Below are 72,089 nucleotides of genomic sequence, written 5' to 3'. Positions count from 1 at the left end.
TGTGATTTGGGAGTTATGGTCCAGCAAACGACCCTGTTCGTCACCCTAAGACGTAAATTTCTGGTATTGTTTTCTACAATTTTGACCTGCTTCCATTCAGATCTAGATTAAAGTTTCTTCAGGAGATTTGTAGCCCTTTCTCATAGCTTCAAAACAGTATCTCGGTCACTTTGATCCGACTTTTCTAGCCTAATCTTTGATCAAAACGGTTTGAGATGACAGATTTGGCTGTTCCTTTTGCCGTTCCGCACACTTGCATGTGCCAATTTTGCCGTTTCCGTACTTGCGTGTGTCGGCTTTTGCCGTTTTGCTTGTTTTGGGTCTGTTAGGAGCCGTTTGTGATATAATGTGATAAAATCTTCTATTTCAGACAGTGGTGAGTTAGGCGGAGCCGGTGGGGCCCACTACTAGCCAACACACGAAGTGATTTCCGCTTTTGTACTACTTTTGTATTTTGAGTAAGTATTCAGGCCGTTCTTATGTGTTAGTTGCTTATGTGTTTCGACATGTATGAAGAGGGTACTTAGGCGAGAGTGTACTTTATCGCACTCGCTCTAAACCCGAATTTACGCACATATTTGTACATGACATATGTATGTGAATCATTTTGGAACTAAAACCCTTGAGCTTGTGGCTCGGGGTGATTTTGAATAATTTTGTGAAGTTTATGAGTTTGGGGCGATCTCTTGACCTAGATGGACTATTCGAGCCGGTTAGGGCTTGGTCGAAGTCAGTCCAACCTGGTTGGAGGTCACCAAGTTTGTGAATCCGGTTCACCGAGTATGTGGACCAAGTTTGTGACCCGAGCTTGTGACTCAAGCTCAAGTTTGTGATTTCGTTCGCCCGGGCAAGTTTGTGAGGTGACTGGCCAGTGAGGGTGATAAGGTGTCGGTGGGTGTACAAGTGAAGTTCTACGGACCATTAAGTGTGGTCGACGGAGTGTCGGCAGGAGATCACGCATGGCATATGAATTGGCTTTGGAGCCACCTGTATCCTTATTATTTGATGTTACTTTTCTGCTTTTGCTTTACTCTTACTATGTCACTGTTGTAACGTGAAATTTACGCTTTTGCCCCTGTTTACTTACTAAGCATATAGCTTACCCCATTCCTTTTGTTTTCCTTAGCAGGGGCCGACGCGGGGACTTTTGTCACACACACTAGCATAGTTAGGTTTGATTGTAATAGTTGGACTTATAGTATGTTTGTTTTTGTTTTAGTTTTAGTGGTTTGTATAAGGACCCTCCTTAGGGTCTACATTTTGGTTTTGGTGGTAATTATAAGGATGTAATAGTGTGAGCAGGTACTTTTGGAGAATGTAATTATAACTCTTTTGGGATTGTATATAGAACTCTTTTGAATTTTCTGGCTTTTATTGTTTTAAGTTTTGAGTCCTGACGCGAGCTAGGCAGGCGGCCCGCCGATACCCTTGGGTTCGCCCTTGGGAGAAGTGGGGTCGTCACAGTTGGTATCAGAGCCTGTTTCGCGTGGTCTCTGCGTGGAGTGAGCTTGGGCTGAGTGGTGAATGGGTATGAAGGATTAAGTGCTCGTTCGAGCATAAGTTATGAACCCTGAAGTGTTATAGGTCTTCAATCCTTCTCATGATATCTAAGGACCATAGATAGGTATGTCGGGTAGGAAGTTCGATTTGTAGATGGTTTACTCTTGGGACTGGCCAGCTCGAGATGTGAACTATCGTATTTCGGATTCTTGTGCCCGAATACTCCAGAATTGAGGCGATGCAAGCTACTAGGTACTTGAGACTTGTATTTTGGAAACATGAACAGGCTTTGTCTGACTAGAATGAGCACAAAAGGTCAATGGACATCTAGTTTGGATAGTAAGGGACGTGAGAGATCAGACGGGCTGATACTGGGATGACTTCACCTTTTCCTTTTGGTTCGCCCGTATATTACGACCACCTGACGTTAGTATATGTGTTTGTGTACATGGTTATCTGTCCAACTTAATATGTATTTGTATACTTGCTTGTCCGTCTTTTGATATGGCGTGTTATGTGCGATATGTTATTTGTGTAATTGATATGTTGGATTTTGTTATTGTAGTCAATTTACTGCATTCATTCATTAAAGTACCTTTTTGGAAAGAAAAGAGAGAGAAGGGAAAACTATATATATATATATATATATATGTATATATGTGGAAGGAGAACATAGTCGCGGACATGGTCATAGCTGTGGAACAAAACGAGGCCGAGAGTCAAGAGAAGAAAGGAAGGAAACAATAGCTGAACAAAACATGGACCGAGAATGCCACTTGTGTCCAAGAATTGATTATGACCCATTGTTTTGCCCGACAGGCTACCATCTGAGTTCCAGCAATTTTGTGAGATGGCACATTGGGTTGAGATGTATAAGGAAATTGCGGTTCTTCGAGACGAAATAGAAGTCCAAAAGAAACTAGTCGCATACTGGGAAGGGCGATGGAAGCACGAGTATTCAGAGAAAATTGAGCTCTTGCACAAGAACTTAGAGCTAAAAAGGAAATACGAAGGGATTTCCGGGGAGGCCTTAGCAATGGCACAGAGCACTACTTCTATGGGGGTTCCAGAGAAAATTCAAAGGACAGAAATTTCAAGGCCGCAAGTGAAGACCTTCCATGCAAAGAAAAGAAGCGCATCTCTTGAGAGTCAAAGGCCAGAACCGAGTAAGCGAGGTAGGTCATCTGCTAAGAAGGGTCGCGGAGCGGGTAGTGTGACAATTTGTGATTATTGTAGAAAATCCAATCACATTGAAGTGAATTGTTGGAGAAAGGGGAGGAGATGTCTGCGCTGTGGGAGCGCCAAGCATCAAATTGCTAATTGCCCGGGTTTATTGCACGAAAAGAAAGGAACCCAGCAGCTAACCCAGACCGACCCTGGACCGTCAACTAGAGAAGGGACTGGAATGAAGAGGCTCGTTTCTTTTAAGAACGTGGAAGGTACAGGTTTCTGGTTACTTTAGATTTGATAGATTCCGTTCATAGAAATTTCGAGGACGAAATTGTTCTAAGTGGGGGAGGTTGTGACGCCCCGAAAGAATGAGTGCGAGAACCCAAGAATTTTTTTAATTTTCTAGGGTTTATTCTATTTAATCGCCCATTTTTTTTCTACATTTTCTTTATTAGAAAATTCCCCAGATAATTTTTATTGACTAAATATAGTTTTAGATGATTTTTCTAGTATCGGTTAGTTTTTGAGAAATTAAGAACGTATATCGGATGTGGGACCCACTAGTGCGGAAAGTTCGGTAAAATTCGGCCGATTAGGTTAAGTTTCGGATATTGGGTTTAATTTATCGGGTGTTATGAGATATTTAGAGGTATCAAGTGGATAGGTGGAAGAGAGAGAAAAAACTTAGGTAAATCATTAAATGAGGTGAGAAGTGTCACCATAGTATTGTTTCTTACATAAGACCACTATTCAACCTTTTACCAATTACTAAATAAAACCAAAAAATTTACCAAATATCTTCCATTTTTCTTCAAGCTTGGCCTGCTCTCTCTCTCAAAAAGGAAGGAAGAAACTCTTCAAGTTTTGCTTCTATTTTGCTCCAAATCATCAAAACTAACCATTGAAACTTAAACTTACTCCATAAAACCTCTTCTATTAGTGTTAGTAAGTTGATTGGTGGAGTGATTTGGAAAACTAGAAGGACCTATAGCTCTCTCTCTCTTGTTTTAAAGGTAAGTCATGAAGAACCACCCTCCTCCCTTACTTGATGCTTAAATCATGCTTAGTGGTTGTATGAGATGCAAATTTATGGGTTATTTCTTGATTTGTGGTTGAAATGATGAAATTTTATTATTTTTGGGGATTTTTCTGTTTTAATATGAACATGATGGTGTGGCTATATATGATGATTGGAAATGGTATATAATGATTCTAGAGGTTGGAAAAAGTGGATGATTGCAAGTAATTTCTGTTTTGGAAGAAATCTGGAAAATTAGGGTTCTTTGGTTCTTCATTCTGTCTGAAAATTTTGGTCCTAGATAGAGGCAGAATTGGCCTTGGCTTAAAACATAAAAATTGTAGGAAATGTTATTTTAGAGGTGCCTGCAAAATTTCAAGTCAATCGGAGTAGCGTAGAGTGAGAAAAGTCGAAATTACCCTTGCTGTCCTGGTTTTATCCGAATGTAAGAACTGCACCTGTAATTAGTGATTTTGGTTAGGAATGCTTCCGAACTGGTTATTGAGGTTTTTTGATGAAATTTAGCCCTGTTTGTAAGCTTTCATGTGGCTTTGGAATTTCTAGATTTGGACTTATATAGGCTGTTTTATGATGTTTGCACTAGAATACGGTTTGTGAACCTGTTATGAGATTCTGGTATAATATGTTACATTTTTGATGTAGTTACACTCGAAATTGGGCTGAGTTGCCTTCTTCAACATTGTAGCCTCTTAAGTCTTGAATCTACCTGTAAAATTTCAGGTCAAATGGATTAGAGTATCCTGAGTTATGGAGAAAACCCTCAGGCCTGTTTTAGACATTAGTTTGTGTACGTTTTGAATTTTAGTTTCTGATCGTGGGTTTTTCCGTGTTGATCATGTACGAACTGGGTGCTGATCCCTTCATATAAAATTTAGATCTTGGTCTCAGCTTCGAAACGGTATAAAGTACGTAGAAATCCGAGTTCCGTAGCTCCTGTTATGACCGAAACAAAAGCGATCGTCAGAACTGCCTTGTATCTGGACAGTTCTGACGGGTACTTTGGCACTCGATTTTCGTTCTGTTTTGAGTGGATTCAGGTCTTGGCCAAAACATCAAAGTTTTAGCCTTATGTCTCAGCTTTTTAATGTTTTTGGAATTTCCTGATTTGGATTTGTGATCTGGGAGTTATGGTCCAGCAAACGACCCTGTTCGTCACCCTAAGACGTAAATTTCTGGTATTGTTTTCTACAATTTTGACCTGCTTCCATTCAGATCTAGATTAAAGTTTCTTCAGGAGATTTGTAGCCCTTTCTCATAGCTTCAAAACAGTATCTCGGTCACTTTGATCCGACTTTCCTAGCCTAATCTTTGATCAAAACGGTTTGAGATGGCAGATTTGGCTGTTCCTTTTGCCGTTCCGCACACTTGCATGTGCCAATTTTACCATTTCCGTACTTGCGTGTGTCGGCTTTTGCCGTTTTGCTTGTTTTGGGTCTGTTAGGAGCCGTTTGTGATATAATGTGATAAAATCTTCTATTTCAGACAGTGGTGAGCTAGGCGGAGCCGGTGGGGCCCACTACTAGCCAACACACGAAGTGATTTCCGCTTTTGTACTACTTTTGTATTTTGAGTAAGTATTCAGGCCGTTCTTATGTGTTAGTTGCTTATGTGTTTCGACATGTATGAAGAGGGTATTTAGGCGAGGGTGTACTTTATCGCACTCGCTCTAAACCCGAATTTACGCACATATTTGTACATGACATATGTATATGAATCATTTTGGAACTAAAACCCTTGAGCTTGTGGCTCGAGGTGATTTTGAATAATTTTGTGAAGTTTATGAGTTTGGGGCGATCTCTTGACCTAGATGGACTATTCGAGCCGGTTAGGGCTTGGTCGAAGTCAGTCCAACCTGGTTGGAGGTCACCAAGTTTGTGAATCCGGTTCACCGAGTATGTGGACCAAGTTTGTGACCCGAGCTTGTGACTCAAGCTCAAGTTTGTGATTTCGTTCGCCCGGGCAAGTTTGTGAGGTGACTGGCCAGTGAGGGTGATAAGGTGTCGGTGGGTGTACAAGTGAAGTTCTACGGACCATTAAGTGTGGTCGACGGAGTGTCGGCAGGAGATCACGCATGGCATATGAATTGGCTTTGGAGCCACCTGTATCCTTATTATGTGATGTTACTTTTCTGCTTTTGCTTTACTCTTACTATGTCACTGTTGTAACGTGAAATTTACGCTTTTGCCCCTGTTTACTTACTAAGCATATAGCTTACCCCATTCCTTTTGTTTTCCTTAGCAGGGGCCGACGCGGGGACTTTTGTCACACACACTAGTATAGCTAGGTTTGATTGTAATAGTTGGACTTATACTATGTTTGTTTTTGTTTTAGTTTTAGTGGTTTGTATAAGGACCCTCCTTAGGGTCTACATTTTGGTTTTGATGATAATTATAAGGATGTAATAGTGTGAGCAGGTACTTTTGGAGAATGTAATTATAACTCTTTTGGGATTGTATATAGAACTCTTTTGAATTTTCTGGCTTTTATTGTTTTAAGTTTTGAGTCCTGGCGCGAGCTAGGCAGGCGGCCCGCCGATACCCTTGGGTTCGCCCTTGGGAGAAGTGGGGTCGTCACAGTTGGTATCAGAGCCTGTTTCGCGTGGTCTCTGCGTAGAGTGGGCTTGGGCTGAGTGGTGAATGGGTATGAAGGATTAAGTGCTCGTTCGAGCATAAGCTATGAACCCTGAAGTGTTATAGGTCTTCAATCCTTCTCATGATATCTAAGGACCATAGATAGGTATGTCGGGTAGGAAGTTCGATTTGTAGATGGTTTACTTTTGGGACTGGCCAGCTCGAGATGTGAACTATCGTATTTCGGATTCTTGTGCCCGAATACTCCAGAATTGAGGCGATGCAAGCTACTAGGTACTTGAGACTTGTATTTTGGAAACATGAACAGGCTTTGTCTGATTAGAATGAGCACAAAAGGTCAATGGACATCTAGTTTGGATAGTAAGGGACGTGAGAGATCAGACGGGCTGATACTGGGACGACTTCACCTTTTCCTTTTGGTTCGCCCGTATATTACGACCACCTGACGTTAGTATATGTGTTTGTGTACATGGTTATCTGTCCAACTTAATATGTATTTGTATACTTGCTTGTCCGTCTTTTGATATGGCGTGTTATGTGCGATATGTTATTTGTGTAATTGGTATGTTGGATTTTGTTATTGTAGTCAATTTACTGCATTCATTCATTAAAGTACCTTTTTGGAAAGAAAAGAGAGAGAATGGAAAACTATATATATATATATATATATATATGTATATATGTGGAAGGAGGACATAGTCGCGGACATGGTCATAGCTGTGGAACAAAACGAGGCCGAGAGTCAAGAGAAGAAAGGGAGGAAACAATAGCTGATCAAAACATGGACCGAGAATGCCACTTGTGTCCAAGAATTGATTATGACCCATTGTTTTGCCCGACAGGCTACCATCTGAGTTCCAGCAATTTTGTGAGATGGCACATTGGGTTGAGATGTATAAGGAAATTGCGGTTCTTCGAGACGAAATAGAAGTCCAAAAGAAACTAGTCGCATACTGGGAAGGGCGATGGAAGCACGAGTATTCAGAGAAAATTAAGCTCTTGCACAAGATCTTAGAGCTAAAAAGAAAATACGAAGGGATTTCCGGGAAGGCCTTAGCAATGGCACAGAGCACTACTTCTATGGGGGTTCCAGAGAAAACTCAAAGGACAGAAATTTCAAGGCCGCAAGTGAAGACCTTCCATGCAAAGAAAAGAAGCGCATCTCTTGAGAGTCAAAGGCCAGAACCGAGTAAGCGAGGTAGGTCATCTGCTAAGAAGGGTCGTGGAGCGGGTGGTATGACAATTTGTGATTATTGTAGAAAATCCAATCACATTGAAGTGAATTGTTGGAGAAAGGGGAGGAGATGTCTGCGCTGTGGGAGCGCCAAGCATCAAATTGCTAATTGCCCGGGTTTATTGTACGAAAAGAAAGGAACCCAGCAGCTAACCCAGACCGACCCTGGACCGTCAACTAGAGAAGGGACTGGAATGAAGAGCCTCGTTTCTTTTAAGAACGTGGAAGGTACAGGCTTCTGGTTACTTTAGATTTGATAGATTCCGTTCATAGAAATTTCGAGGACAAAATTGTTCTAAGTGGGGGAGGTTGTGACGCCCCGAAAGAATGAGTGCGAGAACCCAAGAATTTTTTTTTAATTTTCTAGGGTTTATTCTATTTAATCGCCCATTTTTTTCTACATTTTCTTTATTAGAAAATTCCCCAGATAATTTTTATTGACTAAATATAGTTTTAGATGATTTTTCTAGTATCGGTTAGTTTTTGAGAAATTAAGAACGTATATCGGATGTGGGACCCACTAGTGCGGAAAGTTCGGTAAAATTCGGCCGATTTGGTTAAGTTTCGGATACTGGATTTAATTTATCGGGCGTTATGAGATATTTAAAGGTATCAAGTGGATAGGTGGAAGAGAGAGAAAAAAGTTAGGCAAGTCATTAAATGAGGTGACAAGTGTCACCATAGTATTGTTTCTTACATAGACCACTATTCAACCTTTTACCAATTACTAAATAAAACCAAAAAATTTACCAAATATCTTCCATTTTTCTTCAAGCTTGGCCTGCTCTCTCTCTCAAAAAGGAAGGAAGAAACTCTTCAAGTTTTGCTTCTATTTTGCTCCAAATCATCAAAACTAACCATTGAAACTTGAACTTACTCCATAAAACCTCTTCTATTAGTGTTAGTAAGTTGATTGGTGGAGTGATTTGGAAAACTAGAAGGACCTATAACTCTCTCTCTCTTGTTTTAAAGGTAAGTCATGAAGAACCACCCTCCTCCCTTACTTGATGATTAAATCATGCTTAGTGGTTGTATGAGATGCAAATTTATGGGTTATTTCTTGATTTGTGGTTGAAATGATGAAGTTTTATTATTTTTGGGAATTTTTCTGTTTTAATATGAACATGATGGTGTGGCTATATATGATGATTGGAAATGGTATATAATGATTCTAGAGGGTGGAAAAAGTGGAAGATTGCAAGTAATTTCTGTTTTGGAAGAAATCTGGAAAATTAGGGTTCCTTGGTTCTTCTTTCTGTCCGAAAATTTTGGTCCTAGATAGAGGCAGAATTGGTCTTGGCTTAAAACATGAAAGTTGTAGGGAATGTTATTTTAGAGGAGCCTACAAATTTCAGGTCAATCGGAGTAGCGTAGAGTGAGAAAAGTCGAAATTACCCTTGCTGTCCTGGTTTTATCCGAATGTAGGAACTGCACCTGTAATTAGTGATTTTGGTTAGGAATGCTTCCGAACTGGTTATTGAGGTCTTCTGATGAAATGTAGCCCTGTTTCTAAGCTTTCATGTGGCTTTGGAATTTCTGGATTTGGACTTATATAGGCTGTTTTATGATGTTTGCACTAGAATACGGTTTGTGAACCTGTTATGAGATTCTGGTATAATATGTTACATTTTTGATGTCGTTACACTCGAAATTACGTTGAGTTGCCTTCTTCAACATTGTAGCCTCTTAAGTCCTGAATCTACCTGTAAAATTTCAGGTCAAACTGATTAGAGTATCCTGAGTTATGGACAAAACCCTCAGGCCTGTTTTAGACATTACTTTGTGTACGTTTTGAATTTTAGTTTCTGATCGTGGGTTTTTCCGTGTTGATCATGTACGAACTGGGTGCTGATCCCTTCCTATGAAATTTAGATCTTGGTCTCAGCTTCGAAACAGTATAAAGTATGTCGAAATCTGAGTTCCGTAGCTCCTGTTATGACCGAAACAAAAGCGATCGTCAGAACTGCCTTGTATCTGGACAGTTCTGACGGGTACTTTGGCACTCGATTTTCGTTCTGTTTTGAGTGGATTCAGGTCTTGGCCAAAACATCAAAGTTTTAGCCTTATGTCTCAGCTTTTTAATGTTTTTGGAATTTCCTGATTTGGATTTGTGATCTGGGAGTTATGGTCCAGCAAACGACCCTGTTCGTCACCCTAAGACGTAAATTTCTGGTATTGTTTTCTACAATTTTGACCTGCTTCCATTCAGATCTAGATTAAAGTTTCTTCAGGAGATTTGTAGCCCTTTCTCATAGCTTCAAAACAGTATCTTGGTCACTTTGATCCGACTTTCCTAGCCTAATCTTTGATCAAAACGGTTTGAGATGGCAGATTTGGCTGTTCCTTTTGCCGTTCCGCACACTTGCATGTGCCAATTTTACCATTTCCGTACTTGCGTGTGTCGGCTTTTGCCGTTTTGCTTGTTTTGGGTCTGTTAGGAGCCGTTTGTGATATAATGTGATAAAATCTTCTATTTCAGACAGTGGTGAGCTAGGCGGAGCCGGTGGGGCCCACTACTAGCCAACACACGAAGTGATTTCCGCTTTTGTACTACTTTTGTATTTTGAGTAAGTATTCAGGCCGTTCTTATGTGTTAGTTGCTTATGTGTTTCGACATGTATGAAGAGGGTATTTAGGCGAGGGTGTACTTTATCGCACTCGCTCTAAACCCGAATTTACGCACATATTTGTACATGACATATGTATATGAATCATTTTGGAACTAAAACCCTTGAGCTTGTGGCTCGAGGTGATTTTGAATAATTTTGTGAAGTTTATGAGTTTGGGGCGATCTCTTGACCTAGATGGACTATTCGAGCCGGTTAGGGCTTGGTCGAAGTCAGTCCAACCTGGTTGGAGGTCACCAAGTTTGTGAATCCGGTTCACCGAGTATGTGGACCAAGTTTGTGACCCGAGCTTGTGACTCAAGCTCAAGTTTGTGATTTCGTTCGCCCGGGCAAGTTTGTGAGGTGACTGGCCAGTGAGGGTGATAAGGTGTCGGTGGGTGTACAAGTGAAGTTCTACGGACCATTAAGTGTGGTCGACGGAGTGTCGGCAGGAGATCACGCATGGCATATGAATTGGCTTTGGAGCCACCTGTATCCTTATTATGTGATGTTACTTTTCTGCTTTTGCTTTACTCTTATTATGTCACTGTTGTAACGTGAAATTTACGCTTTTGCCCCTGTTTACTTACTAAGCATATAGCTTACCCCATTCCTTTTGTTTTCCTTAGCAGGGGCCGACGCGGGGACTTTTGTCACACACACTAGCATAGTTAGGTTTGATTGTAATAGTTGGACTTATAGTATGTTTGTTTTTGTTTTAGTTTTAGTGGTTTGTATAAGGACCCTCCTTAGGGTTTACATTTTGGTTTTGGTGGTAATTATAAGGATGTAATAGTGTGAGCAGGTACTTTTGGAGAATGTAATTATAACTCTTTTGGGATTGTATATAGAACTCTTTTGAATTTTCTGGCTTTTATTGTTTTAAGTTTTGAGTCCTGGCGCGAGTTAGGCAGGCGGCCCGCCGATACCCTTGGGTTCGCCCTTGGGAGAAGTGGGGTCGTCACAAAAAGTGAGCTTGAGCGTTATAGAATGGAGAAAAAGCTAGATGAGGGAATTGTGCCTGCAGAGGTAAACCCCGAGGAAGTTGAAATTAATGAGATAAAAGGGTCAGCTGTTGAACTAGAAAAAGAGATGAAAAAATCTAATGATATGGGTGGTAAAAAGGAAGAAAAAAGTGAAAGTGGGCTGATCTTGAGCAACCCGGTGAAGGCCTATTATTTTCTTAACAAACTTACCTTTGCTTTGTTTAGTATTTCTTCTTTTATACAGATCAAGCAAAGGCAAGTTGAGCTGATCTTGGTGTGTTCCATTCCAAAATCAATTGTAGACGTTGCAAGCCTCCATGGAGTTGGTACTCCAAGAGTTAAACCCCCTTGGTATCCATTCATGGAACAATGTCAACTCAAATCAGTCCACACCAAAGGGGAGTTGATTCGAGCTCATCTTGAAGGGAACACTCCATATTTTAGGGATGGTTGTGTACCAAGGGTTCGTTTAAAGAACAAGTACCTCAATGACCATTATGATTTTCGTCTTGCTCTTAGTCCACATGCAGCTCCAACATCACCAAATCCGCCTTGGTGCCTTGCAAATGTGTTCGAGCCGGAGTTCGATTTCACGGGATACACTTCATACCACTTTGAGGACCCTTACCTCATGACCACAAACAATAAAGTTGAGCATACATTGAAGATGGTTTGTGAGAGTCAAGGTTCGACGAGAGTTATTTTCCAACTTAGCACATGGGCTTTGCATTGGATGCCATCTGTAGCCATCATAACAAGATTGAGTCGAAGGCATGTAACTCGTCCTGTCACCATTCGTGCTTCAATTTGTGGGCAAATTGCTTTTAAGAGGAGGGGAATGATGAGAATATAAAGACCAGACCCATTCAAGCATAAGGGGAATTGGAAGATTCAAGTGAAGACTAGTTGATTGCACGAATGCTTGAGTTTAGTAGGATTATTTGATTTTCCTCGTTGATTTTGGTTATTTCTCGTTTTAAAAAGTCTAGGTAATTAAGATAGTTTAATTGCGGCCCATTTATTAGTAAGTAAGGCCCAAAATCTTTCTTAAGTATGTAGGGTAGCTTAGTCAACTTTTGGATTAGGGTTAATGCTTGTAAGGGCTATAAATAGCCCCACTTCCTCTTTGTTTGGGATTGATTTTTGGCTATAAATTAGTGAGTTTTCACTTTCTCTTTGGCAAGAGAGTTGCCTTTGAATACTTGAGAATCTTCTCAAGTTATTCACCTGAACTTATCAATCGAGTATCTCCTTGATTGTGGCATTCTACTACCTCCAATTTGATTCGTTAATTCGAGTAGTGACGGGTTGAGATAATATCAAAATTGTTCGTGACTTCTAGGGATTAGTTGGGTCAAATTTCCGCTGCCTAAGTCATGGTGTTTTGGTTGTCTAGATCGGGGTTTCACATCACTAAATCTCTTTGGCACCAATTCATGAAACAATGTCAATTCAAACCTGTCAATGCCATTGGAGGATTGATTCGAGCTCATCTTAAAAGGGGAATCCCAGATTCTAGTTCTTGTTCTTTACCTATGGTTCATTCATCATTTTTGCCTTATTTTGAGCATGTTACTAGTCCTAATTCTTGTTGTTCTTATTTAGATTTTGATGAGAAGTGTAAAGAACTAGCACTGGAATCTCAAGTTGAATCAACTGGTGGAAGGAATATTGAAGTGTCAAAGGGAGTTGTCACATTTAAATCTTATTCTACACCTTCTTACCATTTAGCTAATGATGTCCCATTGCTTCTTTATCCAATTTCTGGCTCAAAACAAGCTGAAACTTATTTCCTTTTTATAGGTAGTGAAGCTGTCCGAAATTTCCCAGCTTTGACTAAAGAGTTGCAACTTGATTTCATGCTTGTTCCAGCTGCATGTTGTGATTTTTGATACATATTCACACGTCCAATAGCTGGTCACCACGAGCTCATTTTATCAACTCCAACTTGTGCAAATTCATGTGATTCGTATGGAGTGATCTTCACTTCATTACTGCCACTTATGTCGGGTGATGCCCACAAGTGTGACAATCAAGATCCGAATGTTGTTCTTACCTCGTTGGGTCATGTTTCTATGGATATGCAACACGATTGGTTCATTGTTCTATCTCCAGATGGGCAAATTGTGCCAAATCAGCAACAACTAGGGTCGAATTATATCACCTTGCATAACCAGATTCGGGATTTTTCTAGCTTCAATAAGCATCATTATGAAGATCCTTATCTTGTGCATGTGAATAGTAAGCTATTGCATAGTTTTATACCTATGACTATTAACTATGTGATTTATTGTGTAAGTGACAACATGACAATCCATGCTCGAAGGCTAATAATTAGAGAGTTTTGGATTGCAACCCGAAATTTTCACAAGCCTTACACAAGCTCTTTCCTACCTTGGCGCATGTCTTTGTTTGAGAGCCTCATGAAACTAACCAAACGGCATTTAACTTGGCTCGTGACCCTTCATTCATTTCCAACGTGGCTGTCCTCTAAGCGCACCGTCGATTTGTGGACAAATCGCTTTCAAGAGGAGGGGAATGATGCAAACATGAAGAACCAGTGCCCTTCCAAAAGAGTTGCAATCTGTCCAATTCGCATTGGTCACGATCCTCCAGCTTATTGAGTCAAATGAAGAGTAGTTTCATTAGTAATTTTCGTAGCTATTGAAGTTGTTAGTTAAGGGTTGTTAAGCAAGGGTTTATTTGTCATTTATCTTGCTATTTTTAGTTGTTAATTTTAGCTTAATAATTTGGCCAGTATTATCCTTGTTTTAGATGAATTCTATTCATTAGTTTTAGGGTTTAGTTAAGTCCAAATAGCATTAGGGTTTGAGTCCATGTAAGGCTATAAATAGCCTAGTATTTTCCAATGTTTTAGAGTTAATGAGAATTTTACAGAAATTATGTGAGTTTATTCACTTTCTTTCTCCAAGAGAGCCTTTCTTGAATACTTGAGATTCGTGAGAGTACTCAATCGAACTTATCAATCAAGTATCCACCTTGATTGTGGCGTTCGTCTACCCTATACCAAGGTTTGTTGTCCACATGAACGACGGGTTGAGGTCTTCCACTGTGTTCGTGTTCAAACCTTGATATCAATCTAGATCCTCAGGCTTGATTTGCTACGAGTGTCATCACGAGGTTGGCGGGGTTCGTATCAGCCAAGCATTCGAAGCCATATCGATTACATTGGCCTAATGATAGTGGAGATATTCAAGTCTATAAATAGGCTTGTGTTGGTGTTATTCCAATACAGACAAGCCATATTTTGTTGGGATGTCCATAGGAATTTGACTAGTGTATAAGCTTTGATGAACATACTAACAAATATTTATTCATTCATTGTAATAGAAAAACCACACTTGTACCCTTTACATCTAAAGAATGAAAGGATGAATTAGAATCCGAGGGAGACAATAAACAAAGAAAAATTCAAGGGAAAAGAAAAAAAGAGTAAGGTTGAATTGAGAGAAAGGGAAAAGGCAATTGAACAATCTGCAATTGAGGTAACAGAAAGAGAGGAAACAAAATATGATTGCAAAAACCAAAGATATCAAGCGAGCATTGAGTATTAATTGGTCTATACTTGTATTTTTTTTCAAAGAAGTCTTGTTTACTACTAATGATCTTGACTAGTCTATGCCTTCTAGCATTGTGTCTCTCTTGTAGATTTATGAATTATATGTTAAGGCCTTTATTGGAAAATTTTGACATGTATTTTGATGATATTTTAATTTATAGTAGAAGTCTTGAAGAGCATGTTGAGCATTTGCATGTTGTTCTTGATGTACTTCATTGAGAAGTTATATGCCAATATCAAGAAATGCAATTTTTGTACTAACCAACTTGTATTTTTAGGATTCATTGTAAGTGAGCAAGGCATATAAGTTGATGGAAATAAGGTGAAAGCAATTCAAAAGTGAGCTACACTAAAGTTGATTAGAGAAGTCAGAAGTGTCCATGGTTTAACTAGCTTCTATCACTGATTTATCAAGAATTTTAGTACAATTGCAGCCCCATTAACTACTGTAATTAAGAAGAATGGGGCATTTAAGTGGGGGAAAAACAAGATAATGCATTCCAATTAATTAAACACAAGATAAAACATGCACATTTGCATTCTTTACCTAATTTTGATAAGATTTTTGAATTGTGTGTGAGGCTTTAAGTATTGGAAACGGTGTTGTTCTAATGTAAGATGGGAAGTATATTGCATATTTTAGTGAGAAACTAAGTGAAGTTGTTTTGAGCTATTCGATGTTTGACATGGAGTTGTACACATTGGTAGGAGATATGAAGACATGTAGCATTACTTGAAACCTCATGACTTTGTTATCAACACTGATCATGAGCCTTTAAAGTACTTGAAAGCTCAACACAAACTTAGCAAGCACCATACAAGATGGGTTCCATTCATAGAGAACTTTCCATATGTAATCAACTACAAAACCGATAAGACCAATGTTGTAGCTAAGTTACTTACAACTTTATATGCTAAGCTACTTGCTTTGAGCTTATTAAAGAACTTTATCCTAACAATTTTGAGTTTGGAGATATATTCTGTTCATGTGAAAATCTACCCAAGGTAAGTTTTACATTAATGATGGTTTCTTGTTTTACCTTGATGAGTTATGTGTTCCAAATTGCTCTATTTGAGATCTGTTAATTAAGGAATCACATGGAGGTGATCTTATGGGACATATTGGGGTTGCGAAGACCTTTACTATTTTATAGGAGTATTTTCATTGGCCACATATAAGGAAGGATATCAACCATATGGTATAAAGATGTGGGACTTGTCATCAAGCAAAGTCAAAAGTTAATCCTTATGGTCTATATATTCCTTTGCCTATACCTAAGGAATCTTGGGTTGATTTATCTATGGATTTTGTTTTAGGATTGCCTACTTCAGGGAAAGGCAATGATTCAATATTGGTTGCGGTTGATAGATTCTCTAAAATGGCACGTTTTATACCATAGCATAAAATTGACGATGCATCTCATATTGCTAATTTATTCTATAGAGAAATTGGAAATTTATAGAAATATCAGAAATACCTACATATTACTTATCAACATAGCCCTCCATTATATTGACAACGGGTTCATCGTTACTAAATAAGCCAACACGTGTCACTACATTACTAGTATATTTCTAGCATGGCAAAAAAAAAAACAAATTAAGCTGATACACAACTTGAGACTCACCGGTAGCATCAATTTCAAGAAAACTCTTCCCTAAAGGAATTGGATAAGGTTTTGTCTGTTCATAATTTGAATATGAACATAATATGAGATACTTGTCAATTTTAATAAAAAGTGAAAAAGAAATCTTGAGATAAACCAATGGGGGTTACACACATTAAAAAAAAAGTATAAAAACAATTTTGTCTAGGGGTGGTCATTATTGGTATGATATGACATGATAACATGACTAGAATATGACTCGCAATTAATAGGTATTAGTACTACCCAAACTCAAGGGGATCATGTTTAGGTCAACTTATTAGCGACACGAATGTAAGGTGGTTGGGTTAAGTCAACCCTCGGCACTACAACAAAAATTACCTTTAACGGTATTTAAAGGTGTCAATATAGATAATCTAACATGACACTTTACCTTTCCTCACACCTCGGACGAGTGTCGTCCTTTCCAATGTGGGGATAGGCTCGTAGCATTCAAATGTGTCAGGAAAACTATGCTGTTATAGCATCTCATCTGCCAACAAAAATCTCTTTTCTTGATAATCGAAAGTGTCAGGATAGCTATAGTTAGTAACAAGTAGGAGTTTTTTTAACTGAGCTATGTTGACACTTTTAACTGCCAGGAGTTTTTTTTTCTTTTTTTTTTTTTTATATAGAAGCAACTTGCAAGTAGTGCTCCCTGCTATACATTCCGTCAATCAGAAACCCAAAGGACTTGTAAAATTATCCCAAAGAACAGAATGCATATAGTAATCTAAAAGCAAAAGTCAATGCTCAAATATAATTTGTTGAACTAAAAGTCAATAACAAGTACTAACATAGCAAATCCCTAACAAATACAAACTTGAAAGATTCCCTAACAAGTATAATTTGTTGAACTAAAAGTTAGGTAATGTAATTGTACAATATTAGCAACGATCCGTGAGAGGTACAGTATATATATAGTACATTGTTTGGGCTCCTATCAAGTAGGATATTAAAACCGAGCAACCCATACCGTTAGCGAACTAATCAAAGTGAAGTCAGCTCCATGAATTTCTGTCTAATGTGATAATTGTCCGCACCAGTAAAGTACTTTACGGGCATTTTCTTTGAACATAAGAAGCTCCATGTTCCTCAAACTTGTTAATCGAGAGATAAAACAGACTGAAAATGAGGAGAAAAAAGGGGGAAATTTTGAATATTGAAAGGTAGAGTGGATGTAAAAGCTTACTCAGATTTTGAAAACCACATTTGCTGAAAGGAACCAAGTGACTCCAATATACTCCTACCTATCCAAACATTGAATGCAACAAGTTAGTCAACGTAGCTTCTGAATGCAAAGAAATGTCCACTTCAGTCATAAAGCAGTAGCAAATTGGTCTAAACATGCAACTTTGGAGGAAGCATCGAAGCACATCTAGACTATATAGTAAGTAAACATATCAAATACTAATAAAAAAGGATAAGGGAGTGATTTCCAAATTATAGAACTAATTAATAACATTAAGATATTTGCTTGAGTATTTGTTTTGTCCCCTTTAAGGCATCCTATGATTAAATCATAGCAATTGAAAGATATAGGTACAAACAAAATTCATTACGTCAATCAACCCAGCTATTAAAAGAAATTAAAAACTCCCATAAACCTGCAGCATTTTTGTCTATGAAAAGCCCATGACGTGTCTGCTTGTGAGCGCAAATAGTTAATTGGCATTAAAGACGAATTACCATGGAGTAAAACTACACAGGTATGCAGAAAACGAACTTAGAGCACAGTGGAAAAGGAAATTGCAAAATGGGTACCAAAGAGAGATCAAATATAAAGAAAAAGGCTAACATTCAATATTCAATCATTAAATACGTATTGTATAAACAATATCTCACCCTTAGTTCCATACGGGAAAGATAAGGCCTCTTCTCTGTGTCATGAGGAAATCGAACTTTTCCCTTTTTCTCTTTTGACTTCATCCATTCCTTATTAACATTGGGATGAATCCACATATCTTCCATGTCTTCTTTCGAAGTTCTGGAGTCCCAAGTTGTATTCAATGGACCTGCTACCTCATGTATAAACACACAAAATTTCTCTTTCAGCACTAATTGGAGTGAATTAATAAAAGATAGAATGAGATTCATAGCAGTAATTATTCACTCTCATCACTCTCCAATCACTCTCATCTCTCTATTCACTTCCTTGTAAATTTCCTTCTTTCTTCATTAAAACCTTTCGACAAACAGGTAGTGAGCATGAAAAGTTTTGAAATTTCTTTTTCATCAATTCCTTATACGGCCTGAGCTAGAATTTTAAATCTAAAGCTCTACTCAAACCTATGATAAATTCTAGCCACTTAAAATCAATTAACAAGATGAAAGTAAAGCATAACCGACATGATTGCAGACAAAGAAGAAAACAATACAATTAAGGGGGAAAAAGAGGTATAAGAGTGCGGGAAACTTTACAGTGATGATTTCCGCTGTAGTGGCTAGACTCCAGTGAGACGATGGCAGCAACCTTCGCCTACTCTACTCCTCGGCACGCTCAACCTGAATATCTGGTCAGTAAGGAGAAGCATGGGGATGGTTTCAGAGGAAAGAAGAAAAAGGAAAGAGCACGAGTATCTGTTTTCTTATTCTTTTTGTCCTAGCAAAAAGAGTGAAGGCTTATTGGTGCAGCTGTCGTGATTGACCAAACAGGGCAGAGAAGCTGCCGAGTTAGCAACTGAAAATGGGGGAGTGGGGCGGCAGCGAAGATGGAAGACGGAAGAACCAAAATGGAGGAGTTTTGCAAGATAGTTTGCAGAGAGAGAGAGTTTGTGAGAGAGATAAGAAGAACCAAAATTTCACTAGCCGGCAAAATGAAAGTTTTGAAATTTCACCAAGTGTTTTGGCAAATGAATCTTCCACCAAAATCAAACGACATCGTTTAATGTTTTAATTTTTTTGTTGCATCTCACATTTTCTCGAGTGTCATGATAGGGAATCTAAAGACACATTATTATTTTTATATCAGATAAAATAAAAAAATTAAAGTATATGTTATTGAATTGATAACAAGTGTCATGATAGAAGTGCTATAATGACAAAAATTAACAAGTGTCCTTATAGGGCGTCAGGAAAGGCCATTTTTGTTGTAGTGCGGATTGACACACGAACTCGATAAAGTGGCTAGTTTATAACTTTTAAATACTACAAAGGCCATTTTGAGTAATTAATAACAACTAACAACAACCAAATTTTGCTTGAAGATTTTAGTTAAAAGTTTTAAAGACTCATAAGTTTCTTAACATATATGAGATTATTAGATTGTGTTTCTATTAAATACTTAAGATTTTGTAACTTAGATTATGTTTGAAAGACACATTATGTATTAGGTTTTTTAATATTTTGAAAACTGTAGATCTTGTGTTTTACTATGCATTTTGCTGTTAACTTTTTTTTTTTGACAAAAACTCTAATTCTCAAATTTTGGACTTTGTTTTTTGATTTGTAAGTTTTGCTGTGTATTTTGACAATAGCAACATTTACATGATAAATGGGCTAAATTATGTGAATAAAATGTTGGAATTGTTTCCTGTATAAGGTTGTGCGCTGATGCCATGTCAAAATAATTTTAATCATGTAAAATATTTAATGGGTTACATAGGTCAGGTCAGGGGTTGGTTCAACCTATAAATAAGTAAGTCAAGATGTGACAACCCTACCTCCCCCTAAGAAGTACCCCAGGGTTTGGCGGACCGCTTGCCTAACTTTCGTTAGGACTCGCTCATGAATCTCAGAAAATAATAATAATTCCCAAGAATAATAAGAATAAACCCCAAACTAAACACCAAAACTCCATGGTTAAATATTACACACCATCCAAAATTTCAAATTATCCATACTTATATATATACAATCAAACGGATAAAAATCTAAGTCGTTTAATCAAATCACTAAGTACAACTAGGATGGCAAGTTACTTAAAACAAGACGTCAACTCATGAACTGTCTATTCCCCGGCTTCCATGCTGCCAATGCCTGCTAAGGAAAACAAATTAAAAGAATGAGCTTTCGCCCAGTGAGGTTCCAAAACAATATGCAAACGAAGTAGCAAGTTGACAGTTATATACATCACAATCTCAAAGCAAGCTCAAATCAAAGCAAGTGGACATTCATAAGTCATTCACATTTCAAGTAAACAAGTCAGATAAGCGATTAACACTTTTACACGTAAGAATATAGTCTGCTCTCAAGAACAGGTTCCACAATAGCTTGTCTGGGATCCGTTGACACTCCATCAATCTCAAGTAGAACTCCACTTCACTCTAGTCTCCATCCACTGTTCAACCCCCTACCAGACCCGCACGCCAAACACAATAAATAGTAGAGCTAATACTCGAGTATACCAAATCCAAAGGACGCATCCAGTGGATAGAACAATAAACACTACTCATGGTTCATCAATTTTCTCGACTAAACTCTTGCTGGTTCGATTCGACTAACTAGTTAATGGGATTTGGGATTTCAGTCACTTCACTTGCATTTCAAGTCAATCACTCAGTGGAGTCATTATAAACACTTGTAAAACACTAGAGTGTTGCATTTCAAGTCCCTCAATATAGTCGATGGCATAAAATACTCAAACGACTCGAAGTCAAGCACATATATATCATTTTACATGTAAATAGTAGAACAGTGATCCAGTCAAATTAGGTTGAGTGTGATAAAGTACACACTCGCCTAATCAATATCAATGCAAGAGAGCTAGCATTTCAATCAATTGATAATCTCATCAAAACAGCATCCAAATCAAGTATAAGTCAGACCATGCCATTGAAACACTCACCAAATCAAGTGGATAGTCATGTCTTGACTTCGGGGTTTCCTTCTAACTCACCACTGACTCCTGAGACATGCCCAAGCTACAATTACACTTATCACCTTGATTAAAACAAGTGAAAGACACAGAAAACTCTAGTTTTAAAACTTATCAAACATGTAGCTTAAAAGGTATAGAGTCTTGCAACCAAATGCATGAAAATAAGGTTGGAAACCTTGTCCTTACTCTTAGCTTCTTTCATACAATTCTCTAACCATGATTACTTCATGTTTCTCCAAAACTAATGAATCGACTCATGCATGCCCTGTTTAAAGCATTAAAAGTTTAACAAGCCAAAAGGTATAAGTTCGCAGCCAATATTTTAGAGTTAAAGTTGTAGTTAAAGCTCAAAGAAACTTAGAAAACAGCCAAGGAAGATGAACTTTTTTCTTTTCAAGATCACAAAGTTTTCTTGCTCAAATCAAGTGAAATATTTCATGCATGCTAAGGTTAACACATCATTAAATATTTCAAAATAAAATATGTAGGATTTAACCAAAGAAAGTTATGTTTAAAACCCAGAAAGTTTTTCAAAGTTTTCGAAATCCCACTCAATCCATTTGATAAAATTCCCAGCTTTGGTGACATTTTTTTAAAAGGTATAACTTGAGTTTCATAGGTCAAAAAATCACAAAACTTACACCATTAGAAAATAAACTCAAAGCACTAATAGGATTTAGAAGACATCTTCATGAAATTCAGCTCATAGATTAGTTAAATTTCAGTTTAAAATCACTGTTATCACAAGTGTAGAAACAGAACTGTCATGATTTTCAAGAAACTTTGTTGATTTTCTGGTCTTTATAGAAATTGAACAAAACCCTAAATTTTATATCATTGGAAGCTCTATGAGTCTAGTTTCAAATGCGACAAACGGAACTTAATTCTAACTTTTATATACAAAATTATAACCAATTTGCCAAAGCTGCATAGAGGTCTTTGTGAAAATTTCCAGATTTCCAACAACTTGAGAAAATGAAACTTTTCTTAACAGAATCTCACTCCCTTGGCTCAAATTCAATAGACATGTGAAGATTAAGGTTTAAAAAAGTATCCTAAGCAAAAAGCTTGCTAAAATTACCATGAATTTCTGGAAATCAAAGCTGGAAAATTCACCAAAACCTAACAAAACCATAAAATCTTAAATCTCCCATTAATATGCTTCCTTTAGCTTCAATCATGACATATCGTGGATGAATCTCAAGAAACAAATAAAAAGATATGTTTTCTAGAACATTTACATCAAAACCCCAAGATGACAAACAAATCAAGAGGGATACAAGATTTTCTTCTTCCAAAATTTGACCAAGAGTTTCCCTCCAAACTTACCTCAAGATTGATTTGAGTAGATCAATCAAAATGGAGTATTTTTCTCTCCTTTTCCTCTCAAATTTTGTCCATCCCAAGAAGCTTAGTGAAGGAGATTATTTTATGGTCAAATGGAAGCTTAATAAGGATAAAAATCAAGCTTTAGTCTTGGTCAAACTTGGTGGCTTATTGATAAATGGCAAATTAAGATGTAACCCTTATCTAGTTGTCTTCCATTCACCAAAATATCCATTCCACCTCTAATTATCTCTTAACACCTTGTAGCATAATATTCCTTTTTATCCAAAACTCTCTCTAATCCTCCAAATTTATGATACGCACTTCACTAATCGGTCACACTAGTATTATACACTATGAAACCTAATGTGTACCAAATTAAACATGCACCAAATGAGATAATAAAAAAAGTCATGATTTAACCATTGAAGCAATCAAGAATTTGAGGCAAGTAAGTGGCAATAAAAGAAAATATGAAAAAAATTGTCGGATTATAAAACAACTTTGCAAACAAAACAACTAAATTTGAGCAAAAATACACAAAACCTTTGTCTTGATGCAAAATATGAGACATTTGGTCCAAAATGAATAAATGAGAAAATTCAGGTCCTCACACAAGATACGACATGGCACGAAAATCTAATGAATTGAATTAGAGTTGAGATTTTTTGACACGAACAAGATATGGCATGACAAGATAAGAAAATGACATGACCCATTGCCACCTTTAGTTTTGACTTTCTTAAAACTATTGTGTATGGCACAATCTATCTTTTGCATATTTTGAAAGCATATATTTGTTGGTGGTAGATATTGTACACTACGTCTTTTACTATAAAGTAAGAAGTGACATGGACAAAATGAAGGGGAAGGCTGGAGCTATTTTTGAAACTTAAAATTGTCATGGAGAGAATGAAGGGGAATTTTGATAATTTATAACTCCTAGAAATAGGAAAACTATGGAATTCCATAAATTGACAAGATATGCACAAAGCATTTTCTATCCTATGTCCTATACCATTTCTTGTCCCAAATCTTTTAAGGGCCTGTTTTGGGATTGCTGTAATTAAGGGTGGCAACTCTTGACCCAACACGTGAGTACGACACATATATGATAGAGAAAAAACCTAGACGGAACATGATAGGGGATAATTTATGTCAAAAATAGGTTGACACAAACACAACACATAAACAAAATGGGTCATAATGGGTCAACCTGTGGGTTGACACGATTAAACTATTATTGACATGTTAAGAATTTCAAAAAAAATGTTACTTGGTTCCCTCTTAATACTACACCAAAAATAAATGGTTTTATGTTAAATTTTGAAGTTTAAAAACTAAAATAATAAACTAAGCTCTTACAAGAATATATAAGCATATTTAAAAACTAAAGTATATAATTAAAAAAATCTCTTACAGGAATATATAAACATGTAAATCCAAACTTCACAAATATTTCATATGTACAATTTTTATGATTTTAATTTTTCACTTCCTTCCTTCATTGTTCTTATTTTCTCAAATTGATGAATATAGACAACCTTCATGAATTTAGTTTTTCACTCCCACCTTCATTCTTCATTTTTGAAATTGATCAAATACTTACCTTCAAATCAAATATTGCTCATTTTTTCTTCCTTTCTTACTGATTAAATATCTTTTCTGGGTAAATTTTAAGAGAAATTTTAAATATCTATTCCTTTCTTACTGATTTTCATCTAATTCCATTTTGCACATTTTCTTGTTTATACTGGTTTTCTATTGCAAGGTTTTCCTTATCTTTTTTCCTTAAAGTTTCTCTTTCTTGTTAAAGAAAAACAAAATAGACTTTTTTATATATTGTTAATGAGATGACAATGCATTCAAAACTTATATACGTAAAATCCAATCAGAGGTTGAAACCAAAAGTGATTAAAAGAACATCACATGTTTTCTTGAAAGAGAACCATGTTTTAAGTTTAGGTGATATGTCACCTATAATTTTCATGTAAAAAGTTAAATGGATCAATTGGGTAAAAACACGACATGATACGTTAGTAAACAGGTTATGAGATGAATACAACACGAAAGTCAAATGTGTCATGTGTGGATTTAGACTTGTTTAATACGAACATGAATATGGCATGATACAAATATGAACCGACACGACACGACACATTGACAGTCCTACTATAACTTATTGAAGAGTATTTTATCTAATAGAGATTTTAATAAAAGCATTTATTCAATGCTTAAGTACTTTTAAATATATTGTTTAGATACATAGTTCCAAAAGTAGTATTGAATAATGTGTAATTTAAATTTTTTTAAATGTATTTATCTCTTTATTTAATTCATAATATAGGATAAAATAATTAAATTTAATGTTTTATTTTTTTGAAACACAAAAGTTATTCTAAAAGCCTATTTAGTGTTGTTGTAATTTATTAAAAAATACTTCACACCTAATAGAGCTTCTAATAAAACCACTTATTAAGTGTTTCAATGCTTTTAAGTATATTGTTTGGCAACAAAGTTCTATAAATACTTGTTATATTGAATAATGTATAATTTTTAAATTTTTAAATGTATTTATCTCTTTATTTAGTTCATAATATAAGATAAAATGATTAAATTTAATATTTTGTTTATTAAAATATAAAGTTATTTTAAAAGCACCAAATTGAACTTTTGCTAGAAGTGCTTTTAACACCAAAAACTCTGTTGCTAATTTTATGGGATGATATTTAATTATTTACCAAATACCTGAAAAACACTTTCAAAATTAGTTTTAGCACCTAAAAGTGCTTTTTTAACAAAAGCACCACTACCCCAAATGGGAGTTTGACCTTTTGCCAAAACTATTTTAACACCAAAAACTCCATTTTTAATTTCATGATTCACTAAACACCTCAAAAGTATTTTTAGCACTAAAAAATGCTTTTACCAAAAGCACTGCAACCTCAATCGGGTTCTAAATCATCATATATTATTCATAAACATCCTATTTTATTTCTTTTTCTTGTCCCTATAGGTTTTAAAACTACTAATATAGTAGAATATAAAAGATCGTAGACAAAAAAAAATTAACTTCAAAATGCATTTTTAATAAATTTTTTGTTATATATTATTATTTAGTTTGTTATCTTTTGTATTCTACCCTATAAGTAATTGTTGGAACTTAAAGGGACAAAAAAAATTAAAATGAGATGTTCATGAGGAATATATAACGGTTTAATAACTATTGGAACAGAAAATGAGAGAGAAGTTCCTTTACAAAAAACATATTAACACTGTAACAAGTTCATGCAGTGTGTATGGTATTGGTAACACAGATTGTGGAACATTGGGTGAATTAAAGTATGAAACTCTCAAGTAAAAATTACCTTTTAACTAAGATCTATTTTATTAAACTGGCTTAACTTTTGTGCCCCCAGTGAGAGCTTTTGTTTACATGCTTGAAAATTATTGCATCAAAGTTCTCTGTCTCTATTGTGTCTAACAAAGAGTATATTTTGAAATATGGGTTGCTTGCAATTTATTTTAGTACTTTTTCCCAATCTATCTACTAAGGCTTTTTAATCAGTTTTGTCATAGACAATTCTACTTGTCCTTGCATTACATACACTATTGTTCTGCATAAACAGAATTGCTAGGTATTAGTTTAGGATTAATCTTGTCGAACTCTCCCACGAAAAGGAATAAAAAGAAGAGAGAGAGTAAACAAAGCAAAGCTAGAGCTTAAACGTTTTAGAGGGAGAAAGAACCCAAAGAAAAAGTATCGAAGATTCATTTGTTCATGGAAGTGAGGGTTTTCGCCAATTGATCTTGCTTAAAGCAGCCGTTAATCTTATTTTGGTTGAATTTTCAAAATAGCTACCAATCTTTTGACATATTTAGTTCATTATTTTTTTTAATCAAAACCCTAATTTTGCGAGCTACATGCATCGGTTGCTATAGTTGAGTCCAAGCAGCAATTCTTCTAGTGAATTTTGACTTCGCCAATAGCGAAGAAATTGCTGTCTTGTCATGGAGTGAGCTGAGTAAAAGAAGGCCACGTGTTTAGATTGTATTGGGAGCCTTGGGAGCTAGTTAGAGTAGAAGCAGTATAAGTAGGATAAATTGCTGCTGTCATTGGACTTTTTGGTTTTTTGGTAATTTGCGCTGGTTAATATTCAGCCGAGCGTTTCCATTTTCCCCTCCCCAAGTTTCCTTCATTCTTCTCCCCTTCTCTTCTTATTCCATCTCCTCTATTTCTGTAATAGTTTTTTTGCAAAATTATTAATACAATAAAACCCCATTTCCTGATCTTGGAGTTTGCATTTACTATTACATCAATTTCTTTTTCTTAAATCCTGGGTAATCTGATCACATCGTATCAGCGGTATCAGAGCAGCTACGATCCGTCTGGGTTTGGCTACTTGATTAGAAATCTTTCCTCCTAATTTTTCCTTCACTTTTGATTCACCTTATTTCCTATCCATCTTCATCTCTTTTCTGACCAACCAAAACATATATATATATATATATATATATATATATATATATATATATATGGAGACCCTTGAAGAAATCTCTAAAATGCCGAATTACTTCCTGGTGGAGCATAAGAAGCCTAAACAAACAACTAACGTAGTAGAGTACTATGAGGAATTTGAAGAGTGGAGAAACGAGATGTTGGCTTTGAAACCAGAATTCAGTGAGGAATACTTTATTGATGGTTTTAGCTTTGGGCTTGATTGGAATATCCAGATGAAGCTAAAGGGATTTAGGAATCCACCCAAGATTTTGAATGAAGCATATCTCTGAGCAAAAATCGAGGAAGCCGTAATGGAGAAGCATGATTCTGCTCTTGATTTACCAAAAGGAGAGTAGCTTATGAAAGAAAATAAGGTTATAGAGGCTAAACATAATGATATAATCACTAACTTGAAGGATGAAAGTGTAGTCAACCACATGTTTGATGAATTGTGTGAAAGGACTCCAATGGATTTTTTAGAGAAGAAACAACATAAAACATCAGCAAGGGACTATCAAGAAGAAAATGCTATAAACCAAGTGTTTGATAGATTGGCTCACAACGATTGTGTTATCTCTCAAGGGCTTAGCTATGAATTGTTTATAGGGGAGCTAGCTTGGCAACAAGGCTCTATAGACAAGAAAATATTTAACTCTGCTTCACCTCTCCATTGTCCCAAAAATCGGTCTTGGGTCAGCTGCGAGGTAAAGCAAAAGTTCACTGAGGTGAAAATCAATTGGAATCAGTTATCATGTAGTGGTTATCAATTTGGAAACTGGTTTTCATATCTAAAATCTATGTTATCATCTAAACTTGTGAAAATGGATAATGATGAACAAAAGCATGATGGTGCCGTCAATATTGTTCCTTCGCAACAAAATAGACCACTTGATGACTTGATATTTGATCTTGGGGGCAGTACTAAAATAGCAATGAACAAAGACTGTAATGACTCTAAAATTGGTGCGGTATCGATGCAAGGTATATTTTACATAGTAATAGTTGAACACCTTGTTTGCTTGATCAAAGGGTTGCCTAAATTAAGTAAGGACTGCAATCCTAATGTTGCTGTGGATGAGTACTGCTCTATGTCTTCATTTTGGATAGTGAAAAACAATGCACTTGGGGTAAAAAAAGATGCAAATGCATTCATTTTCATGTTCAACCCCGGTGAGGTTATCTTGCTTGAAAACTTCAGCAATGTTGAATTGAAATATGTATAGGAGTGCAACTTCAAATTACTTGAAAGAAGATGTCCACAGAAAGGAGAAGTAGAGAAGTGTACAACAGTTATCTATGGTGTCCGCATTTCCATTTGGCAACTTTCTACTCTTGCTATATGTGGTCAAAAAAGTAAAGTTGTGAATATGGAGGTTGGGGAAAGTGAACTTCTTAATGAGAAATCTTCCCAATCTTTGTTATGGTGTAGTCAAATTGACTTTAGTAAGGATAATAGCACATTGGTTTACGGCATATTACCAGCAATAGTGTTTCAAGATAGGGATATCATACAAGTACATGCACCAGTGAAAGCTATATCAGTACTTGCTAATTTCTTAGAATTAAAAGAGCCAACAAATAGGTACTTTGGTCTGCAATTTCTGGCTGGCTTGGCCTATAATGGCTACATAGGAATTCTCCTATCTATTTCAAATCCAAGAGTAACAGCAGGACTTCTAACCTTGCTTGGTTGTGTTGATGCTAACCTGCAAGACCTTTTAAAGGCAGTAGAGAAATTCCTTGGTTTGCATTATCCAGATCAAGCTGCTCTTAAAAGGTTATATATGGTTGGTGGTGCTACTTCTAGAATTTCAGCTCTTGTTGCTCAGCTAAAACTAATTCCAGGACCTGACTTTGGGAGTGATGGGCAATTTAGAACTTTAAAGGTTGTAAACATTTTGGAGCCACAAGGCCTGGTTGACCATCAAACATGTGAACTCCCAATTCCTTTACTTGATTCTTTTGTTTCAGTTATGCAAAAGTTGGTAGCTAAATTTCTTTTGCACATGCTTATGGAAGATCAATCTTAGAAGAATCAGCAAGCTTTGCCATTTTCTTATACTACTTGCTTGCTGCGAATTGCCAAATATCAATCTGAAGACTTTGTTTGGAAGCCTGGAACTTTGTTTGACATCCTTGAGGACAAGGATTGTTTAAGGGGGAGGCTTTGTTATGGAGTGACCTGAGTAAAAGAAGGCTACGTGTTTAGATTGTATTGGAAGCCTTGGAAGTTGGTTAGAATAGATGCAGTATAAGTAGGATAAATTGCTGCTGTCATTGGACTTTTTGGTTTTTTGGCAATTTGCACTGGTTAATACTCAGCCGAGCGTTTCCATTTTCCCCTTCCCAAGTTTCCTTCATTCTTCTCCCCTTCTCTTCTTATTCCATCTCCTCTGTTTCTGTAATAGTTTTTTGTAGAATAATTGATACAATAAAACCCCATTTCCTGATCTTGGAGTTTGCATTTACTATTACATCAATTTCTTTTTCTTAAATCCTGGGTAATCTGATCACACCATAACATGTCTATGGGTGCCCTGGAGAAATCCGCCAGTGCCAACAATTCGATGCAGCGTGTTAAGGTTTGTCGGCTGAATGATGACGGTAAATGGGATGACTAAGGAACTGGGCATGTCATTATTGATTATTTAGAGAGATCGGAAAAGTTAGGTTTATTTGTTATTGATGAAGAAGCTAATGAAACATTACTTTTGCACCGGATAACCTCATATGACATCTAATGCAAACAAGAAGATACAATCATTTCTTGGAGGGATCCTGAGTATGCAACAGAATTGGCCTTTAGCTTTCAAGAAACAACCGGTTGCTCTTACATTTGGGACAACATATGTAATGTGCAAAGGAACATGCACTTTAATACCTTGAGCAACGAGACAAACCATAACATCAATAGTGAATTGCGGGAGTTGCCTCCAGTTGAGCTGTCTACACTACCTTTAATACTAAAGATTATAGTTGGAAATGGGATAGCTGATCAGTTGCGTGTTACAGATCTCATACTACATGATCTAGAATTTATTAGGAAGCTCATGGATCTCTTCAAGATTTGTGAAGATTTGGAAAACATTGATGGCCTTCACATGGTTTTCAAACTAGTCCGAGGAATTATTTTGCTGAATAGCATGCAGATCTATGATAGAATTTTGGTGATGAATACATTATGGATATAATTGGATGCCTCGAATATGATCTTGATGTACCTCATGTTCATCATCGAAATTTCCTTAAAGAGAATGTGGTCATTAAGGAGGCCATACCTATTAAGGATCCCGTGGCTCTTTCAAAAATTCATCAGACGTACAGAGTTGGTTATCTCAAGGATGTCATTCAGCCTAGAGTATTGGACGAGGCTACGGTTGCAAGCCTTGATTCCATAATTCATTCAAACAATGCAACTGTTGTCTCGTTGTTAAAGGATGACAACACCTTCATTCAAGAATTATTTGCAAGATTGAAGTCATGTTCAACTTCTGCAGAATAAAAAAAAATTTTGGTACTCTTCTTGCGTGAGTTTTGTTCCCTAAGTAAGAGCTTACAGATAGTGCAGCAACTTCGGCTATATCGGGATCTGATTAATGAAAGCATGCTTGAGATCATAACTGATATCTTGTAGAGTCAAGATAAAAAGCTCATATTAACTGGGACAGACATCCTCATTTTTTTCTTAAATCAGGATCCAAACCTTTTACGCTCTTATGTAACTCGGCGGGAAGGGATCCCTCTTTTTGGGCTTTTAGTGAAGGGTATGCTCACAGATTTTGGAGATGACATGCATTGTCAATTTCTTCAAATTCTTCGTAATCTTTGGATTCGTATACATCAGGATCACAGAGAGAGTCTATCATCGACATCTTCTATGAGAAGCACTTGGGTCATTTGATTGATGCCATAACATCCTGATGCCCACCTAATAGCGCTGCTCAAGCTGGCAGCAAATCTGGGAGATCAGATGAAGAAGCTGGGAATCAAATTAGTGCCAAGCCAAAAATATTATTAAACATTTGTGATCTGCTTTGCTTTTGCGTTTTGCACCACGCGTGTAGAATAAAGTGCAACTTTCTTCTCAATAGTGTGATTGATAAAGTTTTGCTTCTGACACACCGAAGAGAAAAGTACCTCGTAGTAGCTGCTGCTAGATTTATTAGAACTCTTATTTCACGCAATGATGAACATCTGTTGTCTCATATTGTAAAGAATAACCTGTTGAAACCAATTGTTGATGCTTTTGTTAGTAATGGCAGTCGTTATAATCTGCTCAATTCTGCCGTTCTGGAACTTTTCGAGTATATCAGAAAGGAGAACCTAAATGTCATGGAGTATGAAGAATAAACAGGAGGCGTGTTCCAGATTGCATTGAAGGCGCAGCTGCTCAACTTGATGAAGAAAGGCGTGACTTACAAATCACGCCTTCTACCTGATATAACAGAATTATACTTCTGTTTGGCGCAAGTGGAGCTGATGATTCCAGAACTTCCACATGGCCTCACCTGATTAGCTAGTTTACAAGTTAGTTAGTCTGGAAATGCCATAAAAGGCTGAAGAATCCGAGAGTTAGCATAGATTTTTGTCATATTATTTCCATTGTTTGTAAAGTGGAATTGGCCCTGCCAACTTCCTCCTCTCTTCTCTCTTAATTCCTTCAATCTTTCCCTTCCAATCCTAAATCCGTTGATTCTGTTTCTGTATTTGACATACCTATTGTTAATGAGAAGTTGAAGCTCCAATAATCATCTCCATTCCCTGTTCCATTCAAATTCGTCAGGAGTTAATTCACTTCTGCTGCAACTAATCTGTCACCATTGCTGCTAATTGGTTCAATACCATAACACTAAAGATATTGTTGAAGTACTTAGTTGATTCTTTCTGGGAATAGTTAGCCCAATTTGATAATTTGCCATCAATACGTTCGCTGAAGGTTAAATATGAACAGGCACTTGAAAGCGCTGGATTGAGAAGTAACACTAATGTGTTAGACTCCAGAAAACGAATTGACGATCGTGCTGTTGAGAAGGAAGAGGAAGATTATTTCAATGACGACAGTGATGAAGCATATTCAGCATCAGCATCTATGCCAAGTAGAAAGAGAGAACAATCCCAACCCAATTTGCCTAATGGTTCTGCTACAACCTATCCTTCTACAAGGTCTAGTGGGCTAGTTGACTATGATGATGATGAAGATTACAAACGACCATCGAGAAAACGGGCAGATAATTCTGGTGAAGATTATGAAGTAGAATCATTCCGGTTGTAGCGATCACATGAAATCTCAAAGCCAAATGAAGGTGTATTTGCTGCCTTGTGCTCAACCCTAGGTCAGGCTGTATTACCCGGTAAGAAAACAATCAGCACTGCTGTGACGGTCCCACCTCCTTCTAGGGCATACCCTAGAAGTTAGTAGATCGTCTATCTGACTCTTGCTAGCACTCACTCAATCACATTACTTCAGAGATAACATTTGATAAACTCTCATTAATCTTACATTAACTTTAGAGATAACATTGTGATATACTAAAACCACACGTTCCAATCTTTTACAATGCCAAGTTTAATACAAAACATCAGCCGTGATATGATACTAGATAATTTACAATCACAAAAGAATTCATGTTAACTCTCTAAACTCTCTCGTTCGTTTCTTGACCACTAACTCCTATAAGGAAAACAAACTATAAGGTTGAGTTATAGTTCAGTGAGGTTTCCATGCAAGCGACAATCAATAAACACTTAAACCAAATAAGCCAATAACAAAATTAAGCAACTAAGGAACACTTCACTGAACATTCACTTTTAAAAGAATACAGTGCTCACATTAGAGGCACTTTTCACTGTATAGTCACTTTCAAAAGGATACAAACTCCTCCTGGGAGTTATTTCAATATCAGTGTACATTCATTTCAGTGTTGTAATATGTTCATTTCAATATCATTGTACACTCCGCCAATTCACCTTCTTATATCCTCCAAAACAATAAACAATCCCCTACATTCGGTAATCAGTTAAATAATCTCCCAACTTCAGGGTAATACTCGAGTATACCGAAATAGTTATCCAAAGCTTCCGTCCTATCCAACCAAACCCTTTGCTGCCTCGAATAGTCCGTTGAGCAGAGGATTTTGGGGCCCAATTCAACCGATGCGGTAAAATACACATACGGCTTACATTCATGCACACTTATAGTAACATTTGGTTAATTATCAACCTTCAAACTCAACTAAATCGAGTGCGATAAAGTACACCCCTGACTTAGAAAGCGGGGAACAATTGAGATATACTTTATAATGAATCACTTGCAATATTCCATAATAAGCACATTTATCACATAATTTCACTTAAATAAACATAAACAGTTAAACACACAAATTCAAAAACACTCACCAAATATCCAAATAAGTTACTCTTGAGTCTCGAGTTTGTTTCCTGGCTCACAGTTATTCCCTGGGATAAGTGTATAAGTCCAAAGTAAATATACAATTTGTAGATATTCATTTATTATTTATTACCATATTATTTGAACTATTAAAATCAAGTTTGACTTTAAAATACAAAATATAATATATTCAATATTTATTCTACATTTCATTTCGAAACTTATTTACTTTATCATTTTAACCAAGAAATATACATATTTTCTAAGGTTATGATTTATAAATATTTAAATTAGGATTAAACCATTTATCACTCTATATCTTAAAGTTAAAATAAACAAACTTTTCATCCTTCTCTTCTTCTTTTTTTCCAAATCAAATTCTAAGTTGTCTATTGAGTTTTGCATAAACGTATTAGTTTTCTTGTTTAAATTTCTTAAATGTTCATAAGCAGAGTTCCACAATGAATTAGCTTAAATTTTAAGATTCCATAAAAGTTTCATTTCTCCCTTCATCTGGTCAGCATAAACAGTATTTTAGCTCAAATGTTCCTTAACCTACAACAACTCCACTTTTTAATTGCTTAAACTTTAGTCACCTAGTATACATTTCATTCAAGGTGAATAACTCATAATTTCAGCATGTCGATTGACCACATCATATACAAAATTTGTCATCTTCAATCGCAACCATTAACTAGCCTTTCTAGCAATGTATCGGTCCAATATTCGGTATGTTTCCCTCAAATCTTTCCTTTCACTCTCATGTCCCAACTAGACAAGTTATTTACATTTATTAATCTACAAAGCAGCCTTGTACAGAACGTAGAAAATTTGTAGCTAAACCCAAAGGAAAGACTGATCAAAACTCTTCCCTCTCTCTCTCTGCCATGAAGTAATTCAGCAGTTTGATTCACAGCTTTCCTCCTTATTTGCCTTAGTTTAACTCTACTCATAGTGCCAAACATAGTTATTAATCTACATAGCAGCTTTGACTATCATCTATGAAGGTTTATAGTGTTGGAAATTGGAGGAAAACTGGTCAGAAGATAATTTCCTTACTCTCGGCATCCTAACAGATTGCACCAGCTTTCCTTGCCAGTTTTAGCTAGAATTCTCTAAGGTGTTACCAGTTCAAGGCACCTATCTGTTAAGACAAGAGATTACACATATCTCATGTGTTTATTAGTAAGAGTTTCCAGAATATCAACAAGAAGTTGCATATTCCATTCTCATTTTCTCGGCCAACCTATCTGCAGCAGCTTACATTCATCTTTCCTTCAGTGTTCACTTCAATTTATACTCATTTCTGTCTTGCTTGACGAAATTAAGATGTTTTATAACACATCACAGCTTAATGAAAAAGTTTAAAAGCCAAATTGCAGAAGACAGCTAATGTTTCTTAGCTCCATTTCTCTCGTGTGAAGCTAACAGATTTTCATCAGGTTTCTTTCAATAAATTCAGCTTAAAGTTCCAACTTTTGCAAGTTTCTACGGCTAACAGTCTTTCAATACTTAAAGTAGGCGTAATTCATATATTCCTAGCTATAGTTTCTAAAAACAGGTATTTTGGGAGGAAAACATCTAATCATCGTATTATGAGTGACCAACTAATATTTATAAGAGTACAAACCTAACAAAATATTTACAAAAATACCCTTACTAATTTATTATCTACAAGAATACTTATATTCTTTTAATACTCCCCTTCAAGTTGGAGCATATATATCATAAGTATCCAACTTGTTACAAATGTATTTCACCCTAGAGCCCCTTAAACTCTTGGTAAACAAATCAGTCAATTGATCTATAGACGGTACATGAGATGTCTTGATGATTCCGTCAAGCAATTTTTCTCGAATGAAATGACAATCAACTTCAATATGTTTTGTCATTTCATGAAACACTAGATTAGACGCAATATGAACAGCCGCCTGATTATCACACACTAAATTCATAGGTTGTTTATGCTCAAACCCAATTTCAAGTAACATGCTCTTCAACCAAACCAACTCACACACATTGGGAGCCATAGCATGGTATTCAGATTCTGCACTTGATCTGGAGACAACTGTTTGCTTCTTACTCTTTCACGACACTAAATTACCACCAACAAATACACAATATCTTGTTATCGATGTTCGATCTGAAGCAGAACTAACCTAATCTGCATCACTATATCTTTCAATATCAGTGTGTCCATGATTTTGATACAACAACTCTTTTCTAGGAGCACTCTTAAGATACCTGAGAATCCATATAACATCATCCCAATGACTATACTAGGGGTATCAAGAAATTGACTTACAACACTTACTGCAAACGAAATATCAGATCTCGTTACAGTAAGATAATTTAATTTACCCACAAGTTTTCGATATTGCTTAGGATCATCTAGTAATACACATTGATCTCCTACTAATTTCATATTAGAATCCATAGGAGTATCCACAGGTCGGTAATCTAAAATCCTAACTTCACTCAGCATATCGAGTACATAGTTCCTTTGACATAAATAAATTCCATATTTTGACCGAACTACCTCAATATCTAGAAAATACTGTAGATGACCTAAAACTTTTGTCTAAAAATTTGCCTACAGATTGGATTTAAGTTTCTAGATCCCCACAACATCATCACCTGTAATCACAATATCATCCACATAAACAACTAATAAATTTTACCAGTATTAGAATACTGATAAAATACAGAGTGATTTACTCCACATCTTGTCAGATCGAATTTCATGATAACACTACTAAACCGGCCAAACCAAGCCCTCGGAGAACGTTTCAATCCATATAAAGATTTTTTCAAATGACAAACCAACTGCGAATTCTCCTCCTGAACAACAAAGCCAGGAGGTTGTTCCATATATACCTCTTCTTCCAAATCTCCATGTAGAAATGCATTTTCATATCTAACTGATGCAATGGCCAATTACAAGTTGTTGCCAAAGAGATAAGAAAACGAACTGAGGTAATCTTTGCAATAAGAGAAAATATTTCTAAGTAATCTATTCCATACACCTGAGTAAATCCTCTAGCTACCAGACGAACCTTCAATCTATCAATAGAACCATTAGACTACACTTTTATAGTGTATACCCATTTACAACCAATAACAGGCTTACTAAAAAGAAGAGCAACAAGATCCCAAGTACCATTTTGCTCCAAAGTAGATATCTCTACTTGCATAACTAATCTCCAACCAGGATGATTAAGAGCATGAGTAATACACTTAGGAATAAAGATAGAATCAAGGGAAGTAACAAAAAAAGAATATGACATGGAAAGATGAAAATAAGAAATAAAATTAGAAATAGGATGAGAAGTACAATACCTCTTACCTTTGCATAAAGCAATGGGAAGATCTAAATCAGAGGAGGACGTCATACCTGAATTTGAAAATTGAGAGTTAATTGGTGAAGTGCGTGACATATCAGGAACTTTCTCAACTATAGAACGACGAGAATAAACTTGAAAATTAGGACGAAATAATCGAGTTATGGAATCTGGTGGACTAGAAAACTCAGGTAATAAAAAGAAGGGACTAGTAAAACAGGAGAGTAAAAAGAGGGACACTGGTCTAACTCACAAGATATACCGTGTTTCATAAAATATGGAGTGGATTCAAAGAAAATAACATCAACACAAGTAAAAAATTGATTTAAAACTGAATTGTAACATCTATACCCTTTTTGCGCTCATGCGTTTCCTAAAAAAATACACTTAAGAGCACGAGAATCTAATTTATCCACCTCGGGAGCAAGCTGATAAACAAAGAACACACGTCTAAAAATACGATGAGGTAATTTAAATACAGGTTTATGAGGAAAAAGAATAGAGTGAGGTAATTAGGCTCCAAAAATACTAGATGGCATGCGATTAATTAAATAACATGCGGTTAGAACTGCATCACTCTAAAAGTGTTTAGGCACATTCATGTGCAACAAAAGTGTTCAAACAACTTCGATTAAATGTTCAATTTTTCTTTCAGCAACTCTATTCTGTTGTGAAGTGTGAGGACAAGAGAACTGATGAAGAATACCGGATTTAGTCATAAAGGTATCAAAAGGAGTGAAAAAATATTCTTTCGCATTATCACTGCGAAGTATATGTACAGGTACACCAAATTGATTCTTTATTTCTGTAACAAATGCACAAAAAATGGAATATAGTTCTGAACGATCTTTTATTAAATAAAACCATGTAACTCCGGAAAAATTATCAACAAAAATTACAAAATATTTAAAACTTAACTTTGAAGTGATTCGATTAGGACTCCAAACATCAGAATAAACTAACAAAAAGGGTTCTGAAACCCGTTTATTGACTCTAGGGACAAAAGAAACACGATGATGTTTATCTAATTGATAAGATTCACATTCTAATGAATACAACTGACTCAAGGTAGGAACCAAATTCTTCAAATTTTGTAGAGACGGATGACCCAAATGACAGTGAGTTTTAAGAGGAGAAACAGTGGCAGGGTACGCAATCGGACCATTAGAGTTGAAAAAATAAAGACCATTGTGCTCATACCCTCCACCAATCATCCTCTTCGTTTTCAAATCCTAAATGACAACAAAATCAAGAGAAAAAGTAACTGAACACTGTAGAAATTTAGTAAACTTACTAACCGACATTAGATTAAAAGGCAAATTGGATACGTAAAGAACAGAAGACAGCGAAAGAGATGGATTAATTTCTACAGTGCCTAGTCCTTTAAGTTTAGTTGTAGATCCATCAGTTAAAGTAACATGAGGGAAGGAAGTATACTCTTGAAAATTAGAAAAATTTCTAAAAATACCTAACATATGATTAGTAGCCCCTAAATCAATGATCTATGAGTCAAAATTAGAGGATGTGAAGAGACAAGCCATAGCATTACCTTTTTGTGCTAAAGAAACAGAGGGAAAATATGCGTGATTTACAGTTTGGTACTGTAAAAATTTGACATAATCTTCCTCAGGTATGGTAAAAGTTTTCTGAAACCCATGTACTGAATAACTTGATTCAGTTTGGTCAGTGGTAACCGCATTAGCAAACCGAAGTGGTTTTCCATTTAAATCCCAACAAGTATCACGAGTGTGATTCTTCAAACCACAATGAGTTCACTCACGGATGCCTTGACTTCCACGACCTCCTTTACTTCTTCCTCCATGAGAGCCACGTCCCAAATTAAGTTGCTCTATCCGATTGTTGTTAGCAACTAAAGTAGATTTGTCATTAATTAGAGCACAATCACCTTGTTCATTGTCCTTAGATGCAGAACATAAGACCCGAGCATACGCCTCTACAAAGGATGGTAATTGTTCACCTGCTAAAATTTGAGATTTGATTGGTTCAAATTCTGGTTTGAGACTAACCAAGAATTTGAGCGCAAGTATTTGTTCTCTTTGCCACTGTATAACCGTAATATCACTTGAGAGAGGCATTACAGCATTTAATTCTTGTGAAACTCGCTTAAGATCATCAAAGTATTCAGTTATTGTCTTGTTATCTTGTTGCAACTGAAAATACTCCAAAGAAATATTATATATCCGTGAAAGATTACTGCAGTATAATAACCGGACATAATCCCAAACTTCTTTTGTTGTCTCACAATGAGAACACATGTAAGCAATTCGTGGCTCTATAGAATTTCATATTGCTCCAAGAAGTTGGGTATCCTCTTGAATCCACATTAGTCTCTTGTGGTCCTCCATAGGAGAGTCATCTATGAGATATTACTGCTTTCCTAAACCTGTCAGATAAATCTTAGCGGCTTTTGACCACTGTTGATAATTAGTATCATTCAATTTTCAATTTGTGATTGGAGGCATCACCATTGGCATAATATTAGTGGACATCATAATGCCTTTTGATAAAATTTCAGCCATAGTGAATAACACTTCAAACCAAAGAAATGATCAAAACTCGAGATGAACAGTGCCTCGTGAACAGTGCCGCCTGAACGCGATGAACAGTATCGCGTAAACAGGACTTTTGTTAGATGTTTAACCCTAACCCTAGGATTTTTGCTCTAATATCATGAAAACAGGTATTTTGGGAGGAAAACATCTAGTCACCGTATTATGAGTGACCAACTAGTATTTATAGGAGACAAACCTAATAAACTATTTACAAGTATACTCTTATTAATTTATTATATACAAGAATACTTATATTCTCTTAACAATTTACATCTTTCTCTGATAGCAAGTTGTACAATTAGTACCTGTCTCTTGGTTAGAGAACAGAATTTTCTTCCAACGAGTTATCAGTTTCTAAACAAGATTTTCCTGCAACAAAACTTAATTTTTCTTGGCTAGAATCCAGCACACAGCATGCGTATTCAAGTGTACTAGATGATTAAGAGGTTATTACATAAATTTTCATCATTTATAGGCTGCAATTCAAACTACAGCTCTCAATTTCCTCCATTGCTATCCGACAGTTTCATTTCCTTCAAAACAGAATTTCACCTTTGCTAAGAGTCCATTTCTTTACTAAGTTTTCGTGCAGCTCATGTGATTTTCTAGTTACACTGAATAAACAGAAAATAGGTGCAGGTTCTTACCCTTTTCTCCTAAGAATTCGATGTTGCAGGCTGCTAAAATTTTCGGTTCTGGTTCCTCACTCTTAGCTCTAGTTTCCTTTGCCCTCTGACAGTATTCTCTCATCTTTGTTTAGCTGGTGATACAGCTTACTAATCTTTTTTTTCCTCACACTCAGTTCTTCACCCTCAATCCTATTTTTGTAAGATGCAAGAAAGAAAGAAAGAAAAGAAGCTGTCTGCTTCACTCCTCTGATCACCGCCTAAATAATGAGCCTGCTGTCTAGTTATTTCCTCTCGGTTGTTTTGTAGAGTTTTAATGTAAGAAAGACAACAATGCTACCTAAATACTCTTGCTTTCGGTCACTCCTGCCTCAGCAAATGTTCCACCGCCCAGCTAGCAGGCCAACTCTTATTTGCTCCGCTCAATCACCGCTTGGACTTAGCAGATTATTGGCAGCTGTTTCTCTTCAGTTTTGTCTTTATTTAGAAGGCTTAAAGATCAGATGAAACAAATACTACTTGGTGGTAAAATTTTTCATTCGGTGCTCACCCTTCAAAGCTGCTTTATCAGTGACTAACTCTCCATACCCTTCCTCCACTCGGTTTCATGTTTGAGAATTCTGATGCCTTGCTTGGCTGCATGGTAGTTTATCCTTCTTCCATGGTTAATTTGGTCATTCAATTCTAGCTCATTTGCTTGCTAATGGTCTGTAATAATTTTTTTAACACATTGACTTCAAATTTCATTCGTTCTAATTTGTATGTCCTTGGAAAATTTTCTTACATTAATCTAGTAGATTTTCACACATTTTGCTTTAAGGAAAATTAATTAGTCATGTAACTTATTCAATTATATAATAAATTTAAATGACACAATTTTGCAATATGCCTATCATATATTTATTTAATTCATAAAATTTTTCTACACTATTCTAGGATATTTTTTAAATTCTCAATTTTATAGGAATTTAATTAGGCATTTAATTTAACCATTTATTCGTTATATGTAATATTTCTAATATCAAAGTAGATAAAATAAAATAAATGCAAAGCATACATATAATTTTCTCGAATTCTCACAACTGCTTGAAGCAAATCATGAAGACAACGGGTATAAAGGCTCTTCTGACTAGGGGAAGAGCTCAGATGTGGACAATCTTGCTGACCAAGAAGAAGTTTCTCCTAGGTGCTTTACAGATGGCTTGCGTGGTTCTCCAGATAACGGACAACATGGAGATGATGGCCCATTGATACCGAAGGCATCACCAGAGATGGCTGTAAATGGATCTTGATATGCATCTTTTTGTTTCCTTTTGTGCTCACTACCTACATGATTGGTGGAATGGCGCCAATGGTCTATAGGCTTTGGGCGTTCGACTAACGGACAGGCATACGGCGAAAACCATTCCATCAACACTACCATTCCATCACAAGAGAGGATATTGTACAGTGCCATTATTAGGGTGTTACGAAATCATCCTTCCTTTTTAGTGTTTTTTCCTTTACAGTTTATTTGACTTATTGGTTCTTTTGTAAACATTTGTTAGCTATAGTTTTCCCTTGTTTTTAGTATTTTTGGAAGCACATAAAATAAAGAGACTTCTTTATTGGATCCATTGTAGATTTGCTCCTATGTTGACCCTAAAATGACAAATACTTCATATTCCTTTTGTTGAAATTGCAAGATTCTAAGCACATTTTTCGGGGGGCAAGCCAAATCTTAAACACAAAAAAAAAAAAGCTCAAAAACCTCAAAGAGGATCAGGGGCAATAAATCTATAGTTCAAGAAAAATTATAGAAGTTGATTCATCGTCTAACTCATGTGCTTAGTAAAAAAATTTGAATATCAGATATCGCAAATTAGTAATAACTTCTTCTGCTAGATGTAATTTAGTTTTCAAACATGTAAAGGTTGAGATAGTTAATAAGGATTGGAGATATATCCCCTCCAAAAAAAAATATATTTTTATGAGATTTTTACATCACACCAAATTTTAAAAACATAATTACCCCATTTTCTGCAAGTATACAGAACATTTATCGAGTATAGGACATAATAAGTGTTAATCCCATAGGGAAGATTATCAATTATCGACGGTTCTCGACCTCCTTTGTTATTTAAACTATGTCAAGTAAAAAAAGTAAATTTATGCTACTAGTATGAAACAAAAGCAATAAAAACAATAACAAAGACATTCCTAGAGTTATGGATTTACTAACTACTCTTACAAGTGAAAACTATGATTAAACGAATCTTATTACCTTAACTAGTTATGACATAATTTCCTAGTTTATATGAAATCTATTCTCGTAATGAATCAACTATATTTGTAGTTAAACTAGACCTACTTTTGTGATGATGAAATTAACAACAAGTTTATTTTTTTTTATGAAATAACATGGAGCAATGATACCAAGGCCATAAAAGTGCATCTCTATTCTCGTGAGTGTACTCTCTATCTTTAGCACTTAGTGTTCAATTTTGAATCTCATTTTAAATCTAACACCTTGAGATTATCACTACTAATGACCAATTAATCATGATTAGCTAAGAAAAAGTGCTAAATAATTTGTTTAAAATAATAGTATCAAATAACCAAGTAAACATCACAAACAAGATATAGAAAGTTTATTCATAATTCTAGGAATATACTTAAGTAACACATCATGAACTTAAAATCCAAACTTGTATAATAACTAAACAATAGAATCCAAAACAAAAGACAAAGAGTTTGGAAATAAATGTAACCCTTATCACATGAATTCATCTCCTCCATCTTCTTCTTCTTCTTCAACTTTGCCTAGCTACTCACAAGAGTGGATGATGCACCACTATCTAAACTATCATACTCTATCCTAAAAACCAAGAAATATGAAGACTACATTTTGAAGTGAACAAGTGTCTTGACCTCTCCAAGCTTAGCTCCCAAATAAAGCAACAAGCCCCTGTTTATAGAGGAATCCTCTACAAGTTTCCAAAACTTCCATTTCTCCGATACATAAGAAAGCCTTCATCTCCAGTGTGAAAACTTGAAAAGAATCTTCCAAAAAAGTTCACAAAAGTTGCTAAAAGTTTATTCCAATGATGAGAGTTGCTAAATATTGACAAAAGTGATTGTCTTAAGTCTTGAACCTTGCCATCAAGTTAATTTTCCAGCCCAAAAGTGAAAGGAAGAAAGATGCATCAAACTGGACAAGTTGCACAAGTTGTGTAAGTTGTATAGCAGCATTTCGAATGAGAAACCAGACCCTGGACAAGAATTGTTTTGGAGAGCCGGTTTCTTCTTCAGCAACAAATTCCAACCAGCTTCTCAACCGTTCTGCCTCCAAACCTGACTCCAGCCGTCTCTTGTCAGAAATAGTTTCTTCCCCTATATTTGAACCCATGAAAATGATTGAATCACCTTGTATTCTAAACATAAAATTTACCTTTGAGATAGCTTTCGAATGGCGCAAGAACCATGTCAATTGGAAGTGTGGATGCTAAGATATGATCAAAATACTAAGAATTGGTCAGAAAGCATTGCAATAGAAACTTGCTTCAGTAATTCAGATATTTGACTATGAAATCATGAGAACTGGATTTAGATATCTCACATGAGAATTGTAGAGCATTATCTTAGCTTCAAAATAAATGAACAGTCATCTCAATCCAATCTTTGTAACTCAAATTATGACCAAATTATCGAAATGTGTCATGTCCTCCAATCTTTCCTCTTCTTGTTTCTTTATATATCATCATTTGTATTTCATATCAACTTCAAATATACTTCAAATCATCAAGTTTTATACAAATAATCCATTTGTAACTTTATTTGATGGTTGAAACATTAAAACCTACAAAACATGAAATTTTTATCACTTAGCGTGATAGAAATGCAACTTTCTTATAGCAACTTTTTGACTATAAACCTAATTATTCAACTCTATCTTAACTAGAAACACACTAAAATACACGTAAATGATCATACAAAAATACATAAAATAATCACTCATCATTTTTCTTAAATGACTCCTCTATTAATCCGTTACTGTTCTTATGGTGCTTGTAATATGCAGCCAAGCAACACTGTATTGCAAATGCTTATTGAAATTGAGTGGACCAATACAGTAAAGCAAACCAATAAGTAGCTCATTCAGTTTAAACTTTGAAACCTAAACATCAGGGTAGCACCAATGAAATTAGGGATAATTTCAGAAACCTCCCCTGAGATTTCTGACAGTTTCACTCCCCTCTCCTGTGGTTTCTGAAATTCCACAAACCTCCCCTGTCAGATGGTGAGGTCCCATTTCTTACATCATTGGTGCCAAAAAGACTTAAATATCCTTACAATTTTGCTAATATTTCATGATTATCTGAAAACTATTAGTTAAGTTAGTTATAAACACAATTAATGTAATTAACCATAATTGGGAGTCCTACCAACCAATATACAAAACGGTCTATAGTGAAATGGCGCCAAACTTAGGCGCCATGATCTTGATCTGATTGACATAACAACTTGAAAGGCCAAGTACATATAGAAGCAAGAGGTGATGCTATGTTCCCGCCATTGTTGTGATAGAGTAACTGAGGTTGATGTTTGGCAAACAAACTTGTAGATTCTAACCTTTGCTGAAGACTTTCTTAGCTCGACCAGAAAAATTTACCAGGTAAGTGTTTAAGATTTCAGAGACTATTTCAAACATGCTTAGTAGCTTATGATGATTTGGTTGTTGTTTGTATAAGCTTGATACATGTTTGCTTATGATTTTCTAGTTTGTCATGTGACTTGGTTTGCTAAGCCTCTACCAGATTATGCTTGCTTGATTCTATATTTCTCGTCTGACTTGGGTTGCTTGATATAGTTAGATGCCAAACCTTAGTACTTGTTGAGCTTATGCTTTCTCTGTAACTTCAGTAACCAATGTTGCAAGATGGTTAATATTGTAACTAATATTTTCTGTAACTTTAATAACTAATATTGTAACGTCAGTAACTTCAGTAGGCTATGATTGTCTATTGTAGGATGGTTAACACTGATTATCATGATATTGTGCTCCATTGTATGGGAAGAAAAGTAAGAGTGGCTAAGGTAGATCCCAAGAGTTACTTGTACATTGACTTACTAAATGATGTTGTTGAGAAGGCATTGCAAGAAATGCCTGGAAATGTCAATCTACTGGTGCACATGAGATGCGAAATACCTAGTACTATGGAGTACTTACATATGAATGATGACCAATCTGTTGATGAAATGTTCAAGCTGCATCAATCTCATGTAGTAATTAATATACAAGTGTTGGAGATGGATATCATCCCTGCCGAACAGAGCGACAGCTTCCTAAACAGAAATCTAGTAAATGAGCAAGAGAATTTGAGAACTAAAAAAACTGGTAGAAGCAAGAATATCGAAATTCATGAATTAAATTGTGAGACTGAGGAGTACAGTTGTGATTCTACTTCTGATGATTCATGGAAACAAGGTTGGGACAGTAACAATGAGGATAATTTAGATGATGAGCATTGGTCTGTATCCCAAAGTGACAGTAGTGATGATGATTTTTCTGACTTTGATGACAAGGAAAATAAGGATATTGTACCTGATTCTGAATCTGAACATGAAATAGATCCCATGAGAGAAGCCTTTAGAGCCAAGATGTGGACTTACAACCGAAGGCAGGACATAGAGTTTAAGAAGGGACAGCACTTCACAAATGTTGATGCTTTTAGAGTAGCATTAAAGGATTTTGTGATCCAAAAAGGTTTTCCCCTACAAAGATTGAAGAATGAAAAAGGCAAATGTACAGCCAAGTGTGGTGTTGATGGATGCAAGTGGAGAATTCATGCTTCACCTTTAGCAGATTCAGTGACGTATATGATAAAATCATACACTCCAGAGCACACTTGTGTGATGGACAGCAAGAATCGAGAGGCCACCTCTGATAGGATGGCAAAGAAACTGGTTGCTGTGATGAGAGATCATCCAGACATTTCCAGAAAGGGGATTGAAGTTGAGATGTTAAAATATGGTGTTCATCCTAGCAAACAACAAGTGTACAGGGCAAGAGAAAAGGCCAGGGAAGAAATTGAGGGTACACATGCAGCTTCATGTAGTAAGATGCCAAAATATGCTGTTCTTCTAAGGCAGAGCAATCCCGGTAGCATATGCAAAATTCATTATGACAGACCCAATTTACTTGTCAAACCAAGATTCTTGAGATTGTTTATAAGTTTCAAAGGTCAGAAAGATGGTTTCTTATCTGGTTGTAGACCTTTTATTGGTTTTGATGGTTGTCACTTGAAAGGCAGTTTTGGTGGAGTATTACTCACTACTGTGGCATTGGATGCAATTTTTCCTATTGCATTTGCTGTGGCTGAATCTGAAAACAAAGAAACCTGGAGCTGGTTCTTCTACTTTTTCCAGGAATTCTTTGGACCATTTGATAATAGTGTTCCTCTAACATTTATGAGTGATAGACAAAAGGTATAGGCCTTGTTTACTTTACTATCATGGCAAATGTCTCATTCTATATGTCCAGCTATGCCTATTATTTGATTGGTTTTAATCTTTGCTGTAGGGATTGAATCTTACTTATGAGGAGATGATTCCATTAGCTACTGGACGGTATTGTTGCAAACACATATGCAGCAACTTTAGGCTTCAATTTCCTAGAGTATTACTGAACAGTTTGTTATGGAAAGCTGCTAAGAGCTATGATGCATTAGGCTACAATGAAGCAATAACCTCTATTAAAGACATGAATGTAGAAGCATGGAGATACTTATCAAAGATTCCAGATGCATGTTGGACTAGGCACGCATACTCAACTGAGATGAAGTGTGACCATGTCACAAACAATTTTACTGAATCTTTCAATGCATGGGTGGGAGATTTAAGAGCTAAACCAATACTGACTCTTGCTGATGGTTTAAGGAAAAAACTCATGAAAAAGTTGCATAAAAGATATCAAAAGGCCTGCACATGGAGCTCTAACATCACTCCAAAAATCATTGAAAAGCTGAAGGAAATTGTTGGACTGTCGAGGAGATGCTCACTGCAAATGGCAAGTGAGGAGATATTTGAAGTTGGTGATGTGGACAAAGAATACATTGTCAATTTGACCCAAAAAACGTGTGATTGTGGTGCTTTTCAATTGTCAGGACTACCTTGCAAGCATGCTGTACTAGGCATTATATATAGAAGACAAAAAGTAGAGGCTTACTGTGATGGTTGCTTCTTAACAGAAATGTGGATTAAGGCATATAGTGGTATAATTCACCCAATTCCTCATGAGAAACGATGGCCTCTATTACCTGATGTCACTCCAACAATAGTCTTACCACCACCCCTGAGGAGAGCTCCAGGTAGACCAAGGGAGAATAGAAGGCGAGGACCTGATGAACCAGCTCTATCTCAGACAAAGAGGTCCACTACTTTGAGATGTAGGAACTGCAATGCATTTGGCCAAAATAAAAGAACATGCCAAAGAGCACCTGTGAGAGGAAATAACTCTGCCCCGCAAACAAATCAGCAGGTTCATAACTGATTTGTAATGTTCATTAGAAGACTTTGTTCACCATACTTAAGATCATGACATGCAACTTAATGTACAGATTCCTAAGAGAAGAGCAAAGCCTAGCAGGGGAATTGCAAACACGGGCTTGTCAGGAGCTGTTCTCTGGGTAAACGTTACTTTGTTATATGTTTAATAAGTGCTGAAACTATTTAGTATCAAATTAACAACTGTTAACTACTTTATGAGGAGATTTTCCCTAATGCAGGATCACATAGATGGTAGTGTGCCTGTTGTGATTTCTAGTCAAGGCAGTAATCCAAACCCATCAACTGAACCTGGTGCAGCTAATATTCAGGCTGATGTACAGACAACTATGGATGCTGCTAAGAGAAAGGTATTTGTGCTGCTTTTTGGTCAATTTTTTATCAATTCTGAGTTGCTCACCCTATGCACTTGTCCTACATCATTTCAGAGAGGAAGGCCCTCAAAGAAAGATGGAACATCTGCTATAACTAATATCAGGAGAAGAACTTCATTTGTAGCTTCTCAACCAATGCCAGTAATGCCAAGCCAATTCCACCAGAAATTCCCACTTACAAACTTCTATGAGCACTAATACATCAGCTAATCATGAGTCAAACAATCTCAGCAGCAGCTATAGCTTGAGGTTTTAAATAGTTAGGCCTCCCTTCTCAGTTTACTTATTGTTTTGCAACTGCTAAAAGAATACTGCTGTTCTTTTGAATCTGTTTAGGATTGGAGATACTTTTGTCAGTGTTAGTTTTGCTAAAACTTTGGAGCAACTTTTGATTTTGTATACCATCTATGGACTTAGTACCTATACATGGTCTTTTGCCTGACATTTTAATTCCAAGCAGCAGTGTAAATTCATTAAAGACATACATTTTGTATCTTTGAAGTAAAGTGCAATATGCAACTTTAGATTGTTTCGAATTTTTGTTGTATGTACAGATTGTATGGTGTTATCTTAGTAAGATCATAATAGACAACGTCTTGCATGCACATACTTCAACTATAAGTTCAGCAAATAGCAATAGGAACTTACTTCAACAATCTGCCATTTATTTAGCATTCTACTGCACCAGTCTCATTAAATTGACTTCACAATTTGAATAAACATATAAACTGCTAAGAATACAAGGTTAAGTATCATTAGCTTTGTCACTATGGAGTATTGTTGTTCAGCTCTACCAATCTGGACTTGTTCTTCCCTTTGCATTGATGAATGTCTGCGTTCCCTTTGGCTGCTTACCTCTTCCTCTTCTGGACCTTCATACCAGTCAAAGAATTTACAATTTGTGCAGCAAAAGTACAGCTTGTGTGGATTCCGTTCACTCTCAAAAATTTTAATGGTTGCCTTGTGATTACATCGACAATATTTGCTACTTGAACTGGCCAAGCACTTCAGTTGCATCCAACACCAAGCACTTCAGTTGCATCTCACAAATTAACACTTGTTGCACTTCAGTTGCATCTCTTGCTGCTGCATTTTGCCTTGATAAATAGCCTTCTGAATTGGCCATTGCATATAGACGTTAGAACTAGCTGCAGAAAGAGCCGTTGCCTTCCATTTTGTTCACTACTGACGTTGTGTGCTTGCCTGTTGATTGGTCTCACTTACACACCCTCAAGTTTCATTCTTCTTAAATTCTCTCCTTTTTCTTCACAATTGATTAGCTCTCTAACCCAAAATAATGAGGGCATTTGTGGTATACACTTGTTTCTCTCTCTAGCTTACAATTTTTTATTGTTTGTATTTTTAAATTGGGTCTATTTTGGCCTTGCCTATTTAGTTTTAGGAGAGGTTTGTAGAATTTCAGAAACCACAGGGGAGGGGAGTGAAACTGTCAGAAACCTCAGGGGAGGTTTCTGAAATTATCCCATGAAATTAATTTTTTAACTGGCTTATAGTTCTTTGATGTTTAGACAGTAAATTACACCTTAACTCCTTTCTTCCCGTTTTCGTTATTTATCCCATATTTTACATTGCAATTGGTATTTCTTTCCTTAAAAGAGTACTAATGGACTCTAACAACCTGTTTATAATTTAATGGCTCATGGCATTCTGAACAGCAAAGAAGCTTTTCTTTCCAATCTGGGCAAGAACAAAAGAAATGCTACTTGAAGTGATCAGAAAAATTGGAGATGATAGTAATATATTTATACAGGCAAAAACCATCCAGGAATGTTCAACATATGACAAAAACATATCAAGATGAGGTAATGTTAGATCCACAGCTATCTTTTGTCATAACCAAGTCCCAACTTCTTGACCTTTCTGTGGCGTTGCAGCAGCTGCCACCAATGTAGTTTTGCTGATGCCTTCTTGCCTTCCTTCCTGCCTTTTTCAATCTGCTTCTTGTGCTTTGCAGATGGTTTTGATTCTTTTGAGTGCCGGATATGCTTGAAGAGCCTTCCTACAAGAGCATTGAAATGGTTGTGTTGATGTCTACGATCTCGACTATGGATAACTGATTTCCCAAGATTTTTAAGTGCCTTTTCTCCATAAGCCTCTGTTCTCATAGGATGGGCAGATTTTTTCACATTGTTCTTCATCCAAATATTTCCATGACCCATCCTGGGTTCATCATTACTGGAATGGTCATTATTAGAATGGTTGTGATGGTGATGGTGATGGTGATGGTGATGGTGATGATGGTGGTGGAAGATGACTGATAGCTTGTCTTTTAACTTCTTCCATTTTCCAATTTGTTTCTTGGCAGTCATCCCTTTATCTGATTTGTACACCCTGGCTGGACTGAACTTCTTGGATGTTGAACCAAGTGATAAATATCTCGGCTGCCTGTGATGCCGAACCCTTTGCTGGTTGTACACTGAATAATCTTCATCCTCGCTTTCAGTATAATGAATGGGAAACACTTGATCAGAGCTAAAACTGCTTCGGCGTGAGCTTTTCAGCCTGTCATCACTACTATTTGGAGTTACTGGGCAAGATCCATCACTGCTAGACCATGAGTAAGTGAGATCACTACTACTTTCACCTGCATAATATCCTTGCCTTCTGGGATGTGGGGAGTAAAAGTCATTTTCACTGCTGCTTGTAGAACTAACATACTTCTGTTTCCGTCTATAACTTGGGAGATAGTATTCTTCAGTGTCACTATTAGACATGCTGGTTTGCTGACTTGTCCAGTTTGAGGAGTTTGAACTAAAGGATGTATCTTCTGATTCATCCTGATCCTGAATCTTTGACGGAGGATATTTGCAGTCAGCGGTTTTTTGAAATCCAACCCGATCTTTGTCCATCTGTTGTGAGTTTGAGGTTAACAATGCAGGAAAATCTTCAAACTTGTGATCCAGCAAAGGACACTGCTTGTTTATTCGCAAAGGCAAAGCTCTTTTGCTCCAAGACACCGAAGTCTTATCCACCTTGCATCTAGAATCAATTCCCTGAATATTTTCACGATTCATGTAATCTTTAGATACCCTAGATAGTTTAGGCGTTTGGCATGCTCTAGGCTTGATGATATAATTCTCAGTGCCCATTTCATTTTGATGCAGAATTTTCTCATTAATCTCTTGTTGTAAGCAGGTGGCCAAAGGTTTTGAGATCTTGTCCCCATCAGTCCAAGAACCGTTACATTTATCAATTTGAGTTGAAATTAGACAATTACCACTGGATGTTTCACTCAGTGACTCAATTTTGGCCACAGTGGGGTTGACTTTCTGGCTAAATACCAAATCTGCCATCTGATGCTGCCCCTTGATTTCTTCAGATACATTTCCAGTTCTAGTTGGAACATACTGAGCCGCTGCAAGGCCAGTGCAGCTCCCAATTGTTTGACTACTAACTGGGCTTGCCATTGTTTTTGTAGGAAGAAGCAGGTAAACAGGCTGAGTAGCAACCAAATTCTGTAGCTCCATTTCTGTTGGCAAACCTGTTGATTGGCCAGGCTGCTGATACTGTGGACCAATTTCTTCACATTTTCCATTCTCCACTTCACTCAACAGGTCATTTCTGCACCTGGCACATAATACAGTCTGACGGGGTTCACTTCCTGTGACTATCAGAGATTTTGCCAACACAATAGAAGTTGACTCCACCTTTGGAACAAAATCAGTCGCCATATTAGGTAATTCGTTTGGAGCTTCACTGTGCATAGGAACTATAGTATTTTCAGAAGGGGGTGAATGTCTAGAACCTCTTTTCAAATCCAAGATGCACATTTCAATCTGTTTGATGACATCTGAAGCTTCTTTGGATAATTTACAAAGATCCTTAGATTCCTCTGTGCTTACTGCAGTCAACTCAGGTACAGATTGTGATTCAATGAGAGCAGTAGCTGGCCCGTTTGAACAAGAGTCCATTGATCTAATCCTACTTGAGGAATAATCAAGATCAGTAGGTCCTCAAGCCAAAGTACAACTTAAATACAGAGCAAGGTACGAATTCAAATGCTTCTAATATAAAACACAAAAAAACATTGGAGAGAAAAACTAGAAACGGTATTATCATGCATATTATTATTCAACACCAAAAAGTTGACATAACTTGGTTTAATTGTGAAAATGATGGAAGAAAATATGCCCGTGCAAAACAACATAAAATAGGTAACAATAGAACTGAATATGAAGTGCAATGTTTAATTCAATTTCATTTTTCTTGGTCGTCAATCCTACTATTGCATATAGTTTACTTTCCAAACTCAAATATTGAGTTTCAGCATTTTTAAGCAATTCATAGTATAAATGCATCTTTTTAAATTTACATGTGCGTGTCTACACATTTGTTCTAACTTTACAGGTCTTAGGTACGTATGCTTTACCTTTCTCATATAACAAATTATTTGGACTAGGTGAAGCTAAAACTATGAACGCGTTTAGCTAGCTGCGAAATTGCATGGAAAAAATCCAAACTTTTAGGACCCAAGTAACAAAATTATGCCCCAACTGAAAGGAACACAAAAAAGAAAAATTATGGCTCCACCATGGTACTTGTATATTCTCCATATGTACAGTAAATGTACACTGGGTAACTTCACTTGTGCGTGAGAAATGTATAAATAAAACCTCCATGATTTATCCTGGGCATTGCCTCAGAAATGTATAACTTATTCACAAGTTTAAACTGATGAGTATTGTTCACTGAGCTTGGAAATCGGCCGTAGCTCTCTACTGCCTATTGTCCATAGACCGATGGGCAGACTAGAAGGTTGAACAGAAGCAGTTGAAGTTAAATTAATTGTTCAAAAACAACCTAGTTAATGCCCAAAACAGAATGAAAGAGGCAGCAGACGTGAGCAGAACTGAGAGAAGCTTTCAGAGTGATGTAAAATTACTGGCAGAGTTCAGTGGCTGTGAGGAAGAACCTTAGGTTCTCATCTAATTAATATGGCCCTCGGATATTGCAGAGAATTGGGAAAGCAGTCTATAGTTAGGAGCTGCCAGAGTGGGCACAAATCCATCCAGTTTTTAATGTTTCCATGTTATAAAACTCACAAGAAATACTCTGTTTGACCTACATTACCTCAAGTGACTGATATAATTAACATTGAACTTGAAGTGATTATGGCCATGAGGGGTCATCAAGCGGAAATACAAGATGTAGAGAAGTATCAATCAGGACAGGCCACAGGGGAAGATTGTAATGCATTACACTCTCAATTTCCAGAATTTGATCCTAGGGATTAGGATAATGCTAAGGGGGAGGAAATTGCAAAAGTAATATCAAGCCACTATAAAAGTTAAGCCATCAGAGAAAGAAGAGAGAAAAAATAATGTTATGATAGACAAGCAAAAATTTATATAATCTACTTCATGATCAACAAGAACAAACACTTAGCAAATAATGGAGCAGTTAAATATATATATAAAAAAAAAAAAAAAAAAAAAAAAAGATAAGAAACACAAAAAACATGAAAGCAAAAAATCTAAACAAAGTTTAATGTTCTCTCTAATCAAACACATGCAAGCACACACACTTTTGCTCACACGCACGCACACACAAAATAAGAGGGAAACCGACCAGTAGTGAAGAGAAAATGCAACTGATGGGATTCCCTATGGGATGCTTCAGCTAATAACTGGGTTGCAGACTTAAACTAGTAACGAAGATAAAAGGTCACCTCTGGCTTTAGGCAAGAGAAATGCAACTGGTGGGATTTTGCTTGGACATTACGAAAAAGAAAAAGCTTGTGTGATTTTGTTTGGGGTTGTATGAGAGCAAAACAAGTAGTGATTGCATGGGGTACCCCAAACGCATTTGCAAATAATCCAGAATTTTACACAAACAGATATGAGCTGAAGGGAAGTAATCAAGTCAAATCAAACTGAACTTTTCAAGCTCGACTTGCCAGAAAATTTGGTTACTCAAAACTGAAGCTTGAGCACGTCAAATACCTTGTCATGCAGCTCCTTGAACGTGACTTTATTTGAGCTCAATTCCGAGTTCAATGATGCCTTCTTCCTTATTAAATTAGATAAAAGCCAAAAACAATTAACTAGTTGCATTACAATCATCAACCATCCATTGTGCATAAAGCCAAAATTCCATCTTTCACACAATTTTCGAACAAAATATTGATTACAACTAATATACAAACCAACAGAATACTAAACTTGATACAATGGAAGTGAGCAAATTTAATATCAAACGTAGCTGCCAAAAACAAACTGAAATTCAACAATTTGCATCACTTAGCAATACATTTATGTCAATTGGCAGAAATTGAAGGTCGAAAAGAAATGAAGTTAAAGAATTACCTTAAAATACCAGTTGAGAAAGATAGAAATACTTGAGCCTTCACAAATTGCAATGAAGAAGCAAAAGTTGGAACCTAAAGTGAGCAACAAAGTAAAGTTTGAGTTTAATATGCAGAAAGCAAAAAGACATTATTAGTTTAATGGTAGAATCTTGTTCAAAAGGTAACCGGTTCAGCAAGAGAATTTAATGAATCTGACGCAGAAAGACTACAAAAGGGCAAAAAGCCCAGAACCACTATTGCACTTTCATTTGATCAAGTGACATATCAATTGCATCAAACTACTTCAACATAGTTCATTGAGGAATCTGCAACTGCAACAGCTAAATCATGAAAATTTCATCTAAAGACAGCAAAGATGGCATGCATGACGCAAAAAAGCTCCAAAAATATTATATGAGATGTTTGGTCAGACAAAGAAATAAAAGCAAAATTAATTTAAAAAAAAAAAGCACCACAAATTTAGCAATTCACGAACCAAACATGCAATGAGAAAGTTATCTGCAATTCATTTAGACACAAGGAAAGATTGCATCCACGATGCTGGAAGAGTAAACATCTGCAGAAAAACCTAATTGACCAATAGATAATAAGGATTCGAACAAGAACAAACCATCACTAAAATAGCAGCCAACAGGCCAACCACGCAATGAGCAAATATCAGCAATTCATGCAAAGACGGCCAACATTAACATGTACAATAGTGAAAAGATTAAAAGACAAAAACTTTAAAGAGCATAAACAAATAGACCAGCACAAGGAGTCGGAGATAATGGAACCTAAGTAACAATCACAGGCAAGAATAGCTAAGGCGCCAGTCTAATTTGAAAACTGAACGAGCAAAGACAAGCCACGACAGAAGAACTTATCATACTCAACTGTTCGCATAACAGCAAGCGAGTGACAACCTTTCTATATCGTGGTTCGCCAACTCGGCTGTGTCGTAACCGGCGGGACCGGTATACCATATCCTATTCAAATCAGCTGATATTGTCCGAGTTATAACCGTGTAACAGGATACCAGCCAAAATCTCAGATTCAACTCGGATATGAATTGGCTAAATCATGAACAGCAAACAAAACACCTAATAATTCACCTTTTCTTTTTTAACTTTTACCGAAACCAAACAAAACATGAACAGAGAACAAAAGGCCACAAAAGGCCTGCACCAAATCAATTATTGCCTTATAACCACAAAGGACAAGAGCAGAAATAGTTACAGGTGTAATCATTTATGGCGATTTTGGTCATTTTAACAGCGTATAATTTTGGTTACATACGATGTAACTTCATTTCCACGGCGTGTAACTTTAGCATAAAATTTTACTGTTTCACACATATTGTGAAAATTGATATACAACTAGTGATCTGAACTGCACTTTTTTTTTTTTTTGCCAAAATCTGGCCGTGAACAGTTGAGGAGCGGTCATTCTGTCATTCCTGCCCCTCATCCAACTACAAAAGGCCGTGCACCCACAAAAGACCGTTGCAGAGAGTCCTTCCCCTCATGCTTTCTAGTTTTCTTTTTCAGCCATAAAGACAAGGGAAAGGGGAAGGGGAAGATAAGGGGAGAAACGTACCGTCAATTTCTGTGTGCCTTTTGCAGAGAGGGATATCTTCAGGTTTGCAGAGAGGGAAGGAGAAAACAGAGCAAAATGGAAAGGGCAAAGAAAGAATGAGGGTGACGGCTAAATATGGAGTGATTATTTGGAGAAGCGTACTGTCAATTTCTTCATCGTCTGGCTGTGAAGGAAGGAGAAAAACAGAGGGTAACGGCAGGGAGGAAGGAGAAAACAGAGCGAAAGGGAAAGGGAAAAGAAGGAATCAAATCTGAAAAGGGATCAGATTCCACTCAAGAATCAAATCTAGTGCCTTTTTTTGTTAATTTTCAGTCCAAACTAAGCACACCAAGAAGAGATTTGACGTTACAAATGATCCTTTTAACTAAGATAAAAGAACATGCCCGATTGGAAAAGCACAAAAAAAAAAAAAAAAGACACATGGATCAAAGGAAAATATAACTTCTAACATTGATTAAACGTGACAATAAGTCAGGAACGAGAGCAAAACCAGATCAGAAAGGGTAATCGATAATAGCAATCTGTGCAGAATAACAAGGAACAGCACAATGATTATTCAATGCAAAAACCAGAATTAGAGAACAATTTCTGAACAATTTCCGCAAATTTAATTACAAGATGGAAAAAATAAAGAAAAAAATTACCAGAGGAGGACAGCGGGAAACTGAAAGAAAAAAAAAAAAGAATTTAGGAAATTGGAGGAATGTTAAACTGTCACGAAGAACAGAGGCGCCCTTCAAATTCTTGGGAAAATTTCTTGAAAAAGGAAACGGGAAGGTTTCGAATTTGAAAGGAGGCGGGTATTGGGTAAGTTTTGATAAATTTGCAAGGGGTTAATTTTAGAAACCACCCGTAAAGTTTCTATCAATGTCACTAGCCTCACCCAAGATTTTAGACATAACCTTGCATCCCTAATTGCTAATTGATATATTTCTGTAACATATTAGCCAAGTGAAATTAAAAAGTTAATTTCAAGAGAAAAAAGAAAAATTTGACCTCCAAATGCCATTTTGGCATCTTGAAACAAATGGCTGTGTGAATTTTTTGATGTGGAAAAGTAAAAAACCAACAGTCATTGCATGGTCGAACAATCAAATATGAGACTAAAGTATAGAGCGTTTTTGAGTTTATTTGGCTTCAAATCTTATTAAGTGAGCTCAGAGTTGATGTCTCTCCTCTTATGAAAATAAAGCATCACATTCCCTCTAAAATGGCTTTTCAAGTATTGATTTTTTTACAAATCTAATTATTAGCTTAAACAAATACTATCCCCTGTAATTAGGGTCTTTAGCAATTGCTACATGTATTTCATTTTTATATGATACTTCTTTTTTTCTTTCTTCATTGTGCATATAAAAAATTTCTTTTGATGCTCAAACACAGGCTTTTTTCTTCTTATTATGGAAACTTTTAATCGTCATTATAGTCTTAAATTGAAAAGTTTTTAGTATGAATTATATATAATTTCTATTGGCAACCCCATATTATGGGTTAGATGTCAATAAGAACAAAAGTCATATATTCAACTAAAATATTTCACTTTCAATTTTATTTATTTTTTGTCCAACTTTCTTGTCAACATTTAATTTCATGCTTAATTGTATATTACAATTTTCTTAGGGAAATACTTGTAAATTAATATAAAAAATTGAAATTATAGATTTAGCACAAAAATTATTAAATTTTTTTATTCATGTTATTTATTATTAGTACATCAAGAAGTTATTATCTAATTTCAAATAAGAACTAAGTCAAAGATAAATAGGTTATTAATAAAAAAAATCAAAATGACATAAGCTACATTAAAAATGAGAGAAAATGCTAAAGGAAATCAGAAGTTTATTTTGAACATGTTCACTGGAATAGAAAATAAGACTCATAGGCAGCATCAAAAAAAGAATAAGAAATAGAATAAAAAAGAAAGAAAGAAAGAAAATTTTTAAGTTAAACTTATAAGAAAAAAACTTATAGTCGATTGTTGGTCTATCAATTGGACATAACTATGAATAACAAAATTCAACAAATGAATTTGCAAGTTAAAGATAGAGAGCACAAATGCTTATTATCAACTAAAAATTAAGTCAACCAAAAAAAAATGGTAAAAAATCAACACAAAAGAGAAATGAAGAGAAAAGAATCTATTTCTTTATGTTAGCCATTTCTCACACCATAGAAATTAATAAATCCATTCCATTTTCTAGAGCATTCATTTGCACCCTTATTATCATATTTACAAATATATAAATTCTTCAAATGAATTTGAGAAAAGAAGAAAGGAAAATAAAACTTATAATGCACATTGTATTAAAAAAAATAGCCAATAGAAAAGAGAACATCAACTTCTATGGTGAGCAACTTGATTGTGTTCACCTTCTAAAAAAGACATTATTTAAACCATTTCATCCATTTAATTAGTCAAATACTTATCATTTCCTAAACAACGCAGTCTTTGCATACCGATAAAACCAAAACTTTGAGCATACTTAAGTCATTAAAATATAATACAAAGCTATCATAGTAATTTTCTTCTACTAGCTTTTGTACTTGTATCGGCAGCCAAATAATAAATTTAAACATTGAGAAATCAATGTATATAGCATACCAAACATCTTACTAATACAAATATCACATTGTAGGCGTAAATCAAACTTACTAATATAAATCTAAGAAAAATAGATCTCAAGAGTTAAATTTCACTCACTTCAACTATAAAAATGTCTTCTCAAAAAGTGTTAAATAGCTGTCTACAAAAGATAAAAATGGCAAAGTAATGAGTTATTAACGAAAAAGTTTATCAAAAACAGTCAATCCACATCATTTTGCTATAAATTTCTTACCTCTAAAGAATTGTTGGAAATGTCAAGTTGGAAAATGAAACTACCTAAGCAAAAGAAAGGAAAAAAAAAAAAAAAGTTAACTATTTCAGCTAACTCACCATATTCTGACTGAGTGTTTCTAAGCAATTCTCACAAACTTTAGTTTTGAAATACAAACCCACTAACTACACAGTAAGAGAATCCACAAAATATTTCACACCTATTTCACACCTAAGGCCTTTAAAATAATAGTTAAAATGAAACTCTTGATAATTACCATCCCTTTTTCCATCTTTAATAGAATAACCTTAAAACATATAAGTGTAATTTTTATTAGAACAATGATGGAAAAGAATGAGAACATAAAAAATGCAATAATTTGTATAGTAGTGGTGAGAACTTTTACACTAAGATGCACCTAACCTTTGAGCACCATATTAGTAGTTTAATTATGTCCTCCAAAGTTGGAGTACAAGAGAAACTTGTACACAGAAATTTATTTTCATCCTCGCAACATTCATATAATTGAATCGTGCCGTTGATGTCCAATAAAATTTATATTAGTAGATTTTTCTAAGTATGCTTAAATTGTAATGGGATGATCTGCAGATCTTAATTAAAATACATCTTGTTCAAGAAAAATGTGATATACAAGAATGGACATAATCATATGCAAAAATAAATACTAGTCTCTATTCAAATAAAACTTTTCAAATAATTTGAGACGCAAGTAACACACTACTTTAAGTTCTCCTTTATTCATCCACATCACAATGTTTCACTTTGGATTTGGAGTTATATTTTATGTCACAAGCATTTGTGTTAGTGAACTTTTTAGTATCTAACTTGTTTTTTGGTGTACTCTAACTTTTGAAAAGCATGATTTGGCTTTTGATTCAAAGAGAAAAAGAAAAAAGAATGATTCATTCTGTTCTCTCTCTTTTTTTAATATGGTTTACAATTGAAGGAAAATGTTGATATTTGTATCTATAAAATTGCAATAAAGAAGGTGAATTCATAAAATCATATGCAAGAAAAGACAAGAAATGGAGTATCATAAAAGGGACAAAGAGAGCACATAGAAAATTCTTCAAAAGTAATTTACAAGAAAAATGTCATATTTCTTGTAACTTACTTTTGGTGGACACCATTTTCCTTTCAGCAACTCTTGAGAAACACCTCAAAATAAAGAGAAATCAAATATATTTTGGGAAAATGATTTCATTCAAAGACATTTTCAAAATGAAAACATTTTAAATTGAACCAAATACACCATTAATGAACTGTAACATGCATTGCATGAAGTTTCACATCTATTCCTTCCCTTGGAGCTCTTTTTTTTTTTTTTGGAAGAGGGAGGGAAATCAAACATGTACTATATCATAGCAAAAGAATTCGACAAACTCATTAGAAGAATACATAGAGATATAATATATAGTGAAGATTCTTTCACTTTTAGTAATATGTGAGAAACAAAAAATGTGAATGTAAAGAACAATCTAATTTCCCAAGATACCGCATACAATATAACAAGATATTACAGAGATTAAGGATATCTAAGTTCATCATATAGAGATTTTTTATTTATTTTTCACCACACACACACACATATATATATATATGTGTGTGTGTGTGTGTGTGTGTGTGTGCCTTTTATGTTGGGAAAGGGGTACCAGTACAGGCACACAATATCAAAGTTAGCCCAGGATAAATTTCTCTTTCCCCAAATACCAATTAAAATAGGAATAAACCAAATCACCAAGTAATAATATCAATAGTGATAATAAAATGCAAGGAAAAATAAAGGCACAGGACACCAAGATTTTTACGTGAAAAACCCAAATTGAAAAAAATCACGGGACCTAGTCCAGTCAAAAATCTCCACTATCACAATAATAGGAATACACAGGTTTATCCAAAATATTCAAATGATAATAATATCACTAATATCAACCAAGCAAATCTGCTATAAAATTACCTTCAAAACTATAACTGTCAAAGAAGTGGGTTTGGAAAGGTGTTACCAAACGAAGAGAAAATCCAAAATCTGAATTGGTAGATGAGTAGAACTTGATGAGAGGATCCCGTGTGTAAAATTTCGTCTCAATCGAACTTCAAATCACCTTCCGATTGAGGCCTTAAAGTTATTTCTCTCTCTCTGCTATTTCTCTCTCTTCGTCTCACTCAAAAATGTCGGCTGACTTTTTCTCGCGTAAGACTCGAAGCCAGAATATAACCTACGGCTGCTCACTTTTCTATTTAAGCTTGAGAAACCCTCAAGCATTGCTTGTGTTTTGAGTTGGCCCACACCCAACAATCTCCCCCTCCAACTCATTTGGGGGGTTCCACCAAATCTACTTCTTGTTTGCAAAATAAGAGTTTCTCCTTAGGCAATGTTTTGATAAACATGTCAGCACCATTATCATTTGTATGCATTTTCTCAAGTGTCAACAATTTGGAATCCAGTACTTTCCGAATCCAATGATATCTCACATCAATGTGTTTGGATCGAGAGTGAAATGTAGAGTTTTTACACAAATGAATAGCATTCTGACTGTCACAATAAAGACTATATTTCTCTTGTTTTATACCCAACTCTTGAAAGAATTTCTGCAACCAAAGAATCTCCTTGCATACTTCAATGGTTGCAATATACTCTGCCTCCGTACTAGAAAGAGCAATACACTTCTGTAGCTTACTTTGCCATGATACTGCTCTCCCTGGAAAAATCATCAAGTATCCAAATGTGGACTTCCTATTATCAAAATCACCTGCCATATCTGCATCAGTGTAGCCATCTAGTATAGTTTTACCATTACCGAAACATAGACACAATCTAGGAGTTCCCTTGAGATACCTGAGAATCCATTTGATAGCATTCCAATACTCCTTACTAGGATTAGAGAAATACCGACTGACTACTCCAACGTGATAGCATTCCAATATCTAGCCTAGTGCAAACCATAGCATACATCAAGCTACCAACGGCCGAAGTATAAGCAATCTTCTTCATGTCTTTCTTTATCTTTCTCACTAGTAGGACACTGCTTGATATTCCGTTTAAAGTGACCTGCAAGTGGAGTTGAGACTTCCTTAGCCTTACTCATGTTAAACCTTTTGAGTACTTTCTCAATGTATTTTTCTTGAGACAACCAGAGTTTTTCATTTTGCCTGTCGCGTGAGATTTTCATCCCCAGTATCTGTCTAGCCGGATCCAAATCCTTCATTGCAAAGGATTTACTTAATTCCTTTTTCAACCTGTCAATCTTGACAGTATCACAACCAACAATCAATATGTCATCAACATATAGCAAGAGAATAACAAAATCACCATCTGAAAAGTTTTTCACATAAACACAGTGATCAGATGTAATCCTGTGGTACCCATGGTCTGTCATGAAGGAGTCAAACTTCTTATACCATTGTCTCAGCGCCTGTTTCAACCTATACAAGCTCTTCATGAGACGACATATAAGATTTTCCTTACCATTTTCTTTGAACTCTTCTGATTGCTCCATGTAGATCTCCTCTTCCAAGTCGCTATGCAGAAAAGTTGTCTTCACATCAAGTTGCTCAATCTCCAAATTCAAACTGGCTGCAATAACAAGAACAACTCGAATCGATGACATTTTTACTACAGGAGAGAAGATTTCTTCAAAATCTATACCTTTCTTTTGACTGCATCCTTTTACAACCAATCTTACTTTATACTTTGGTTGTGAGGTGTGCTCCTGAGTTTTTAACCTGTAAACCCATTTGTTCTTCAGAACTCTTTTACCCTTAGTCAATTTCACTAAGTTATAAGTATGATTCTCATGCAAGGACACCATTTGCTCTTGCATGGCTCGCAACCAGTCTTCTTTATTCTTATGCTCTAAAGACTCATCGTAGGACTCGGACTCTTCTCCATCTGTTAACAACACATATTCTTGAAGATTATATCTGTTAGAAGATCTCCTCTCTCTGGTAGATCTCCTAAACTCATCTTGTGATAGTGGTGGTGGTGTAGGTGGCGCCTCATGCTCAGGTTCATCAGCAGTAGGATTATCACCATCATTAATATCCTCTCTCTGCTCCGTCTCAGCTCCCCCTTGATTAAAATCAATAAGCACTGGAATTGGAGTTGGATCTGAATTTGAGCTAGCAGGAATGTCATCTGAAAATTTTGAGTTATCACCTTTATCAATATTTTCAATGGTTTGATCTTCAAATAAGACAACATCTCTGCTCCGGATCACTTTCTTCTCAATAGGATCATACAACTTATAACCAAAATTTTCATGTCCATAACCCAAGAAAATGCACTGTTTTGATTTTACATAAACTTTTAACCTTTCATCTTTGGGGATATGAACAAATACCCGACAACCAAAAACTCTCAAGTGTTTAAAGGACACATCTTTTTCCATTCACACCCTCTTTGGGATATCACCATCTAGAGGAATTGATGAAAAAAGATTAATCAAATCGACTGTAGTTCTCATTGCCTCACCCCAAAAAGATTTGGCAACTTAGTATTATAGAGCATACATCTGACCCGTTCAGTGATGGATCTGTTCATCCTCTCTGCCACCCCATTCTCTTGAGAAGTTTTTGGCACAGTCTTCTTCAATATGATCCCATGAGACTTGCAATAGATTTCAAATGGTCCTCTGTACTCACCACCATTATCAGCACGTACACACTTTAACTGCTTACCAGTTTCTCTTTCAACTTTGCTATGAAAGTCTTTAAACACATCCAAAACTTGATCTTTGGATTTCAAAGCAAAACATCAAACCTTTCTAGTAAAGTCATCAATAAAAGTTACAAAATAAATAGCACCACCAAGAGACTTATCTTTCATATAGCAAACATTAGTGTGCACCAATTCTAACGGATTCAATTTTCTAGATGGAAGAAAATTTTTAAATGCAACTCTGTATTGTTTCCCATAAATGCAGTCAACACAAGGTTTAAGTACATTACCTCTAATTTCAAGTAGGAGTTGTTTGCGAACAAGTGTCTAGATTCCTTTTTTACCCATGTGTCCAAGTCGCCTATGCCAAAGGTCAATTGAGGAATCACGAACTGCATTCATTTTTCCCTTTCTCAACTTGGCTTGCATCACGTAGAAGGTACTATGCTTCTTTCCTCTGGTAACAACGAGATTTCCTTTGCTAAATTTCCATTTGCCTCCACTTTGCGAGCTATAGTAGCCCTCATCGTCAAGTTTTCCTGTAGAAATAAGGTTAAGTCGAATATCAGGAACATGTCGAACATTTCTCAATATTAGCTAGCACCCGGTATCTGTGTCCAAGTATATATCTCCCATGCCAATAACTTTGCATGAGACTTTATTTCCCATCCTAACATATCCGAAATCTCCTTCGGTGTAGGTTGAGAAGAAATGCCTGTGAGCAGTAACATGGTAGGATATACCTGAATCAACTACCCAGTTACTGTCATAATGAATAATATTCACCTGACCATCATCACAGAATACAAACATGTCATTGTGGGCTGCTATAACTGCTGTAGTATTCTCATCATTTTTTCTTTCGTCTTACCCTTTTTCTCAATTTGATCCCGTTTTAAAATTCTGTACTCCTTTATATAATGTCCAATCTTTTTACAATAATAACATGCAACATTTTTTCGTTACTCAGACCTGCCTCTGGATTTATCATTCCCGTTGTGGGGTCCTCTACTTTTGCTTCTCCCTCTTCTTTCTTTCTTTGCTGTCACCAGGGCCTGGGACTCATAGACAATTTCTTGTTCCTTCCTCCTGAACTCTTCATTCATCACGGCCTCTTTTGCAATAACCATGGTCAACACACCATTTGGAGCTGAATTGCTGACGGAGACCACTATAGTTTTCCAACTATCCGGTAGTGAACTGAATAATAATAAAACCTGCACTTCATCATTCAATTTCAAATTTAACGTAGTTGCCTGGTTTATTAATCCCTGAAAATTACTCAAGTGTTCAGTCATATCTTCCTCATCCTTATATCTCATCCGCGTAATCTGCTTCAGATAACTAGCTTTGCTCAAACCGGTTTTCCTTTAATACATACTCTCAAGTTTTTTTCATAATACATCAGCTCTGGTGTCATTAGCAAAATATTGAAAAATATTTTGACCAATCCATTTTCTAAATTACCAATAGTTTTCCTGTGCATATTAGCCCATTTTTCATCACTCATATCACTTGGTTTACATTTATACCCTAGAAAAGGTTCAAACAAATCTCTACAATACAGGTAGTTTTCCATTCTAGACTTTCAAATTGAATAATTAGAAGCATTCAATTTTATCATGCAACCACTATCCGATTCATCCATTTTTAACAGGTACAATTGAGCAGTCTAACCTGACTGCTCTGATACCACTTGTTGAGAAAGGGGTACCAGTACAGGCACACCATATCAGAATTAGCTCAGGATAAATTTCTCTTTCCCCAAGTACTAGTTAAAATAAGAATAAACCAAATCACCAAGTAATATACGAATAGTGATAATAAAATATAAGGAAAAATAAAGGCACAGGACACCAAGATTTTTACGTGAAAAATCCAAATTGGAAAAAATCACGGGATCTAGTCCAGTCAAAAATCTCCACTATCACAATAATGGGAATACACAGGTCTATCCGAAATATTCGGATGACAATAATAGCATCAATATCAACCATGTAAATCTGCTATAAAATCACCCCTCAAAATAACAACTGTTAAAGAAGTGGGTTTGGAAAGGTGTTACCAAACGAAGAGAAAATCCCAAATCGGAATCGGTATATGAGTAGAGCTTGATGAGAGGATCCTGTGTATAAAATTTCGTTTCAATCAGATTTCAAATCACCTTCCAATTGAGGCCTTGAAGTTATTTCTCTCTCTCTGCTATTTCTCTCTCTTCGTCTCACTCAAAAGTGGCAGCTGACTTTTTCTCGCGCAAGACCCGAAGCCAGAATATGACCTACGGCTGCTCACTTTTCTATTTAAGCTTGAGAAACCCTCAAGCATTGCTTGTGTTTTGGATTGGCCCACAAATGGGCTGGCCCACACCCAACATTTTATGAGTCAAAACTGAACAACAAACCACGTAGAAGACTCCAATTAAAAAAATGAAAAAAAGACATAGGAAAGTCTAGAGCGAGAATAAACCTTTGAATCAGATGAAAACTCAACTTAGAAAGTTTCTCAATTTTTTTGGAAGCAATTTTTCTATTGTTACTCGCAGGAAACAGGACATGAATCTAAAGTAAAAAATGATTTTCAAAAGAATGGAATGAAGAAAGAGTGGAAAAAAAAGAAAGAAATACTTAAAAACAATGAGAGAGATGTCAACAATCATCGATCATTGATTTGAATTGTACCTTAATTAAAAGATTATTCCTCATCTCACATAATAATAAAAACATTTTACTTCTTGTTGCAAAGACCACAAAAAGAAAAAAAAATATAGATAAAAATAATAAGAAAGAAAGTGAACATATAAAGGGAGTGAGGGAAGAAGCATAATTTACAGTAATTGTGTTCTTGAAGTAATTTAGATTATAAAGGGGTCTTAAATCTTCCTCCTCTTTCTTATCTTTGGTAAATTTTCCTTTCTCTATTCCAAATGAGAGTTTGTGAAAGGAGAGATCTATGATGATTAAAAGAAATTTGGAAAAATTTCCAAGTTTGTGATGGATTTCAAAAAAATTCTATAAAAGGGGTAATTTTTGTGTGGGATTCTAACAAGTGATCTTCACAGTTAGAAAATGCAAAATAACATAAGCTCGCATTTCATGAATGCGAGCTCTCCTGGAAATGGGTTTTAAAAAAATTGGTTTTAATATGGAGCTCACACTTAGTTAATGCAAGCTCCTAGAAAATTAAATTAAAAAAATATTTTTTTGGAGCTCTTGTAAATTTTTATTTTAAAAACATAATTGTTTATTATGAAGTGTGAACTCTTATAAAGTACAAGTAAAATCTTTTTTATTTTGGAGCTCGCGCTTAATAAATGTGAACTACTAGAAAATTTTATTTAAAAATTCTTTTTTTTTTTTATTAAGGAGCTCACAATTTTTTTGTTTTGGCATTCACATTTATCAAAAGCGAGTTGCAAGAGAAATCTTATTTAAAATTCTTTCATTAGCAGAGAAATAAATCTTTTTCATTTTAAAAGCTCACATGAGCTCGCAATTAGCAAATGTGAGTTCCCAAAACAATTATATTCAAAATAATCCTTTGTATAGAAATAACTACACATGTACACTTCTTCTATATTAAAAAGTTTGATAATTATATGGTTGGAAACACCTAATTTTATTCTAATACATTTTTGTAAAGAAATAACTACACATGTATACTTTTTTATTTACATAGGTTAATATAAAATAAAATGAAATTGTTAAAATGTTAGGCCTTAACTTTCGTGAATAAAATTCTCTGTTTTTTTTAACTTTCTCGTAAGAGAGCATTAAAATATTTTTCCTATGTTTAATAGAAAAAATATGAATAAGAAAGGTAAAGGATAACATTATATAAGTATATCATAAATCGTAGGTCTATGTTATTTTGCAAAAACGAGAGGAGGTACCTAGTTTTTTTGTATGAACTAAAGGAGATATTAGTGTATTTTACCCCTTTTATATTGTTTTGTTCGTGGAAAAAGAGCATTTTTAAAATTTTATGAAGGTTTTTGGTTTTGTATAAAGGAGTACCTATATGAAATGAGAAATAAGATATGCATGATTGAATTATTCTGCTAGCATTCATGGAAGTAAAGAATACAAACAGAAAATGACATGAAAAAGTATTCAATTCGGATATAAGTTATTTATACACAACTACATCATTAGTGTGTCATCAATGCTATTCAAGTTTTTCATGAGTACCACATCCTCTGCGTTTGTGTATTCTTTATGGTCGACGTGGCTAGTCTAGCATTACTGTACTGACTTGAATAATTTGTGACTCTAGTATAGCTCTGTGACGCTCCCACCTCTCCCTAGGGTATTAGCGGAACACCTGCCCTACTCTCGTCAGGACTCACGCACTCATTCAAGTTTAATAAAGGATCGCAAGTCAACCATCAACTTAATTAAGAAATACTTTGAATATACAACTCCAAAACTCCCAAGTATACCATTACAATTACAATCCAAAATACCCAAATATAACGAAATTTATACTTTAACGGTCTCTAATAATATACAAAAGTATACTAGTTTCAACCAAAAGTCGCTAGTATAGAATCTCCAACTTCCACCTCCAATGCCTGTTAAGGAAAACAAACTTAAAGGGATGAGCTGACGCTTAGTGAGACCAAGAAAATCAAGCAAACAAGCAAGTAGCACCAATTAATAAAATAGCATTCTTGAAACACAACTTTAACATGAATTTTCATTTAAATGCACAAGTAAGAAATAAACACACATAGAAGGATACAAGAGCTCTCAGGAGCTATTTTCACGTTTCGATCAATTCAAGCCATCTGGGGTTGACTCTCCGTCAACTCAAGTAACAACAAGACCGTAGCAGTCCACTTACTTCCTCCATCCAACATAACACCCACTCGGATCCGGAGCCAAACACGCATGAGGTGGCAATACTATTCGAGTATGTTAAGTGAGATCTTAAAAGATCAAGTTATAATATTTGTCAAGGTTCACCAAATTTCTTGACCAAGCCCTTGCCGGCTTGAATTACAAGATTAGCCAATGGGTTGGGGCATCCCCACAAGCATGATAGTCAACGAGGCAACGCTCCAATCGATTTAGAATCGTTCATAACACTGAATCCGGATGAGCGGCACCTCCTACCCGAATAGAGCATGGTACATTCTACCGCTCAGTGCTCATGAGTGAAAACATGTTCATGTACAAGTGTAGGTCATATACATTCATTTAACAAGTATCATTTAATCAAGAGAGAGAGAGAGAGAGGACGAGGGCAGTAAAGTACTCAGCAAGTTCACGTATCATATAGCACTTGTACAAATATCATTTCAATTATAGTAACATTGAACATGCATTTGACACTCACCAAAAGTCAAGGCAAAACAAAAGCAAAACGAGAGGTCAGACAAGCTCCTCGGCTCCCTCGTGACCACCTGAGACATGCAAAATCACGATTACCTAGGTACTCGACCAAGGTTAAAAAGAAAAACATCTTCTTGCTACCCACTCTCAATGTCACAAGTTCAAGTCAAGTTAAAGGAGCTTTTCTCACTAAATCATTGAAATAATACTCAAAGGGAACTCAAAGGTTGTTTTCGATTCAAGTTATGGCAAGTAATCTCAATTCCAAAAGAAAGTATCATATATATTTTCAGCACAAAAATCGAGAAAAAGATAGATGGTTTTCATCTTTCAAAACTTCTAATCCCATGCCCAAGTTTTAGAATATAAAGGAGCGTTAACATTTTCTAAACTAATGGAGTCAAAATCCATCAAAACTCCACTCATTTTCATCGTAAATGCCAAAGCTAAAGATTCCAAGTTTCGAGTATAAAATTAGTGAAATTCTCCAAGAATTACTCTAGTTAAAACACTCTATTTTTAGAGTTAAATCTCATGGAAATCAAGGGAATAAAACTAGGGGTTGAAGTTTATTTCTCAAGTATGAAACGAGCTGCCATTAACCAAGAAAGTTAGGCAACCAAGAAAACATATCAAGAGAAGTTTAATCCTTTGGGAACCAAGATTCAAAGCGAAGGTTTAAAGTTCAAAGAAACCTTGTATTCATTCATGAAATCAAACTTAAAACGGGCTAACAATTTCAAAGGAAAGTAGAAAGTTCTTAAAAGAGCATTTTGTTTGAAATAAGAAAATTCCAGCTTTGTGCGACACCAATTGGAAAAATCATATCTCGAGTTTTGTAAGTCCAAAAATTGGAAACTTTATATCATTGGAATCTAGATTCAATGTACTAAAATTCTCTAGAAGACACTTTTCCCAGATTCAAATCTGAAATCATTCAAATTTTAGCTCCAAGTCACTGTTCCAGACAGAACAGAGCAAAACAGGCTTGCAATTTCAGTAAACTTTGGAAATTTGAAAACATTCATAGAAATATAATCAGCCCTTGAAATTTATACCACTGATACCATTGAAAAAACGCCAAATCTAGATTCAAATGCAACAAACGGAACTCAATTCAGACCTTTCTATACCAAGATACAATAGTTTTAGGAAAGCTGCTTTTTGGAACCTGGTTCACGAAATTTTCAGTTTTGGGGCACTTGACACAGTTTCAAAATCAGATCATAACTAAAGCTACACAACTCAAAATTTAGTGTGGTTTGTGGCGATGAAAATTAGATTCAAAATGTTAACAATCAGTAGAAGGAACTATCTTAAAATTCGTTTGGTAAGATAAGGGAAAACGAGCTAAAAACTGCAGCTACACTTGTTTCTCGGATGAAAATAGTGAGAAAAAGCAGTTAACTTTGCCGGTTCACTACGGCTCATAGAAAACAAATTAGAAAGTGAATTTTATACCGTTGGAAAGCCCTCGGAGTCTAGTTTCAGATGCCACAAATGGCACTTGATTTTGACTCTTGGATGAAAAGTTATGGACTGAAACGTACACACTGGTTTGGTCTCCTAATCAGAAAATTTTACAGATTACATCCTCACTTTCCCCCACTTTAACTCAACCAAATGCAATGCTTTTTGGGAGATATTTAACACCCATAAACACCAACATATAACAAGAATTATAGCACCAAAAATAACAACAAAATTCGAAATTAACATGAGGGATTCAACCAGCAAAATTTTGGACAGCAAGCCTCTTCCTTTTTTCAAGTTTTCTTTTCAACTTCCTAACCAAAACTAAGCCATAATTCATCAAAACAAGCACCAAACAAACAAGTAAACACACAATAATTCCTCAAAGCCTCTACTTATGAAGCCACCTCAAGTCCTCTACCTTGTGTCAAGGTTCAATGAACCCATCAACAACCCAATGATTAACTAGATAGAACTAACTAACTACTATAAGTTGAGAGGAAAATATGAGAACTTTGGAGGATTACCTTGCTTCCAAGAGATGAAGACCAAACCATTAGTGTATAAGCTCGAAACCACCAAAGTTCCTTCCTCCTTCAAGTCTCCCTTCAAGTTTGAGTGATGAACCAAGGAAAGGAGCAAGTTTAGAGTGTGTTCTTGGAGCAAAAGTAGAAGAAGCTAGCTGAAATTTTGGTTGAGAATGGAGGAGGAAGAACCGGCCAAGAGGGAAGAAGAAGGGAAGGGTTTGTGTGGTAGTTGATGAAGTGAGGGAGTGAAAGGAAGAAATGACATAAAGGTGCTTTGGTACCCAAAAGTAAACAAATGAATAGGAGGCCATTAGTGCTCATCATTGAGCTTAAGTTAACTCACTCACCTCTAATCTTTCAATTAACTTTTCTTAGTCTACGATTGATCATCCTTAATTCTCGAAGACTACTGCACTCTCGGACCGAATTTTGCCTCGAAAAATGTGTATTCACTAATTCTCACTAAACGAGCCGTAGAAAAATTAAATTCAATAGCAAACGTTTTAAAATATAAAATGAGACATTGTTCCTGGCAAATAAAATTAAAAATAAATGAAATAAATTAATTGGAGAAAACTAATGATTAAATAATTAAATAAACTAGTAAAATAAATAAAAGTAAGTAAAATTCGGGTCCTCACAGCTTCATGATTATCGATGTTTTGATCTTTATGTGTACCTTCTGCATGTTGATCAAACGTTCATGCTCTAAATCCCTAGAAAATCTAAACTCTAATAAATCATTGGGGACCTAGAATGCCGAATGGATGTAGTATCCTGCTGCATGACCTAGGTCTAAGGTGTGACTAGACTAGATGTAGCAACATAGTGCTTAGTAGTCTGTAACCCTCCATCAAATGTGGTTTGGATGGTAGGTCTTGGTGATCGGAGTCTTCAGCACTGCCCATTACCATGTTGACCTTCATGGACATTCTGAGGAGCTTGCTAACCATGACGTGGATTTGCATGTTGTGGAATGTCACATAGTACTTGTAAAGGGCGAAATGCAAGTCATATGAAAAGTAAATATGAATAATTAAGAATTAATAAGGGCAAACCATTAAAAATTATTTAAAAAATCTAACTATTCAACAACAGCAGTTAGTTTTGAACTTACAAGATATTTTGACCTAGTGCTATCATCCTAAAAGCTCTTTGGAAAAGTAATGTGCCTAATTGAGTTCGAAACATAAAGCACTGTCCGCTCTTGATACCACTGACGATACTCATCCAACAGATATGTAGGATGTTCAACTATAGTACCATCTTTTACATGCGCACATGTTGATCAGTTTAGACATCAATATATGCTCTATACGTGGTGATCTAGTCTTGATTCCCCTTGCCATAATGATCTAGAGAATACAGGGCTGTTTGGTTTTCAATCGATCTAAGATTTGATAGGGGCTGATGAAATCCAAAGTGCTGCATAATCCGATGAGGAAAATGTGGCTCAACAACTTTCCAACATATGAAATACGTGATAGATTTCCAAATGATATGATCTGCAG

The 72,089-nt window shown here is 35.8% G+C and overlaps 1 protein-coding gene, 2 long non-coding RNA genes and 1 pseudogene across 12 annotated transcripts; 1 reads left to right on the top strand and 3 right to left on the bottom strand.

Moving 5' to 3' along the window:
- Window positions 1-17,054: 17,054 nt before the first annotated feature.
- On the bottom strand, window positions 17,055-19,157 carry LOC140007495 (uncharacterized). 2 transcript variants are annotated; one of them, XR_011814808.1, is made up of 3 exons: window positions 18,774-19,157; window positions 18,198-18,370; window positions 17,055-17,602 (listed from the first exon to the last, which is right to left on the bottom strand). It is a non-coding gene; the product is annotated as an uncharacterized lncRNA (long non-coding RNA). The 2 variants fall into 2 exon arrangements; XR_011814809.1 differs by having other exon boundaries at window positions 18,198-18,367.
- A 976-nt stretch (window positions 19,158-20,133) lies between these two features.
- Window positions 20,134-40,293, bottom strand: LOC140007704 (uncharacterized). 4 transcript variants are annotated; one of them, XR_011815058.1, is made up of 5 exons: window positions 39,948-40,293; window positions 36,726-36,780; window positions 33,395-33,454; window positions 21,139-21,198; window positions 20,134-20,330 (listed from the first exon to the last, which is right to left on the bottom strand). It is a non-coding gene; the product is annotated as an uncharacterized lncRNA (long non-coding RNA). The 4 variants fall into 4 exon arrangements; XR_011815056.1 differs by having other exon boundaries at window positions 36,733-36,780; XR_011815057.1 differs by lacking the exon at window positions 21,139-21,198 and having other exon boundaries at window positions 36,733-36,780.
- LOC113689281 (uncharacterized) lies at window positions 29,527-32,270 on the top strand (annotated as a pseudogene).
- Window positions 40,294-49,544: 9,251 nt separating the features above from the next.
- On the bottom strand, window positions 49,545-56,257 carry LOC113690169 (uncharacterized). 6 transcript variants are annotated; one of them, XM_072050766.1, is made up of 4 exons: window positions 55,752-56,257; window positions 54,172-54,245; window positions 53,809-53,875; window positions 49,545-51,787 (listed from the first exon to the last, which is right to left on the bottom strand). In XM_072050766.1, the coding sequence occupies exons 3-4, from the start codon at window positions 53,814-53,816 to the stop codon at window positions 49,687-49,689; spliced, it is 2,109 nt and encodes a 702-aa protein (XP_071906867.1). In that variant the 5' UTR covers window positions 53,817-53,875; window positions 54,172-54,245; window positions 55,752-56,257; the 3' UTR covers window positions 49,545-49,686. The 6 variants fall into 6 exon arrangements, with proteins under 6 accessions (XP_071906867.1, XP_071906868.1, XP_071906870.1 ...); XM_072050767.1 differs by lacking the exon at window positions 55,752-56,257 and adding an exon at window positions 55,050-55,061; XM_072050769.1 differs by lacking the exon at window positions 53,809-53,875 and having other exon boundaries at window positions 49,545-51,790.
- Window positions 56,258-72,089: the final 15,832 nt, after the last annotated feature.

This window comes from Coffea arabica, chromosome 5c (assembly GCF_036785885.1).
Source record: "Coffea arabica cultivar ET-39 chromosome 5c, Coffea Arabica ET-39 HiFi, whole genome shotgun sequence".
NCBI classification, from domain to species: Eukaryota; Viridiplantae; Streptophyta; class Magnoliopsida; order Gentianales; family Rubiaceae; genus Coffea; species Coffea arabica.
The sequence above is the reverse complement of the archived record's forward strand: the minus strand, read 5'-3'. Positions and strand labels throughout refer to the sequence as shown.

What these genes read in the sequence shown, in the direction of transcription:
- LOC113690169 (XM_072050764.1), bottom strand. An exon ending in TTCTCAACTGGTATTTTAAG is followed by an intron (nt 51,791 to 54,171) that starts GTAATTCTTTAA and finishes TTATTCCTCAAG; the next exon opens with TAGGATTAGATCAATGGACT.